Source organism: Periplaneta americana, chromosome 4 (genome assembly GCF_040183065.1).
Source record: "Periplaneta americana isolate PAMFEO1 chromosome 4, P.americana_PAMFEO1_priV1, whole genome shotgun sequence".
Lineage (NCBI taxonomy): Eukaryota > Metazoa > Arthropoda > Insecta > Blattodea > Blattidae > Periplaneta > Periplaneta americana.
The window spans coordinates 132,300,493-132,351,210 of record NC_091120.1 but is presented as its reverse complement, the minus strand read 5'-3'; the positions used below and the strand labels follow the sequence as shown (position 1 = coordinate 132,351,210).

At 34.5% G+C, this 50,718-nt stretch overlaps 1 protein-coding gene across 6 annotated transcripts; it reads right to left on the bottom strand.

The window, feature by feature from the left end:
* Positions 1 to 4,215: 4,215 nt before the first annotated feature.
* Positions 4,216 to 32,129, bottom strand: LOC138698197 (1-phosphatidylinositol 4,5-bisphosphate phosphodiesterase beta-1-like). Of its 6 annotated transcripts, none has more exons than XM_069823978.1 (3): positions 31,911 to 32,129; positions 22,430 to 23,822; positions 4,216 to 6,160 (listed from the first exon to the last, which is right to left on the bottom strand). In XM_069823978.1, the coding sequence occupies exons 1-2, from the start codon at positions 31,959 to 31,961 to the stop codon at positions 22,512 to 22,514; spliced, it is 1,362 nt and encodes a 453-aa protein (XP_069680079.1). In that variant the 5' UTR covers positions 31,962 to 32,129; the 3' UTR covers positions 4,216 to 6,160; positions 22,430 to 22,511. The 6 variants fall into 6 exon arrangements, 5 of the variants coding, with proteins under 5 accessions (XP_069680079.1, XP_069680078.1, XP_069680076.1 ...); XM_069823977.1 differs by having other exon boundaries at positions 22,390 to 23,822; positions 31,911 to 32,128; XM_069823975.1 differs by having other exon boundaries at positions 22,409 to 23,822; positions 31,911 to 32,128.
* Positions 32,130 to 50,718: the final 18,589 nt, after the last annotated feature.

Sequence of the window (50,718 nt, the reverse complement as noted above, 5' to 3'; positions counted from 1 at the left end):
TAATATATTGTAATATGTTCCTGACTATATCTTTCAGAAACATTTGAAGTGAAAATACTACATACAGAATTTAAACTTGAATTAACTGTATATTGATATTATTACAGCTGAAATGTGTTTTAGTAGTTTTATAAGTGTTACAACTCAATTAATAATATTAATAATACCACTTCTAACAATATGATCAACACAACATTTCTAAGGTATGTACAGTTACAAAAGCTACTATAAAATACTACGATATTAAAACAGATATAAACATAACAATATTTACAGAAAAATATATGCTCTAACCCTTACCAAGAAATTAAATCAAACTAGGTAATTCGAGAGATGAATAACTATAGATATCCTACAAGGAAAACTCAGCTCGGACTCTTCGAAGCGCGCATGCCATACCCCTCTTACCCCCTGCAGTAGGCGTGAGAGCATGCTGGGAACGGAAGAATACGTCATCTGCTCAAGACAGTGACGCCCGTTGGTTTCTGTGCACTGAGTTTTCCTTGTAGGATTCCTAAATCAATTATTCACGAAAAAATGGACAAAATTATTTTCTACATAATTCTATTAACTGTAGACCTATTGCTAAACGGTACAAGATATTTATTTACTTTTTTATCTTAAATATATTTCCAGTCAACAAAAGTATTTAACAGTTTTGATATCCTTTGAAAGCAAAGGTTTGTGTTAGAATCTCGAGGAATTCATCGATGTTCCAGCGTTTTCAATTTGGTATCCTACGTTATTTTATGTGACGACCAGCGTTGCGAACACAGCAAGAGAAGTCTTTCTTGGTAGCATAGGTCGGGTAAAATCCATTGGCCTACATGTGCTCATACCTATACATATGTATTTCGAAAGAGAGAGGAAGAATATGAGAGGAAAAGGAAGAAATGTTAGGAACATGTCTTAAGGATGCGTGATGCAAAACACAATCTTCATTTCTTCACTTAATGAATGTTTGTACCTGCAGAAGTTATTCAGATTATATTGCTATGCCTATTTAGACTGGTTTACACTTTGTATAGAACAGGTTTGGAACTAGGTACTATAGAATTAGTAGCGGTGCTTCCTATGCGTTTAATGGTTCAGAGAACCCCCAGGAAAAACAATTTTATTGTTCACATTAATTTATTTATAATTTACACTATCATTCTTTATTTCTTGCTCATCTTTAATAAAGTTTACTTGCGGCTCCGACGTATTTTGTCGTATGAAAGCCTATGAACCGCAGAGATCGACTACCTACATGCTTCCGAGGTTCAATTTCTCCTCTGAACCTTGCCGAGTCAGCTTCTGGACTTACGCTACGGGGCGAGAGGCAAGGGGAAAAACTGCAGGGCAAACGTGTGGATACGCTGGCCCTGGAACCAGCGCAGCTGTACTCTCACGTATTTGTGAGACATCGTGTGACGCAAAGAGATGTTTCTCCGCTTTGGCGCGGATTAAAACATTTTTTTTAGGAGCACTGTGGATTTTACTTACAAATATACATCTGCAAGAGACTTAACTTCATCATCATCACCATAATCTTCATAATCAGGCTTATTTTAAGACAGTTATCTACTTTAAAGAACTGTAGTATTGTTTTAATTTTTAAGAAATTATATATTGTTTAAATTGTTGGAAAATTATGTGATATCACAAAAACAGTGACCCTCTTACCATTTTAGGCACGAACCGTCACTGTATAGAATAGAGTGAAGAAATTATTGCTTGTATTTTTACAAAGTGAAACTTAACGTCAGATTCATAAACGAACGGATTCTCTCGCTTTCAAAACAAAATGATATAAAATATTTAGAAAAAATGGAATTATTTTATCAACTAGGTGCCTTAATGTTAAGCCTATAAAATTAAAAAGAAACTAAAACTAAGTATATAAAAAGTGCCTCACAAAGAAATATTTAAAATTAATATGCAAAGCCTAAAATGTTACTGATGTAATAAGGATAAATTTACGTTAAGCTACATCCTAAGTTGTGATTCTACAATCTCCTTCAGTAACATAACCATCATAATATTATTAGTATTACTAGCCGTACCCGTGCGCTCCGCTGCACCCGTTAGAAATAAATATAAAGTAATTACATAATTAAAATAGGACATTTGATCCAGGAAACATTCGTGTTTGATATAAGGATAAATCGCTTATTATGTTACTTAATTTAAATTGTATTTGCATAATTAAAATGCGATCATTTTGATCCAGAGACCACTCATTTGGTCACAAAAATTATTTTAGGAAATACAGGAAACGAATATACTGAATAGCCTATCAAGTTTTCTGTGCATAAGAAGCTATTTTAATCTTACCTGTCCTCGATTCACTCACAAGTTACTGTAATAACATTATAGCAATATGTCCATCTAGAGAAACTACACTTTCCAATGGTGAATTAATAATTAATTATACGAATCGGTTAATTTAGCTTCTGATATTACTTCATACAAACACAGTAACATTATCTGTAGGCTATCTTTCATAGCTTTCGATTGTTGCTGTCCAAGGCCCCTCATAGACGAAGTCATTTGTTTTTTAATTCATTACCGGCCTTAGATGGCAGTTATTTTAATTTTAAAACTCATTTATCTCATTTAATATCAGTCCTATCAAAATGTTTCAAGGAATAAAACTTATCGGAAATTATTTATAAAGAAACGTTTGTTATGTAACATTTTTCACAAAAATCAATAATAAGCGAGGTATTTCGATTTATTTAATTCAGGCCCCCTTATAACCCCGCTTTTAAATAATGTATTTTGAATGCTATATAGCCTAAAATCTAAGTTACAACGAACTTAATGTATATTCCAATTTTCATCGAAATCCGTTCAGCCATTATCGCGTGAAAAGGTAACAAACATACAGACAGACGGACAGACAGACAGACAGACATACAAACAAAAATTTCAAAAAAGCGATTTTCGGTTTCAGGGTGATTAATTGTATATGTTAGGACCAATTATTTTTTGGAAAATCGAAAATTACCAGAAAAATTTCGGCTACAGATTTATTATTAGTATAGATTACCATCGATAGCATTTTCATCATCGTCGCTTTGTGACATTTATTTTATGCTATTACATTATTTCTTACATAATCCATCTTTTTAATTCACTGTCAAATATTTAGTAACATCAGCTTCAAATGAAAGTTTGCAAATTAACAGACGAAACGTAGATGGCATTTGTTACCGAGAGCAGGTAATAAAGAATGTTAACGTACATTGTAAAATATTTCTGAATCACTTTATAATGGCGGATCCAAAGAAATTCGACGAAACCAGAAGTTTTTCATTATCTCACTAGGCCTATATGGAGGCTTTAAAATCCTTGACACGGAACTCTCTCGGAATAAAAACAGTCTAAACCTCATGGAAATGATTTGATTAGTAGTCAATGTACTTACGACAGCATAGTGACCTTACCACTCTCCTTTGCTTATAATGGATTTCTCACCTTGCGACGAACGAAATATTCGAATATTTACGCTGTGCAATTAAGACTTCTCGAGTAGAGATATGTTGTCGACCTGTTATAGACAACCACTTCGACAAAAAACAGTAATAATATTATGAAGTGATCGGAAGATAGAACCATTAAATTTAATCAATTTTACTTTAAACTCAACTGTTTGCGCAATATTATTAGTGTATTAAAAGTTACCTCAAACACTTTCCATTTCTTTGTTACATATTCCTTCAACAGCAGCCTGATGTCCTGTGAAATAATAAAATCCCCTATATGTAATTATATTTATTTGTTTCGAAAATGTAAGAATTCACAGTCTACTATGTATGGCTGCCATAGGATGAATGAATGTGTTTTTTCTTCCTACTGCAAAAATTATATATCAAAATATAGAAGTTATTGCAGTTATTGCAGGACCAGCGACGATATGAATTATTAGTAATAGAAAATCCAGTAGTTGAGTAGTAGTTTGAGTTACTTGTATTGGTAACTAGTCCGATTCCTCTACAAATTTAAATAAAATTAGGCTTTAAAGAATATCTAATGACACACTGTCAGGGAAAACCGAAGTTCCTGAATGAAACTACCCTACTTCTACATCGTGATGATTCCAATTTATGGGAATCCCACTATTTATTTCCCTACTATAGGTCATAAAATACGGAATTATGATTAACGATATTATTCCCCACGAAGTATTAACATCCTAGAAAAAAGTGAACAGGAAGAAGAGTAAAGGTATAACCAACTATGAAAATTTTATTGATTCAAATTCTTTCCTAGTTTAAGAGATAAAGGATAATACTTTATACAACAAAGTATGTAGGTATAGTGGTTCTCGAAAGAAGTGAACAGGAAGAAGAGTAAAGGTACAAACAACTAAGTTTTATTCATTTAAATTATTTCAAGTTTTAGAGATAAAGGATAATACCTTATAGAACAAAGTATGTAGCGTCCTCGAAAGAAGTGAACAGGAAGAAGAGTAAAAGTACAACCAACTATGTTTTATTCATTCAAATTATTTCCTAGTTTTAGAGATAAAGGATGATACTTTATAGAACATAGTATGTAGTGTCCTCGAAAGAAGTGAACAGGAAGAAGAGTAAAGGTACAATCAACTAAGTTTTATTGATTCGAATTATTTCCTAATTTTAGATCTCAAGGATAATATTTTATATAACAAAGTATGTAGCGTGAACAGTCAATACAAAATAAATTGACACTTCCGTAAGGTATCACTGATTTTTTTAAATTTAATTTCTACGATATGTCAAACATTATTCTTCCATTTTCTAAGAACGTAAAACTAAACACAGTTATTAACTAATATAAATAATTTTACCTGTTACCACATTGATTTTAAAAAATCTTATGTTCTTTCACAAATTATATTTATGTCACACACTTATAGTATACAGTAGTCAGTCACTACCACATTAATTTTAAAAAATCTTATGTTCTTTCACAAATTATATTTATGACACACACTTATAGTATAGAGTAGTCAGTCACTACCACATTAATTTAAAAAACTTATGTTCTTTCACAAATTATATTTATGACACACACTTATAGTATACAGTAGTCAGTCACTAGAAAATTATTCTTCACTGGAAGAGTCTGTAATTCTAGAAAATTAAATGCACTGAAAATTGTGTAAAATATCTCTGAATTCCCTTAATTCCATTTCCAACTTAGTTTGGCCACTTCTTTTCGATGTTCTAAGATTCTTCAATAGCAGTGAGTCATTTTCCAATAAAAATAATTCTGCTTGTGTACTCATTAATTTAGCAAAATTTTTATGTTCCTTTACAAGATGTTCACATTTTTCGCACTCCTTTATTTCAATGGAACTATTCACTGAATATTCTTTGCTCTTCCTAACTGCGTCATTGTATTTTGAGAAATGGTCTATATACAAGCGGATTTCATCGAAGTAGTGTTCCTTAGCTTTCTCGACCTCGTTTTCTAGTCTCTTTGCTTTTGTTTTGTATTCTTTATTCTTCTCTTTCACGTCATGTAACTTAGTTTTCAGCTGTCTTATTTTTTCCTCAAATTCAATCAATTTTTCCTTGAGAGCTGCATTCCAAGAACTGTAACCTTCAATCTCGCCACGTTTTGATTCTGCTTTCGCTCTGTATTCGCTGTACTTCTTCCAACTTTCCTCTGGTGAAGCCTCCAACGTCTTCGAACGGCGAAGATAATCCGTAGCTTTTACATTAAACATTTTATATTTTCCCTCTTCATAGACTGAAATTTTCCTGTATCTCGCTTCTCTCTCGGAAGACATTTCCACTTCTTTGAGATATTGTTTAGCTATGTCTTCTAGCTCTTTAATTCTTTTGAAATGTATTGCTGAAGAGCCGATATAATTCTTAAATTCTTCTGTACTTACAAATTCACTTTCGGTTATCATTTTTTCTATTACATCATAATCTTTCTCTGTAAGAAATGAAATATTCTTTTTTCCACTGAGTTGAAGTTTATTCAATATGTTTTGAAATGCGTCTTTCCTATCGTAATTCATACTGGTTTTAGTATCTACATCCAAACCATTTGAATTAGTTTTCGTCAATATTTTTTTCTGCACGTTCACAGAAATTATTTTAGTTTTCTCCATATCTGCTTGACGTAAATCTATCTTAGCGTTCTGTACTTCCTTTATATCACGCTCGCTCATCACGTGCTGCAAAATAAAGTTAAATGTAATTAAACAAGAGCTGTCTAATTGAAGTATCATGAATATTCACAGTTAAAATATAAATTATATAAATTAATGTAATTTTGACTAAATATGACCACTTTAATCAAGCACGGAAACTATAATATATTATAAACTCTAAAATCTTGAAATTAAAAAAATTGTAATTAGATAAAACTTTTATTTTGTAAGAAACTGTGAAATTGTATTTTGCATTGCCACTGCATTTCATGCGAATTGCTCTTCAATACTTATTAATGTAAAATATCCAACCTATAATAAAATTATGTTTACAACACAACTATGTGTAGAAGTGTACAGAAAAAGTCTTTGTAAATTGCTTGTTATAATGAAGAAAACGTCATCCTCGCCCGTGGCGGAGTGATTAACTACTCTGTCTTCCTCCATAGCGACCTGGGTTTGACCTCCGTCTAAGTCGCTAAGGTATTTGTGGTGGACAACGCGAGTGCGAAGAGATTCTCTCGGGGTTCTCCCGTTTCTCCTCACATTATAATTATTATCATTCCACCACACTTCACAATCAACGTCACTCTGCGAGGTCTCGAACCAAGTCTTCAGAAGAAATAAGAAACGACTTAAAGTTATAAACGTATTTTTGTTTAATAAAGACTATTATGAATTTGGATGATTAGATATAGTAGATGACGGATAAGTGAAGGATGATGATGATAATGATGATGTGTGAATGGAGGAATAATTGAATAATAAAGTGTGGGGTTTAGTCGAGGGGACATTTTAAATATTTTAAGGATGAATGCCTGAATATAATAATCGATGGCTTAGTGCACACATGTGTTAAGTACATTTTTCGGTCAAATTGAGTTAAGTACAAAATCGAATTCCTGTGAGATGTATCTTTACCGTGCACAAATGTGGGAAGTGAATAATAAGATTTTCCTATGTTATGTTAACTTTTTGAGAATAGATATTAATTGAAGTGTAATTAAGTATTGAAAATTAAAACTGCTTTTCTCAAAATTAAGAAATTAGCACTTACCACATGTGTGCACTAAGCCATATGTCAATATAGAAGAATGGATGAGTAGAAGAGTAGCTGCTGGTTGGTAGGTATGGATGGCTGAATAGATGAGAATATGGATGAATGGACGAGTAGAAGAGTAGCTGCTGGTTGGAAGGATTGGTAGTTAGGTAGATGAGTGCATGGATGGATGGCTGGCTGAATGGATGAGAATATGGATGAATGGATGAGAATATGGACGAATGAATGAGAAGAAGAGTAGCTGCTGGTTGGAAAGACTGGTAGTTTGGTATATGGATTGATGGATAGATAGATAAGAATATGGATGAATGGATGAGTAGAAGAGTAGCTGCTGGTTGGAAGGATTGATAGTTTGGTGGATGGACCGGACGGACAGACAGACAGACAGACAGACAGACAGACAGATATAGATGGATGGATGGATGGATGGATGGATGGATGGATGGATGGATGGAGGATAGATAGATAGATAGATAGATAGATAGATAGATAGATAGATAGATAGATAGATAGATAGATAGATAGATAGATAGATAGATAGATAGATAGATAGATAGATAGATAGATAGATAGATAGATAGATAGATAGATAGATAGATAGATAGATAGATAGATAGATAGATAGATAGATAGATAGATAGATAGATAGATAGATAGATAGATAGATAGATAGATAGATAGATAGATAGATAGATAGATAGATAGATAGATAGATAGATAGATAGATAGATAGATAGATAGATAGATAGATAGATAGATAGATAGATAGATAGATAGATAGATAGATAGATAGATAGATAGATAGATAGATAGATAGATAGATAGATAGATAGATAGATAGATAGATAGATAGATAGATAGATAGATAGATAGATAGATAGATAGATAGATAGATAGATAGATAGATAGATAGATAGATAGATAGATAGATAGATAGATAGATAGATAGATAGATAGATAGATAGATAGATAGATAGATAGATAGATAGATAGATAGATAGATAGATAGATAGATAGATAGATAGATAGATAGATAGATAGATAGATAGATAGATAGATAGATAGATAGATAGATAGATAGATAGATAGATAGATAGATAGATAGATAGATAGATAGATAGATAGATAGATAGATAGATAGATAGATAGATAGATAGATAGATAGATAGATAGATAGATAGATAGATAGATAGATAGATAGATAGATAGATAGATAGATAGATAGATAGATAGATAGATAGATAGATAGATAGATAGATAGATAGATAGATAGATAGATAGATAGATAGATAGATAGATAGATAGATAGATAGATAGATAGATAGATAGATAGATAGATAGATAGATAGATAGATAGATAAAAATACGGATGAATGGATGAGTAGGAGAGTAGCTGCTGGTTGTAAGGATGGATGGATGGATGGATGGATAAAAATATGGATGAATGGATGAGTAGAAGAGTAGCTGCTGTTTGGAAAGATTGGTAGTTTGGTGGATGGATGGATGGACAGATAAGAATATGGATGAATGGATGACTAGAAGAGTAGCTGCTGGTTGAAGAGATTGGTAGTTTGGTGGCTGGATGGATGGGTGGATGGATGAGTAGAAGAGTAGCTGCTGTTTGGAGAGATTGGTAGTTTGGTGGATGGATGGATAAATAAGAATATGGATGAATGGATGAGTAGAAGAGTAGCTGCTGGTTGGAGAGATCGGTAGTTTGGTGGATGGATGGATGAATGGGTGGGTGGATGGATGGATGGGTGGATGGGTGGATGGATAAGAATATGGATGAATGGATGAGTAGAAGAGTAGCTGCTGGATGGAAGGATTAGTAGTTAGGTGAATGGGTGGATGGATGGATGGATGGATGGATGATAGGGTTGATGATTGGCTGAACAGATGAGAATATGGATGAATGGATGAGTATAAGACTAGCTTGTAGTTGGAAGGATTGGTAGTTAGGTGGAGTGTTAGGTGAAGTGTTAGCACAACCAGAGACGAAAGATTCTTGCGAAGAAACTGTACGAAACTTTTACCAAGTTACTAAAATTGCCTGAATGTGTGTGACAACCATTTTAGAAGTAGAGCATGGCAGATATGATTTTGTTAAAATGAATTAGGCATATTTTCAAATGAAGTCCTTTATCAATAATGAAACAACATTATTCAGATGCACCTTCCATTATTGGTAACAATTCAAAGCCGAGAGGGGCAGTTGTGGCCGAAAGAAAGATCTAGGATTGGCAACATTGCTAAGGTAACTCATAAATACTGATTTCGATTCTGATTACTCCAACACACTGAATGCCACCAGAAGGCGAAACTAACCTAGACAATTTTCCAGTGTGACAGAAAATAGAAAATAATTATCTATTAAAACTCCCTATTAAAACAAAAAAACACACATACATACACATGTTCTATTTCGGTAATAGAATAAAGATTTTTTTGTTTTTGAACAGAAACATCATCAGTTAAGGTATACAAAAGGGCCACGAATATGTGAAAATGGACTGAGCAATTATAGTAAATAAGGTTTAAGATTCTGTTTCAAACATATTTTAATTTAATTAACATAACCAAATTTGTCAATAAGACGTACATATACCCTAAAAAATTCCATGATAATAATAATAATAATAATAATAATAATAATAATAATAATAATAATAAAGGAAACACAAAATGGAGAAGACCGACTACTTAGCTACTGAAAAAGTACTAGGTAAAATTCAAATACTTAAAGGACTCGACAGGAAGAATGAATAAAGATTTAGTGGTAGATATGTGTTGCTTGAGAGCAACAGTTTAAATCTTAAAATTACAAGCATTTTATCGAAATGAAAGGTGATGGATGAGTAAAATTTTGAAATATAGCTACGGAAGCAAAATATTGTTTTATTTCATTCTATCAAAGAACGAATGCACACCATGATTATAATGACGCATGTAAAATCTTCAACAGTAGATATGCAACGGTTTCACGATTCCTCCTACATGTAGATATGATATGATTAAAAATCTGAGTCATCTATTTCTGTGATTTCGTGCGAATAGCACGTTGAAATCTACAGTCCCACAGTAACTAATATGCCACATAATTATTAATGTACTGTACTCGAAATGAAAAATACAAAACCCTAACAACTGGCAGATATTATAATATGCAATTTTATTACGTGTTTGTGCTCAAGAAAGCTTATAAACAGCTAATATACAATAGCTTTGTAATCAGTGGTGGGTGAATGTGAAATGTGAAAATTGAGTATGTATCAAATATCATTAATATCTCAGTCATATAACATAAAGACTCATACAAAACCCTTCACATCTCAAGAGTAGGGAAAATTCGAGAACTACATGGTATTATGCCAGTGTTATTCAGACCTACAGAAATTGAATACCCCAAAGATTATCAGGTCTATCTCAGTACGGAAACAATTACATTAGACTCTTATTTCGCCGGAGGTATTTAATTGCCGTAGAAGAAAATCACATAATACGGATATATGAGGAATGAGACCAGTTGTAATCTAGAATGGATTCCTCTACAAATTTTACTTAACGAGGGGAGCTCGGTTCTTGGGCTATTACTTTTTACGCTTTACATAAATAACGTAACAAAGATCTTAAAATATTCTAACACCACTTATACGCTGATGACTTACAACTTTATAGTCATTCCCGAACTTGTACAATTAATGACTATGTGATCAGAATTAATGAAGAACTAGCATCTGTAGCTCAATGCGCGCAAAAATTTGGACTCAGACTAAATCCAGACAAATCACAAACCGTAATAATGGGCCACCAAAGAGCATTAAACAAAATTGATCTAGCCATTGTATCAAATACAAAAATAAATAATACCACAATTATATATAGTAAGACAGTAAAAAAATTCAGGAGTATATTTAGATTCAAATTTAAATTTTCAAAGTCAAGTGACCTAATATGTAAGAAACCTTTTTTCCATAATTCATTCCCTCAGACACTTAACCAACGTTTTACTACTCGGCCTTAAAAAGAACCTGATCCAAACTTCGATTATTGCGATTCTCTATTCACGAACCTAAATAGTCACCTTGCCCACAAACTGCACAATATCTGCATTCGTTTCGTTTGTAACATTAGAAAATTCTATCATGTAACACCGTCACTAGAATTGTTGTCTTGGAATCCACTTAAATAAATAAAATTCTTCAACTCCCTCATATTATTATTTAAAATCATCTACACCTCCACACCCTCTTACCTAGCATCTCGTTTTGTTTACCTTTCACTACCTCGAACCCGGAACATATGCCTTCTCTCTATTCCTCTGCACAGAACATCCTTCTACTCATCAACTTTCAGCATATCGATTCCACGTCTCTGGAATTCTCTCCCTGACCATGTCAGAGACTGTAGGACAATATCGAAATTCAAATTTAAATTAAGGAATCACATTCTAGTTCATGGAATTGCTTGTTGAACACCTGTAAGATTGCGCAACTTCGGTTTAACCCATGACATATAGTAAATATTGTAACTATGCTGTTGTAAAATTGACAATTAATATGTAATGTATTTATTGTTATTATTATTATTATTATTACTATTTCATTATCAGTTATCATTATCATCATTGCTATCTCTGTTTTCCTTTCTTTTTTTTTCTTGCATTAGCTCGATGACAGCTCTATAGTGTTCTTTTGACCCTGTTGACCCTCTATACGGCTTTAATTTAATTTCTCTTATTTCCATCAGTGTTTGTACTTCTTTTTTGTATTTATATGTGCTATCTGGTAGGATGGAAGAGAAGGCGTTATCGCCTTAATCCTGTCAGATTAAATAAATGAATTTAAATAAAAATACAATAGTAATACTACACTAACCTATACTATTACAAAGCTGGCTCCCTCTTTTTAAAAATGTCCCTTAATAATGCCGTGCTTTTTTTAATTATCTTGTGTAAATCTTCATATTTCTCTAGTAACAAATTTCTTCTAAGATTTTCTTGTTGTATAATGCTCAGAGCTTCTGTGTACTTCCGGTAATGGTCATCTGAAAGATTCTTTAATCTTTTGTAATTACTCATTTGAAATTCCGTACTCTTCTTCACACTTAAAGCAGCTTCTTTATAGTAGTTAGCCTTTGTGGACAATATTTTTTCTCGCTCTTTCAGTACTCTAATTGAGTTAATATTGCTTTTCATTCTCTTTCCAAACGATTCGATAATTTTCTTATACAGCTCGATTTCCGCGTTGATGGATGAAATAGCTGAATCTCCTTGACATGCAAGTTCTTGATTCTTTTTCGCTTCAAATGTCAACTTTTTGGAAGCATCTTTAAGAAAAGAAGCCTTCCTCAGGTGCCCCATTGCAAGTCTATTTTCAGAAAGAGATTTTCTTAAAAATCTATCACTATCTTTCAAATAATTCTGAGATTTTGAGCAATGGTGAGGACATTTTCTTTCTAAGTTTTTCGCCTTGTTACAGTAGTCAACACTTATTTTGTAGGTAGGTTTCACTACACGTAAGGATACTCTTGCATTCTTTTTCTTGAGTAATACGGAAGCAAGATATCTTAATATTTCACGATGTGAATGCAAATATTTTATATTTGACATTAAATAACTTGTATCGTACCCTTTATTATCCGAATTTAAGCTTTCAGAATATTCGTTGTGATATCCTGTTCCTGCAGTATTCATTATTTTTCCACCTCCAGAAAGAATGTTGCCTCCGTTCTTCAACATAGATTCTTCAGAACGAACAACTATAGTTACTGTCTTTCTAACTCTACCAGGTTTTCGGTCTCCTATGAATCCATTCCATCCATATAAATGATTAACTTTATTTTTCTGGTCAATATTTCCTGTACTATCTTCAAAATATTTGGTAAGAACCTCAGCCTTTCTCGCAATGTTTCCAAATTCGTTCGTGTGTTTTATATTACCTAAACCTTCTTTCGGATGTTTGACTATTTCATGTAAAAGCTTCGATCCTACACTGTATTTCACTTCAGTCGGTAAAACGAATGACTTCATTTTAGACAACGGCAGCTTCTCATTCTCGGACTTATGTTTTTCTTCCGTTAATTGTTGTTTTGCTCCAAAATCTCCTTCGTTAGTTCCTTTTATTATCACAATATTTGTATTTGGTTCTGTTTTTTCCATTACTATGCCTTCTTTTTTGCTCATCATAAGTGGTTCTTTCCTTACAATTCCGTAAGTGTATACCCCATTTTTGGTGTTCATATTCACCGATTCCAACAACTTTTCGGCCTCTTTTATTAGACCAATTGTATGTGTATCTTTATCATTAAAATGTTCAATTCTTTCGACTTGTAAATAGTGTTTGGGTTTACTGCTTATCAATTCGATATTCTGACTCTTATTTATGACTGTCCCTTGTTTTTCTGGTTTTCTTGAATCTATGGACACTAACCTTGCTTCTTTATTAAAAACACCTGCATTCTTTAATGGGATGGAATCCAATCTTTTTTTATTACTCAAAATATCTAAGCTCTTTTGTGGCGCAAGTAATGGTGGAATAGAATCTACTCTTCCTTTTCTGATCAAATTATCTAAATTCTTTTGTGGCGCAAATGGTGGTGTAATTATATCCACTCTTCCTTTTCTGTTCAAAGTATCTAAATTCTTTTGTACTGCAAATGATGGTGGAATGGAATCCACTCTTCCTTTCTGGTTCAAAATATCTAAATTCTTTTGTGGAACAAAGGGTGGTGGAAAGGAATCCACTGTTTCTTTTCTGTTCAAAATACCTACATTCTTCTTTGATGAAGCAAATAATGGTGGAATAGTTACTATGTTTGGTTTCAAAACTCTTTCAGATGTCTTACTTACTAATGAGTCTGATAAACTTCTGAATGGTAGTCCTACTGTTCCTTCTTTGTTAAAAATACCTACATTCTTTGATGAAGTAAAAGGTACTACTATTGGTTTCAAAGGTGTACTATCAGATGCCTTATTTACCAACGACCCTGATAAACTTCCAAATGAGACTTTTTTGTTCACTTCATTGACGATGGCCTTTGTATTCTTCGATGTAACTAGTGTATCAACGACAGATCCCTTATTCAAAACAGCAGACTGCATTTTCTTAACAAATTCTTGCCCTCCTTGTGTAACTACATTTTTACTCATTTTAATGTTTCTTGATTCTAAGTCATTTGTAGTTCCTTCATGAATTACACTTTCACGTACTTCGGTTTTCACGGATGCTGCGAGAGGCTCTCTCTCTTTTAAAATTATACCGCCTATACTACTGCCTTTCATGGATTTCACAATTTTTGAGCTTCCGGTAACATCAATTTGCGGTTTAAACACATTGCGCTCTTCTAGTATAACTTTTTCTACTTTACCCACATTTGAAACGTGTTTCTTTGCGTCACTAACCACTTCTTTATGCAAATCATCATGCACTAAACCTTCCTTGCCTATTCCTACGTGATGGACGACTTGTTTTGTAACAAACATTTCTTGTTTTTCTCCGTCATTAATGAATTCATTTTTTATATCTATTTTCTTAACTATAAGATTATTTCTGGGTAGTTTCTCTTCATCCATGTTCCGGAGGATTAGTACTTCATTATTTGCAGGTCCTTTCATGTGTATAACACTGGTTTTTATATTATCGTTAATATGTGCCAGTTTTCCAAATTCTGCCAGTCCAAAGCTGGGTTTCATTGCATAACCTTCATCAAATTTGCTGAAAATGTTGCTAGGTGTTTGGGATGGAAATATCATGAACTTCTTTACATCCGATTCGAAAGATCTTTCCGGTGAAATATTTATTTGCTCGATTTGTGTTCCATCCTTGAGAGTTTTCATAACATAACCACTTTTGAAGTCTTTAAATCCGAATGACTTATATTTGTCAAAGTTTGTTAGCATGTCTCCCCTAAGTTTATTGTTAACAAGAGAGATAGGCTCATTTCCTAACGGCAGACTTAGCAGCTGTGGTTTACCGTCTCCTCCGTCTAATTTAATTGTTTTACTTCCTTTTTCTTCTCCCTCGAGTATACTGCCAAGCACACTAGTGAGCAGACTGTCTCCCTGTACAGACACTCTCTGTTGATCATTACTTTCTCCTTTGTTTGCAGATACGTAATTATTTTTCTGTATTACGTTATAATCCTTTGCAAGGTTTGCAACATTCTCTCCAGGTGACATTCTCATACTTTTAGACACCTGTTTAATAAGCACAGCTGGGTTACTATTGCTTTGATGAAATGTCTGTTTCTGTGCACTATCGCTATTTACTTCCAAATTTAAGAGTCCCAATAAACCACCACCTTGTCGGTTATCTTTAATATTCGAATTAAGACCATCTCTCAATATACTTGCAGATATGATTTTATTTTTGTCCATCGCAGAATCAGAAAAAGGAAGTTTGATTTGCTTATACCCAGATTGGTCTTTTAATACTGGAGGACAGTTCTGGCACTTATTTTCAGCTATTATTTCCTGCAACAGAAATGTTATCTGTTAGGTTTGATTTCCATTTATTGTAGAAGCGGTCTATTATTTCTCTCCGGAAAAAGTTTGATTCCCTTAAGAAACCTCCACAACTCTTAAGAATGCAAACGCCTTCTCGGTCCAACATGTGAGTTCACATAATGAAAACAATTTTTATAAATATGTCACATCATAAAATGTAGCACTGTTAATTACAGTAATGGTAACATCTGATAGCGGCAAATCATAAAAAGGCCTGGTTTTCATTTTAATTTAAGAAAGTTTTACAATACTATCACATTATTTAATATTATTTGAAAATAGTCATTAATTGTTCTGTGATAGTGTCGTTTTCATTTTTGATGTTCACAGGTTTTTATCATTGTCATTCAATTTTAATATTACATTTTATTTCTCTCAAATCATAATATTTATCTCGTCAACAATAGTGCAATCACAAAGTGGGAACAGTAAATCAATCATTTGCTATGTTCAAAATAATGACCTGAGATTACAAGTTATTAAAATAAAGGAAACCGAACTCCAATAGAAATGTAATCTTAATTTAACAACGGCATAATTAATTAAACAGACTAATGCCTTGCGTCCATAATTAAGTACGAATTATGTACAAACAAACTTCACACAATCACAAGTACAGGGACTCCTTGATTATTTGTTTTCTTGACATAAGGATACTAAGTATATAGAATTAATAAATGACATACAATAACAGGTCTCACATCTGATTTATAAAGGAGATAGCTACATCTTTAATTCAAGGAATCGAATGCGCATTATGGACGTGTAAGTACATCACAGAGGAGGACTGACAGATAATAGTAAGAAATTAGAACACAATTACTGAACTATAAAAGACCAAATACCTCTGATTGAGGTTCTATCTGATATGTACATATATTATCAGCAATACATTTCACTTGACGATATGTCAGATGAAAAAACAATTGTTTGTATAGATTTGAAGTCTGATTGGTGTAATAGGTAGCAAATTGGCGATGTATGCAATGGAGAAGGAGAGGAACTGGCCACCCTACCCCATTATCTACTGGCCTAGTTGCCTCATAAATGGTGCCATGTTGGTATCACTTGTGAGATTCAGACCTGTCTTAGGACAGTTGACTAAATAACAAAAAATAAATAAATAACAAAAGACCAAAGTTAACATTATTCATGAGATGAATTCTTTATTTTCATTGAGCTATTGTATAGTTTAGTGTGTTTCAACAGCATGTTGATAGGGGAATGTTTCCACAGTTACTAAACTGCTTAATGAACGGAAGGTGAAGTATTCAAGATGGAATCAGTAAGCAGTTACGTTAAGTTAGAAAACTTACATTTCAACAAACGGCTGATGCACCGAAAAATGACACCACAATATTGTGTTTAGTGTTCGTAATAGGATCATGTGAAGATGGAATAGCGTGCGAGATAACTTCCCTTCGAGTTGTCTGACTTTCCCTTCTATTTTCGTTAAATTATTGACTGTTTTGAGTGAACTGTTCAATCCTACGACATTTATGGTAATGCACAGTCAGTATAATGCGGCCCATATGGTACTAAATAATATTATTAAACACTGAAAGAGTAAAGATCGCCGTATTGAAATAGCCCGAATAGTCTGAGTATCCTATTTCAACCGGTATTGTATCGTTAGAGAGAATATTAATATGTGGCGTTTTATGCAGGACTTGATGGGTATTGGAGTGAAAGTGAAGAGGTGTTAGAAGACTATAGTGATGTTAGCAATCGTTAAGTAGAAAATCAACAAGGAATTTAAAATTTCGTGGCATATTATTAAGGTTATGAGTAAAATAATGACACTTCAAAAAATTTAAGAGCCATTTCGTAGCATCTGAAATTGTATATTAACCGATAGTTGTCAACCATGAGCAAGGTAAGTGAGACAAGATTATATTCTTAACTAATATGACCTTACAAAAACATTATTTTTCAAAAGACTGAACACTGAACATTATTTTCATTATAACTATCTATTAGAGCAATGAAGACAAATATTTATAAGGTAGTCATGTATAATATTAGACAAAAAAAATTAACGGCTGCCATATGCTAAATCTGCTTCAGAAGACATGGGTTAATTGCATGAGAGCTTAGATTTACACGTAAACGAATTTCTTATGCACAGCTACGCTCTCTTTCTCCATTGTTTGTTTGTTGCTTTTCCTGTCTGCTCATAGATCAAGTTTTATTGTTAATCTATAACAAAGATGTAGGCTACAGGATGGAAGTTGTATAATTGTGCAAATTTTAGCAGCTTATTCCTTACGTAGAATACAAAAGAATATGCAAATAACATTTTGGTGGGACGAGTATTATAAAAAAAATGTTTCTGCCTTATATGTTTAAGCCTACTTCACTCAGTAATTATTCGTACTAATCTAATTTGTACTGACAAGCAAACTTTCTGACGGGGACAGATAACAAACTTAATTTTTTTCATCCACCATGTTAATAATGTCAAAATAAGTGCTTATACAAATTTTGGCCACTCGACCGCAATTACGAGGCCGTCCAAAAAGTGATTTTCCCTAGGGCCGTTTACAGAAAAATAGCACAATTACATGGAAATATTTATTGAAACAGATACAGCAATTGTTGCGCTATTTGTCAACATATCCCCCACTGGAATTGAGACATTTTTCACACCTTGGGATCAATTTTTGAATCCTTGTGTCGTAGAAGTCAGGCGCCTGGGATCGGAACCAGTGTTTGACAGCAGTCTGCATCTATCTGTCGATCCCATGATATGACAAATGTCTCAATTCTGGTGGCGAATATGTTTAAAAAATAGCTCAACAATTGCTATTTTTGTTCCATTACATTGTTCCAATGCAATTGTGTTTACTCTCTGTTAACGGCGCCTGGTGAACTTATTTTTTTGCGGACCTCGTAATTGCTGTCGAGTGACCAAATTTGTATAAGCAGTTTTTTGACATTATTAACATTGTGAAAGAAAAAAATTAACTTCTTTATCTGCACCCATCAGAATGTTTGGTTGTGACATAATTAAAGAAATTTATTAGGAATGGTTTATTCCTTTGCAATTTTGCAATACAATTGATGGTTTTGGTGGAAATTACATACACTTTTCGTAATTCTGAGAACGTTTGATAACGTCACGTCTCTTCGCCTAGTACAGCTCATGCATTGTCAAGACATTCGCGATGTGCAGTATGGGAACAACTTTTCTGTTGAGGGGGGTAGAAGTGGAAGAGAAGGTAGGGTGTGTGTCTACTGAGTTCAAGGCAAAGAGTAACCCATTCCCCTATAATTCGTAAATAGACTCATCCGATGTCGTGCGCAGCTCTGTACGAAGAGTGTTTTGACAAAATGCATGAGCTGTACAGATAAGTCGCGAGCCCTGGGTTCAGTAGCCAATCTTGCTTGAACGGTTGCGTTTGGAATATTCCTACCTGAAATTCTTGCCTCATATAGTCGCCAAGCTTCATGACTATTGCAATGTGATTATCCGTAACTGAGCCTTGGTTTGCAGATTTGGGAATTATAAAATGTAGAAAACTAAACAATAAACCTACACGTATCGCACGTAAGATGTACTCCTCAATGTAACATGCGTAGAACAGCGTGTTGTGTGGGGTGACATGAAAAGTCGAGTTTACAGGGGTGAAACAGCTACAGAAAAAGAGCTACAAGCTGTTGAGATCAATAGAAACAATACCGGCGTATTTTCGATAGAGCGTGAATATTGGATGAGATGGGCTGGAGCATGCATCCAGGTGAATGGTTCCCATTTTCAACATCTCCTTTGTTAAGCAGGTTTTAAACAAGGTGGTAAATTGATGCACATTCTATTAATTCCAAGAGTACCTTGTGCCGACACGTAATTTCATTAATGTGTGTTAATGTGTGTATTTACTTTTATTTTATTGATTGCGTCATGAGCATTCTTTCATGTCATTTAACATGTTAACATCTTCGAGAATAACGCAGTAGTCGCTTGTTTACATTCCAGTCGGATTGTTAGAGCATTGCTATTGGAGACGGAGTTCGGATAGACGAGTCTGAAGGTGCAGTTTGTTTACACCCTAGTCAGCTGGTTACGTCATTGCTAGTGGAGACGGGGTTTAGAGGGTCGTTTGTCTGTACACTGTTGTCACTTTGCAGAGATTTTCTTCCTACTTATCTCAGTAACCATGCACTTAATCACAAAATGTTATTTGCATGTCCTTTTGTATTGAATATGCTGTTCAAATTTTCACAATTATACCACTTCCACTCTGTAAACAAGGGAAAAATTAGGTATAAAATAAATACTTCTTCCCTAGTTGTGTGAACCAGAAGCAGCCCCAAGTGGAGTTAACAAATTCACGCAAAGGGAGAGCGGTCATTTTTTAGTCTAAATCTGTATTACTCGGATAGTAAGACCTGAACCAAACTCGCGCAGCTAGATTCTCTTCCGCCGGTAGCGAGAAAGAGTAGGAGGAGTAGAAGAGAATGCATATCAAGTGCTGTGAAGGTCAGGCAAGTCGAAATTACGTCATCGTAGACGTCTGCGCAACCGTTTGTTTCGTTCAGGCTTACCGTCCGAGTTATACATCTGGACACTGAATCTGATGTTATTTTGACTTTTAAAATTTAATAGATCCTCACATTATTGGGAAATTTACGAGTACAACACAATACTCGAAATTTCAGGCACTTAAATCTTATATATCTTTGTACAGTACATACAACTGAACATTTCTATACACTGGATTTTTTTTATTATATAGGTACCACATCTCTGACAATTATTAGTTGCGACTGAAAGTCAACATATCTTAACTAAGAGAAAAAATTGAATTAGGCCAAATTAAATAATTTTAGGTAATTAAATATGTATTAGGTGTAGTAAAATGAGATTTCTTTGTTTTGCCTCATCACGTTCGAAGTAGCATCAGCTGTTCGAACTACTTTTAAGAGAATTAGAATGTACTGTTGACGTGAGAATAAACCCAAGCCAATAATTTGAAACATTGCTTGTGATGTCGCATTCGAAATGGAGGTTAGGTGTGATGAAAATCATTATGCTAGGAATAGAGAACCATAGAAAAAAGGTCCTTAACATTATGCAGCAAACAATAACAAACTTCAAAAGTTAACTGCAGATATTACAGCATTTTCTATCATGAGTACGTGAGGCTGCATATTCCCAAGAAAGTCCAGGAAATCGTGCAGTGAGTATATGAGCAGTTTCAGAATATCATACAACTCAGAATATGACGCCATGCAAATTACATGCATTCGATATTATCACTTTTCATTATTGGAGAATATATACATACACAGGTGAATGGAAACCACTGCACCAAAATGAAACAGGCAATAGATCATGAGGAGAGATATGAAAAATCAAAATTAGTTTTTTTTCTCTAACATTCACAGTTTTAGAGGAAATCATTGAAGCATTTGGGAACATCATGGCTACTGCAATAACTCTAGCAAGCCCAGCCTGCACTCCTTACCTTCCCCTCCCCTCCCTTCTGCTGTACTCAGTTGGAGACACTCGGTAGTACGCTAAGTTGCAAGATTTATTTTAACGATTTTCGCTGTTATATAATTAAAATTCATGACTAAACGGTTTAGTGCACAAAAAAAAAAAAGATTCAAGACATTAACTATTCCGATTAATTTTACCTGTCTGCTTGTATAGCAATCAACCATTTCTCTTGGGCCATTACCGCAATAGAGCGATGTAAACATTGGGCAAAGACTGTTTTTTTCCTACTTCATCGAAGGAAAAGTGTAAGAAAAGTTTTGTTATATTTAACATGTAGAATCACCTTTCAAAGTCTACTGCATCGGTCCCCTTCCGCCCTCTACATATAAATTAATTTTTCTTATTTGTTTAACGTTAGATATATCTCTAAATATTATAATTATTAAATCGCAAGAAAAATCAATTAACTGAACAAACAATCTCAACAGGAAATTATCTGTATTCTGATTAAAGTTTTAATGTTTACTCTCATATTGTCTAAATGAAGTCTTAAAGGTTGTAGACTCGCTAGTAGTGTCCTACAATGTTCGAACATGAGAGAGGTAACCAAGACATCAGAAACGTTGTCTCTTTTCCTATGAAAAGCTATTCGCAAGTTCTGTGCTAAAATACTTAAGCGGTTAAAACATGACTGAAGGACAGCGAATATGTTTGACAAGGTGGAACAAACGCGACAGGCCTCCTTCTGCAGAGCGAACATCGGCGAATATCGAACTTCGCTGTACTCGACAAACTTGTACTGAACATGAAAGCTACTCGTTACAACAGATATAGCCATTATGGATGTTGTGCAAGTAATTCAACAAAGGAGCAAAGAGTCGACAACAGACAGCAGCTGAAGTTTTGCCACGAGTGGGTGAAAATAATTAAATTAATTACTCTAAAATTGAAATCATCGCAATTACATCAACAAGAAAAAAAAAGATTGTAACAAATTGTTATATTAAATTAAAACTCAAATCCTTAAATGGGAATTAGAATTTCATTTCATAATGTTATATATCAGTTGTTTATAAAAATATTATAAATCTGATCGGTTTTATATCTACACAATATGAAAATTATACGTAAAAGTATAATCTTAATATCTTGTAACAATTTAGCAATGTTGTTGACAAAACAATTAACAGTTGTGCAAATTTTATCTCCAGAAACACTGAACTCTCGCTAAGTGTATGACGTACATTTAACACTATTACTTGCCCAGAGTCTTGTTTTTATCACCTCTATCAATTTCCAATAAAGTAAATCACAAGTCTTTTTTCCATTGACAATCAGCACAACAACTTATTTCTACTGAACACTTTTAGAGACTTCTAACGAAATTTCTCTTGACATGCTTCAGCTCATTATGTCTGACAACCTTCCTCAGTATCACCACAACTTTCTTTGGTCGAATTACACGCCTACTTCTTCGTTTGTTTCGATATTTATTTGAAAGTTTCTTAAGAGAGAGAACCACTCTCCCTCGTCGATTCTTCTGCTTCTTATATTGGTCAACATCAGGATCACTTTTAACAAGTATCACAATTTTACTCCGTCTATTTTCAGACACGGCGTCTCGTTTCTCCATTCCACCTTTGAAGCGTTTCTTGACATGCAGCGCAGTGTTCTTTCCTTGGTCCACAAACGATATTCTTTTTTTCTCAGGACCATGGTCGTCGACTTTGTTGAAACGCTTTGTATATCTATTAGTTTCTTTCGTATAAGATACTCCTTTTTTCTTTGGATGATGTATCCCTGCATATTTCAATGCTCCAATTATTGATTTCTTTTGAATTCCTGCGAAATGTCCGACAGACACTGCTTGATTTTCATTTCCGATTATAGGTTTCTTCTTAAAGATTGTAATAGCAGGAATGTTCTTTTCTGTTTTTGAGTGTGTAACTATAACTTTTGCAAAACTGTCCTTAACTGATTTCTGGATGATTTCAGGTTTTTTAGCTTTTATTTGTATTCGTGTTTGTCTTTGTGGCACTAACTTCAACTTTCTCACAATTCCTAATTCTTGCTTAGTCACTATATCCTTTCGTGTGTTTCTGTATGCATTATTTTTCAAAGCTTGCTGTAGATTTATATCTTGTTTAGAGCCCTTTTGGGAATTTAGTACTGTTAATTTACCGACGTGAGATAATTGCTTATCCTTCTTTACTAGTTCGATTTTTCCCAGAGTATTAAATTTATTAGATTTTATTCCTTCCATATTTTTATTTTGTCTTATGACACCAATTACTTGCTTGTTGGATACAGATATCTGGTTTATGGGACTGCTTAAACTTGTAAACTTCTCTTTCTTCACATCTCCTGCAACTTTTTTGTCGTACGTCAGTATTTTCTTGGAATCTTTTGTAATTCCTTTTCCAATTTCTCCAACATAGCCTCCAGGTATCTTTACTTTTGCGACAGGACTTTTCGTCTCTGTTGTTTGATAATCCAGTTTCTTTTTCAAGATATGAACTGGTGTTTTACTATTTGTTTTCTGTTCCTTAATGTAGTTTCCTGCTGTCGAATTTTGTTCCAAAATTCGATTTTCTTTGCGATATGCCTTGCTATTTACTGTCGCTCTTCCGTCTTTGGAATTCCATGTTTTCTTTTCGGAATCAGAGGCTATAATATCCTGCAACAGAAACGCACACATAGTTTCCATACTAATAAAATGTTCCATACTTTCTCGTATCTCAATTTATCGTAATGAAGAAAGCCTTTGTACAGACCAGAAGTTAGTATTATTCTCTTAAATGTACATTTGACATGCTCTTAGACATTTCCGTCTACAACAATCATGTGACTCGTAGGTGTAAATTCTTATGTTTATATTGTCAAGCATATTATTCTAGTAGTATATTATCGTATGTCAGAATGCCTCTTACGACAATAATTTAGGCGATGACATGGGAAAGATTGTAAGTCAGAAAAAACTATTTTTCGTTTTGTTATGGGAAAAATAGTAAGCACTCGTGCCATTGGTGTGGACACAGTGGCAGTTCAGTAAATGTACTCGATTCATTCCAATGGTGACGTAAGACGGTAGGTGTATCAAGTCCACTTGTATGGCTTAGGGAAGATAGTAAGTCACCATTCGCCGACGCGTGTGATCTGTTCCGCTGTGACAGTAAACAGCGTGGTTTATTGCTATTGCCTGTTTGGAAGAGTGATTCTAGAGTCCTAAATGATTCCAAAATCTACTCCAATCACAATGGTAAGTCTTCATTTTTGTTTAATCATCTCAACAATATGAAGGACATAGTCATTCTTCGTTTTTGTACATAGATACTAAGATTTATTTCGTTAATTTCTTTGTGCAGGTTTCTTGTAAAGGTCAATCCAGATACAGCCTAATCACGATGATTCCTGAAGGAATGTGACAGATTTCTTAATACTGTACCTATCAAAATTAGCCCTATCTCCTGGGTAAAGACTTCAAGAGCCGACTTCCCATTAATAAAGACAAAGCGAGGAACCGTAGAAAAACTTCAACATCTTCAATCCATGCCATCGCAAATATCCGCTCTTTACAACCTCTTACAAAGAGGCCGGTCTTATGTGAGCCTAAAAAGAAGAACCTATTAGCCATGCTGTATTTTCTGGACAAGAAGTACCGTCAGTTTTTCAGAAAATTTTGTATTTGAAAAATAAGAAGTGGCATACATCGTTTTTGTTAAACCCATAAATTTATTTCAATTTGATTTTCAATTATTTTCTCACCAGCAGATTAAAGTTTTGTTAGATAAAATCTGCAGCTGGAGTTCTTTCAACAAAAAATACAGCCTTTTTGCACTCAGATAGTTTTCCGATGTTCCCTAAACAATAATGTGTATTCTTTTTGTAATAAAATCCAGTACTTTCTGGTGTTCTTAAAACTATTTTTCGCCTCTCCTGTACAATTTCATTTTTATGACTTACAACCTTTCCCATGTCAGCGTCTCAATTGTTTTGTTGTAAAAGAAACTACACTAAAATATTATACAATTCTTACGGTTTATGTTTGAATCCCAATTACAGACAAAAGTATTGCTACAAAGAACATGACAAATTTCACAATCAGCAAAATAAAATTAAGTAAAGCTGGCTTTAATAAAACAAATTCAATCGTTTTCGTACAAGAAACGAGGTAGAAGAATATAAACATGTTCAGACAATATCTCTCATGCAGTATTATAAGGTTCAATTAGCTACAAGCTAGGCTATCTGTAAAACATTGCTATAAAAGCATACACTCTAAGTCACTATGAAAAGAAATTTATTTAACCAAGAAAAATTTCCTATTACAATATATTAAGATTAAATTAATGAACCCATCTTATGCAATAAAGTCATAAATGGACACATGATTATAATATACGGAAAACCAGTATTTAGGTTAGAAATATAAATAGCGATCTACGTTTTAATGAGACGATTGAAGTTATAACCGCTAGATAGTAGTGTTATCGAAGTGCTCACAAGTGAAACAAAGAAGCAGTAGTTGCAAGATAAAGGCACTTCTGCGCGAATATACCATTGGAGACAGAACAATGATGCATGGTTTGTCTCGGGCTGGTCATGGTCCAACAAAGACTGATCACTTGTGATTATCCGGGGTAAAATATCCTATCTTTCATCCTGTCTGCTCGAATCAAGTCTCCAACCTGTTGCACATTTGCCTCCGTGACAATATCAACTGGCCGACCGTTTCGGTGTTTGATACTTGTCCATCATTGAGAGAACTACTACAACCAATTCTAAACAACTTGAATTGACAGGCAATACTCAACACACGGCCTCTGATTAAGCTTCTATCTGATATGTACATAGCCTATTATATTATCAGCAGTACATCTCACTTGATGCACTTGATGATATGTGTCAGAGGAAGAACTTATATGTATACATTTGAAGTCTGACTAGTGTAATATGTATCTAGTCGGCGATGTATGAAATGGAGGGGGAAAGAAACTGGCCAACCTATCCCATTATCTCCTGGCCTAGTTGCCTTATAAATGGTGTCGTCTTCGTATCACTTGTGAGGTTCAGACCTGTCTTTGGACAGTTGACTAAACAACAACTCACCATACATGAGCAGCATTTATTTACGAATATTGTTGTTGTCAGTCCTTTCGCCCAGAAAACTTGCATAACGGAGCGCTGCTCGACACACGCACAGATACACCATGTGGCAAATGCTGCTTCTTTGTTTCGCTTCTGCGGCTTATGTGCACATCGATTACCTTGGCATATGGATAATAATGCCATCTAGCGTTGATCCTTGAGGCACCTCATTAAGAATGTAGGCCGCTACTCCATTAATAACTTATTTACTGATTCGTCTGAGTTCAAGTATCATTTTGAAACAATATTAAAGACAACATAAAGGTAAATTAGGCCTAAAGTATTGCTAAGTATGACGTCAGAAAATTTCTGTACAACGAAAGAATTCATATATGATTTAATAGAATATGTTTGCAACATATCATATTTGCAGGAACATCCAATAGGTATTATCCAGGTACAACTCTCAATAAAAAAGTATCTAACAGATAGGTTGCTTTCTATGATGATGGCTGAGTTATAGTTCCGAAACGTTACATAACAGGGTTCAAAACACTACAACGGCTACAATTAATAAACAATTGACCAACGAACATATTACTTACTGATGAACCCAATTGTGGCTCACTCAACTATTTATTATTCACTGTAGATTCATTAAACTGTTTGGGGTCAATATTTTATTGCAAATAAACAAAAGTGTATTATACATTAAATTTTCTTTCAAAACCTCGACGGTATGATGGATGACCCAATTCTTAATTCTAAAATTATGTTAAAAAAAATTCTACGTGAGAGATTAAAAGATCACGAAATTTTTCGAAGATACACAAACAAAAATACTTGGGTTGAAAAAGGAAAGGAAGTACGATCAAGAAAAAAACAGAGAAGATTTTGGGTGCATCCTCTGTGTTTAAAAAGGGAAGGAAGTATGGCATATTCTATGTAATCAAATAATTGAACGTGTAACCGGACTCTTTCCAGAATGTATATATACCATAATGTCCCACTAATGTTTCTATGCCATATTACACAATCTATCTTCTTCATAAAACTTCTTCACATTTTCAAAATCGTCGCGCATTTTCTTCTGAAGTCAGACGTCACGTGTAACTTTGAAGGATCACTCGTGACAGTTAAAAGACTCAGCGGTGGCTTCGGAGTGATGTGCCCCCATCCCGTTCTCTCTGCATGCACTGATATGTTTGTTTATATGAGATAGACTCGAAAAGTCATCATTCAGTTGAGTACAGCGAGGAGTATATATGTCACTCGCGACTCCCCTTGCTCCAGCTCGCTACAGGCGATAAGCAGTTCACAAAAACAACGCATAGTATCATTCTATGGAGCTGTGTACAGTCGTGAGTAGTTTGAAGAGTAGTTTGGGCTTTGAACAAACTGAGCTATTCTGTCATTATTGTATTATTTACGTAATGTTAATATTATGCATGGTTTCAAAAAAGTAAACTCATCTGTTATTAAATAATTATGCAAACAGGAGAGTGTAGCATGTTTATTTTTTCCCGGATTATTCTTCGTTTAGTGTCACATACGAGATACACTATTAGATCCACAAAGTAGTTGTTCACCTAATGAAATGCTGCATCACATTTCAGATTTGCTCGAGTAACGTCTTGTGACATAAAATTAATTTTTTCAGAGTACAAGTATTGTTTCTTTTCTTTTAACATAAAGGAGTATTTATTTTGATAAAGTGAAAATGTTCATTGTTATTTCTTATCATTATATTTGTATACTTCGTTTGTTACTTTTATATGTACGGTAAATTATTTTAGATTGGGAGTCATGATGTTTATAGTTACAATTTATTGTTTTTTTATATTATTAGTTTATTGTTTCTTGTTCTAAGGTGAGAACGACTGGAGCATAAGTTTGGTTACCACCCGGTTGTACATGTTTGTCGTTGAGAGCTGCGCTACTATTTTTCATTCGTTAGATATATAGTCCAAGCCCACACAACTTAACAGTTATGGTACTAACTTCCTAGCTCTGGTCGTCATGCCTTCGCCCGTTATCCGGGTCACGAATTCTCTGTGTGAATTGCGCCTAAGGCACCACCTGTCGCCATATCCAGCATTTTTAGATTGTATCTAAACGGCTACGATTACATCTATATAAATTGACTGAAGCTCTGTTATAGGAAAGAAACTTTTAATACGACCTAATGTAATATAGTACATCGCAACAGACATCAGTGATAATATTAAATTGCAAGTCATGTCGGCATTCACAAAACAAAAAAGAAGAGATTGTTACAAGGCAATGTATGATCCCATTTTTATGTATAAGAACAAAATTTTAGGGCTACTACAGGATTGTTTCCGATCTCTGACAAAGAATTTGAATGACGTCATGTGCATCAGGAGTCACACCGACGCGACAGCTGAATTTCGGCGAGAAGTGACAGCCCAGTAGTGAGTGATTACATAATCAGAGTGCACGGTGTATCACAGTATCAATGCCCAAGAAAATCGAGCCTTTTTGGGAGAGGTACATAACAACTCTTTCCGATGCCAAGTATAGTTACGTGAAAATCATAGGAGCCTGTAAGAAACGTGGTTTCGTTATTTCCAAGAAAGACATCTTGTGCGCACCTATTAAGTTTGGCAAAGTTCGTATGGGATTAATTCCATAGTGGAAAAAGCAAGCAAATCCACCCCCCGTCACAAGTCGCCGCACCCACGAGATGATACAAATTAATTTCATTCGAGCTTTACCAATCTTATTATGTACATAGAAGATGCCTTTCTTGGAAATAACGAACTTCGTTTATTGCAGGCTTCTTTTATTTTCACTTAACTATACTTGGCATCGGAAAGGCTTGTTATGTATCCCTCCCAAAAAGGTTCGATTTTCTTGGAATTTCTTCGTGAGTCGCCGTGCACTCTGACTATGAAACCATTCACTATTAGTCTGTCACCTCTCGCCACAGTTCAGCTGTCATGTGACTCCTGACGCACATGATGTCATTCAAATTCTTTATCAGAGATCGGAAACAACTCTGTATTTAGTTGTAATCCCTTTCAGTATTCGATTAGATTACATATTACATACATTTCCAAGTCCTTAAATAAAACCATCGAAACTGTGCATTACATAGGAGAACTGGTCACTGTGGTAAATCCTCCTTGATCCCGAAATACCTTCAGAAGATACGAGAATAATACGCACTATTAATTTTTTTTCTTTCTCTTCTCATTTCCTTCATTCCTTCTCAACGTTTCAGTATATTCTGAAAATACTAGGTCATTCAATAATAAACGGCAACAATGACTTAAATCAATGCTCCTAGCGGTGACCATTGAAATCTTGAACTGCGTAATAAAACAGCGATTTTTTTTCATAAATTTGCAATATTGAAAGTCTCGAAGTAAACTTATTTTGTAAATACATTGGATGTTCCTGATTTGTAGTAAATAATACAATCCTAAAGGTGCGAACAAGGGCGTTTCATAAAAATCCAAATTTCAAGAGAAAAATATGCAACTCAGTGGTTTAGGGCATTACAAGACGCCTATGGGAAAGAAGTCCTGGCATACTGAACTAGCTCAAGTTGAATGGAAGCGAGGCTTTCGCTTTCAATCAAGAGTTGATATCCGAAGAGCTTTAGATTGACCAGTGAGGGAGATATCCAGAAATACTGCTTCCAAGAATTTAGCAGGAGACTATACTTGAAGTATGTAATGCCAAAAGTAATCTAAATAAATTTAGTGTGAAATAGTAACTATGTTGCCACTACTTTTCTAATGTCCTGGTAGTAACATGGCGGCAAAATTGATAAGTTCAAAATATTCCCTTGTAAATAATATGATTTAATATTTGGATATTGAATTGATATTTAATTTGGGTGTAGGTCTTCCAGTGCTCTAAATCGATATTTTTAAATTCATTATGAACATAATATATTCAGTAGTAACTGATATAATGTTTTGAGTCAAGTGAAAATAAAGTCTTCCGAAGTTCTCAATGTTTCAGTATCCTTTTCAATTATTCCCCAATTTCCTTTTATGCGTTCAGATTTAAAGTTTCCAACTTTCGAAACCACTTGAATGTTGCAACATTAGGTCATCGTTGACCAAAATCTGAGGATTGCATACTCTTTGGCTTCCTTTACGTCTAACATGGCAATCATTTGAAAATCCAGTTGCTTGAGTTAATAAATTGGAATCGGGCATCTTTTCAGATAGTAAATAATATTAATCTGATGATTTAACCTGTATTTGCGAAACATTGGACATATTAAGTTTTAATTAACCGTTGAAAATCCTAAATTATAATCTCAATCATCATGCTTCCGTTATCTTTATTTTGTAAGTATGTTTTATTTCTCCATAAAAAGTTGTTGGATTTTATAATTGTCTTTCTGGGTGATATTTCACTTGTAATAAGGTCCCAGAGACAAATAACGCTATGTATATTTTTAACGCCACCCTATTAATTCTTCGCTTGCCATGTAGTGATGAAATGAGTTACTAGCTGTCCGCTGACTTACGAGTGACATGATATTCCATCATTTTGTTGTTGTGTGATGATAGTGAAAGGATGTTCTTTTATCAAGGTAAGAGGCGATATTTTATTGTGTGTGTTGAGAAAACAATAATTATATTAAACTATATATTTTCGTGATCCTTAAACATTCTTTTATGCAGAAAAAATATTTTCTATTTATAACATTTGAATATGTTAGAGAAAAAGGGCGTATGATATTATCAAGTACTTAGTAGCGCTTTAACGCCACGTGGCGTTAAAAGTCTACACATAACATTTTAGGTTATGTTAGTACGGTACTTATTTAATGATAATCTCAGTTTTTAATACTATTTTCATTGCTGTTATATTCTTATCGCGTGAGGTATTTACATGATTAGTGTGAAAACATCAGGAAAAACACTAACCTTTCAACTTACAAATGTCCAGAATTTGCACAGTGTAGATATTGGTTCAATAGCTTATCAAACTCTTAATTTTTATGTTTTACTTTTGGGAAAACATTCATATTTAACCAAGGTTAATAATTTTGTGTTTATAACTTTCTACTGTGTCTCGTCTCTTTTTTGAAAGTAAGAAGTTACCGGAAAACGTATTTTCATAATCCATCTGGTGTTTCAGCTTCAGATGAAGATTATATCATTCGTGTTGAGTGATTTTCTACCTTTTATTGACATAAACTCAAATTTAGTTTCTTAGTTCAACTTGTGTTACTTAGGAAAATTAATTCATTAATAATTATAAGTGTGTAGGTTACTAGAAAATACGTGGCGCAAATTGGACAAGCTGTTCCTAATAACGCCAGTATACAAAGTTTTCCGATTTGAGTTGTAATTTTTCTCCAGTATCTAACACCATTTTCATTGTGCTATTTTCTAAAGATAAAATTAAAGTTTCATTGTCATAATTTTTGTGTTTGTACATAACTTATTTCCAGAGCAACAGTGACTTACGTGTTAAGGTGGCGTTATTTGGTACGTGTACCTTACTAATTTAAGAAGTTTATCATTCAGGTGTAGTTTTAAATAGGGTTAAAATTATACCTAAATTCATGCACCTCGATTTTAATTGATTGAACATGATTTCCTAACTTATCTAGTAATTTCATAATAGTTTTCAACACATTATATGTAGATAAATATCATACATTGTGAAAATGTAGACTTACCTGCGAAAAGTAGAAAATCACTAAAAATATAGTTAATGATTTCCACTCCATGTTCAATGTTTTTATGTTTATGAAGAAGAGAAGATTCAAACAGTATTCTTTCTCAATTACACTATAATTTTGAAAACATTGCGTTTCATTGCATGTGCTTCGTTGCGTTCAGAGTCCTTTATATAACTTCCCTAAGAGAAGAACACGAAAGTGTAAATACTCTCTGCCAGGAAGTACACGGATTGTTCTTGTGTTCGTTACAATGAACATATAAGGTTACTGCCATATCACACGCCAACAAAAATGCACTAAAAGTATTACAACTCTACCATTAATATCGGAGTTCGTGCAAGAAAAAAGAACAAAAGAAGATAACAAAATGTTTAAGCGTGACATAATTTTGCTCTTTTAGTTTTAGTATGCTACAAGACGTATCGGTAAGTTTAAAGTCACTTGTTTTATAATGTCAACACAGCACAGGATTTTCCAGAAAAAAATACCCAAATTTCTATCGTCACATTAACGTTCATAGCAAGAATGTAAGCAATTAATTACACACTTTTTCAGAGATCTGTCTTCGTTATAAAAATTATTGCCTGTCACTCTCATTCTTTTCATTAAACTTCAATATTAAGTGTAGGCTATTATTATTATTATTATTATTATTATTATTATTATTATTATTATTATTATTATTTTAAAGCTATTCAGACGCAAAGTATAATGATAAGTACAAGATTAACAATAATGTATTTTATACAATACTTAACAATACACCTTGCTGCTGTACATATCACTTCATTTTGAGATTAGTAATGGTTTGTAATTCATTCATTCATAGTGTTCTGGTCTTTCACTGCAAACCCACCTTTCTCCAATCTTTCCTATTTTCTATCTTCCTCTTTGTCTCCGCACATGATCCATATATCTTAATGTCGTCTATAATCTGATATCTTCTTCTGTTCCGAACTCTTCTCCCGTTCACCATTCCTTCCAATTCATCCTTCAGTAGGCACTTTCTTCTCAGCCAGTGACCCAACCAATTCCTCTTTCTCCTCCTGATCATTTTCGGCATCATTCTTTCTTCACCCACTCTTTCCAACACGGGTTCATTTTTTATTCTGTCTTTCCACTTCACATGTTCCATTCTTCTCCATACACAGATTTCAAACGCTTCTAGTTGCTTCTCTTAACTTCGTCGAAATGTGTATGTTTCTCGTCCATACATTGCCACACTCCACACAAAGCAGTTCACTAGTCTCTTCCTTAGTTCTTTTTCTAGAGATCCGCAGAAGATGCTCCTTATTCTGTTACAAGCTTCCTTGGCCATTGCTATCCTGCTTTTAACTTCCTCGCAGCAGCTCATATTAATGGTTTGTAAATGGAACTAAATTTTAAATTATATATATATATATATATATCCTAATGCCATCAGTTACCATTTGACAATTTTGGTCTCTCCTGGGAATGAGTTATTTGTAACCCACTCCTGAGGTCGGGGCGCCTAGAAGTGTAGTTACGTTGCCTCGATTATATTATGATAGGATGATTATGAAATGCCAGGAGAGGTCTTAAAGCTAAGCCTAACCTAATTTCTAGGCCATGGACGAACACAGGAACATACCCCTATTTTAAATACAGGGTGTTAAAAAGTATCCAATGTTCTAGGAGGTGATAGCATGCAACAAAATAAGAAAATAACGTGTAATAAACATGGGTTCTACAACACATACTTCCTGACATCTGAACACTTGTTCATAGCGGGTGCTAAGTGTGATGGTCCATTCATGGCAATGCATTTCTCTGCCCTACAATACAGCAGACTACCAGAAAATCATACCATAGTTGACACTCTTGGCATGGAATAATGATACGTCGCAAGGAATACTGAAAACAAAAGTTTGGTTGCGGATATGAGCGGGGTTCAGCAGAGATGGTGTTTTGAATTTTCATAATCAGCATGTGTGGCTGATGAAAATTTCCATGCAGGTGAAGAAACAAGGCATCCGCACCGATTCTTAATCAACATATGGGTAGGCGTACTTGGTGATAGATTAATAGGGTCATACGTGCTACCACAGAGACTTTCAGGACTTTCTTATTAACGTATTGCCTGCCTTGCTGGAGAATGTGTCATGTCAGCAGAGACTAAAGATGTGCTTCATGCACGTTGGTGCACCAGCACATTTCCTCCGCAATGTGCGTGAACACCTGACCCTGACATTTCAGGATCACTTCATTGGTCGAGAATGCCCCACACTTTGACCTGCTCGTTTCCCAAACCTAAATCCCCTAAACTTTTGATTATGGGAACACATGAAGGAACCAGGTCAATTTCAAAGAGTGCGTGATTCCTTTCGCCAAAGGGCAGAAAAATGCATTGCCATGAATGGACATCAAATTGAGCACCTCCTATGAAAAATTGTTCAGATCTCAGAAAGTATGTGTTGTAGGACCCATATTTATTAGATATTATTTTCTTGTTTTGGTGGGTACTAGCATCTCCTAAAATATTGGATACTTTTTAACGCCATGTATAATATACAAGTGTACATATACAGTCTCATAAATAGTATTGTGTTAACATTTTACTCTTTATGGCCGATTAGGCCTAATCTTTATAATATATAGTGTGAAGCAAAACTTAAAGAAGCAGTTTCAAAACTTCAAGTAGCAGAAGATTTTCAATTAAAATTTAAATAATTAAAATTAAAGTAATGTAATTCAAGATAAGAGACTGGCTACAGCAAAATAATGATTTATCAGAGAGTCCAGCATTTGGTCACTAGCAGATCATCAGTATATAGATTATAGTGCACAGCACGCTGAAGAGTTAGTCCATTCAGTTTCTGATTAATACAGTGAAGTATGAGAGAATCTTGACAGCCGAGTTGCGCTCACAGTGATTTTTCATTTATGCTAACGCTATCGATTCTTAGGCTGATTGAAGCTGTCGAATGTCTATGACAAAATTTAATCGTATTATTATTTCATAAACAAGTTTCCATCCACCCCAATTTACTTACAGTCAATTCAGTATTGCATATCAGAAAATGAAGTAGTGAATATTCAGAAAGAAAGGAATCATAAGCGTTTGTAGGTTAACTTTCTGATAGAAGTGTTTGAAGTGAATACTTCAATTTGAAGGAGGTAACTATTAGAAAATTAGAACAGACGAACAATATAACATACAGTAACAATGAAACACCAAAACGTAATAAAAATGTTCAAGTTTTCTCAATAAGACTCAAAACAGATCTTCTTCCTCTTCATTTTTAATTGGTACTACTGGATCACTGTTCTATTACGACTCTTGTAACATGATCTTATTAGGCACATTTTCCTTTAAGAAGTCGAAAACAGTCGTTTAAAGATATTTATACAAAAATACACTGAAATAAAACTTCTTTGTGCGTTAACATTTTGCGCGCAGCTATGAAAATGTTTTAATTCACAAAAGGGACATTAAGGCAGATAAGAACATTTGTTATTTTCAGATTAAACAACAAATGTAACTGGGAATTTCTTAGAACATGTTGCTGCTGGAACATCGCCACCTAAGAATATGGCAACAGGGTTGCCAGATTATTCCTGACCAATGTCGCCAACTATACACCAACAAGGCGTCAGAAAGTAGCCAATTACCTCTGAAGTTAATAGTGAAAGGAGTAATAAACTTAAAAGGAAACGAACAGTGTAATCATGAACATAACCATTTATATATTCATTCATAAATTTGTAATACTTTTATTGTTAATATTATTTGATACAAAGATACGGAATCATTAAATAGCATTACTCACCTATGATGTGTATCTTTGATACTTGCATTTTGATTTTTGTTCAATCTGTATTTTGTTGTTTACAAATATTAATCCTACTAACCTACAGTATATTAACGTATGACATAAAAATATGTTCTTAACAAGCATCATGAACATGCTGTTGTTATAACCAATAGATATTAACATATAGGCCTAAGCTAAAAACAGTTATTAAAAAAATATTAACATATAGGCCTAAGCTAAAAACAGTTATTAAAAAAAAGTTATTTAATGTGTACGTGTCCTACTTAGGATTATGAAGTGGCATTATTTCAAGCACAATGTTTTGTGAGTAATCCGACAATATAAGTTAATAATAACTATTCAAAATTCCACTTTTTCCAATACAGTAATCAGACTAAGACGTTTTTTTTTTTTCAAAATATTTAAGATTTTCTATATTGCCACTTGATGTAAGGACTGTTATTTAACATATTGTATTATTATTTTTTTAAGTGAAAACAAGTCTATGTTATGACCAATAAGATTTTAACATATGAAATCAGTGTTAAATAGAGTAATTTGACAAAGTTATCAGATCTATATCATTACATATTTATAGCAGACTATGTAGTGACATTATTATTTCATACTACCCATATCATTTTTGTGTATTACAAGTGAATAATAAATCGCAATAAATTTGGGAGGGAGCGAACATCATTGTAAATCACAGATCATACACGTTGTAGATCCCTGTTTCACAACCTGGGGAAGTTTTCTACGCAACCTGCCATCTATTGAACATTAACGAGACTACAATAACTGACCAATATTTACGTTCTGAAGAATATTACGTATGCTGTGGTCCACAGTCTTGTAAATAAAATATGATTTAATTAAATTATTTTTATAATTTTAACATTAAAGCCGCCAGAAAAGTAGCCAGGTCAAGTGGAAATTATTTATTTATTTATTTATTTATTTATTTGTTTGTTTGTTTGTTTGTTTGTTTGTTTGTTTGTTTGTTTGTTTGTTTGTTTGTTTGTTTGTTTGTTTGTTTATTTATTTATTTATTTATTTATTTATCTATTTATTTATTTATTTATTTATTTATTTATTTATTTATTAAGTAACTATCTAGCGAGTACAAATTAAATTTATAAAACAAAAATATTCCTAACATTTTCGTCGTCACAAGGACATAAAAAGCGCCAGAATGGCGACAAGTAGCCACATCTAGCAACTCTGTATGGCAATGCAGATATCTATAATATTCAACATTTCCAGTTTGTACAGTTACAACTTGCAGATTGAAGTTTTTCTATATACAATCTTTGTCTAACAAGAGAAGGAGAAAAGTTTCATTTGAAACACTAAGGTCATGCAGTTATTTACTGCAAAGCCATTGGAAATGATACGTATGAGTAATATATAATATTTATGTATAATTTCGTCTCTATGTACTTTACAATCCTACAGAGTGTCCCGTTTCATTAAAATTTAATTTAAGTTTTCGATTTGTTACATAGCCTAATTTTTTTGGGGCTTTTCTCTTGCAATAATGCCGTGCAATGCTCTACAATAGCCTATCTGATAAATTATTTGATATGTCAAAATATTTACGGAAAACATTGTTTACAGTTTTAGTAGAACATATATGGTCTTTGGTATTAAAATATACAACAGTTTGCCTGATGACATCAAATATACAAAAAATTCTCTGAAATTTAAGAATTATATAAAAACGAAATTAATAAAATTGTGTCCCTACAGTCTTGAGGATGCACGCATGGGCCGTTGAAATGAATAATGTTTTATATATATATATATATATATATATATATATATATATATATTTGACTTATTTTACATTAAATTGTAATTGTATATATTTGACCATGTCTATGCATACATTATGCCATCGACAATAAAGTTCTATCTATCTATCTATCTATCTATACAAATTATTGTCGACCGATTGTACTTGAATAGATGATACGCAGGAGACACGAAAGTACATAGACTCACGTTCCGCTCCAGTCCACAACCTTGGGCATATAGGTATAGTCACTGCTTACTTAAACTGTATTAAATGTGACCAAACAGTGGGTTTTATTTATAAGCACACAGTACAGAAGATGCATGAGCCAACGGCACAGTTCTTAATAATGAGTGGGATTCGGCGATCCGAAGCTATGCTAGATCCATTTGTGTTGTTTACCTGGATGTGTCTTTGCAGAGAATTTCCGAAACTGTGAAACATATGTGGGTTAATAATCGATCAAATCATGTAGAATTTTCGATCTTACCTATCACCAGTCGCACTAAATCTAGACCAGTCCTCATGTGAGCGTCGTTAAATAACGGAATTAAAAAACAAGGTAATTTACAATATACGACAGTGTTGTTTGTATAGTTCTATTTTCAAAATAAAACTGTCATTTATCTTATGAAAATATATAAATTTAATTTATTTTCATATGAGAGAACTATTGCACATGGACTTGGAATATATTGAAGTCACAAAATAAAATATACACTTCTGAATACATTAAACAACACAAAATAAATAAAAATATGTCCAATTTCTACGCAAAAGTCTTGTTTGTACACTTTGAATATTTACACTTTTGAGAAACAATTAATATCTTGTATCATTTCAACTTTATTACTGCTTGGAATCTCCTTCTCATTCATTTTACGAAGTTTTTGCACTGTTCTGGTTTGATTTTAGCCCACTTTTCTCTCACTACACGTTTTAAATCCTCTAGGGTTGTACACTTCTGCTTTCTCACACTCCTTTTCAAAATTTCCAACAAATGTTCGATGGGGTTTATGTCTGGTGATTGAGGAGGTATTCGCAGTTGTTGGAATATGTTCCATATGAGTCAGTCCTTATTGATTTGAGCAGTATGTTTACTGGCATTGTCTTGTTGGAACATATACACGAGTGGCGTCCCCATTTTTCGTGCACTCTGCCTAACATTTGACCTTAAAATGTTGTTATACATATATTTATCCATAATCCCACCTTTGAACTCAATATTCCCCACACCATTTGCAGACTTACAGTCCCACAATAGTATGCATTCACCCCCGTGTTTCATTGTAGGCAATGTGTTGTTTAACGTCGTTATCTGTGTTGGGCTTTCTCCATACCTTAAGAATGCCATCGGAACCATAAAGATTTATCTCCGCCTCGTCTGACCAAATCACCCTGTTCCAAAATTCCTCATCCTTACCAACATGTTCTTAATCGAAGTCTAATCTTCGAGCTCGATTTGTCTCACTAATGTACGGCCTCTTTCGTGTCTTCTGCCATGGCAATCATTTTTCCACAACACACGCCGGATAGTTTGATTATTGATCTTCGTGTTTGAAAACTCTTCAATCATGACTCGAATTTGTGGAACGCTTTTTCTTGTATTTTTGACAACTTGATTAATCTCGTCACGTGCATTTAGAAATTTTTGCTTGGTTTTATTTGCCAAATTATTAAAAAATTCCATGATTTCGAAATTTTTCTACAATGTGTTGTACTGTGGAATGTGTTTTATGCACCACTTTACCTCTTTTCCTATACAAATGCCCTTCAGAGCCATGTGAACAATAACTTTCTTACGACGCTCCATTGTGCACAGTTCTGAATGACAGACTAAAAGCAAGTGACCTCACTGAGAGACAACCCTGTACACACTGCTTGCTTTTTTACTATGCATCTAAACGTAACTACCCTCTGTCCGTGAGTAAGTGTACAAACAACAGTGTTACATGAATTTCACAGAATATGTAGTTTCAAATTTTTATGTAAGTAACAGGTGTATGTAAATGAATTTTATTCATGTGACTGTGTTCGTGTTTAACTCATGAAACATATTGAACTTAGTTTTATTGATATATTTTGAATTTTAAGATCATTTCAAAGGTTAGTTTAATAATATATGAGGTGTACAAACAACACTGATATACAGCGTATATTATTACCCAAAACACAAGCCAGTTATGGGCAAACAAAGAAGGAAATTATTCTGAAATTCTGATACTGACATATAACCGAAAACAAGGACTAGCAACGCAACATTTTAGAATGTTTATTTTGTATTTAGTACTTAAGTATTTAACCTGGTTGAGATAGAGGTTTTCTCATCTTTTCTACCACAGGATTAGAACTACAACATTATGGATACAATTAAAATTATAGCCTAATCACAATTAATATTAAATTTTCAATTACAATTACAATAGAAATCAAAATACTAAAAGATTACCTGATTAATAAAGACTAGACAATTTGTTATAGAAGTTATATATATATATATATATATATATATATATATATATATTGCTGAGATAGAAATTAAACTTAGAAAAATTATATACTGATGAAATTACCGGAAACTGAAATATTTTATTCTATAATACGAGAACAATTTACAAGAAGGTATTTCCGAACATTTCTCAATTACTGACCAAGTGCCTAGTAAGTTTGCGTGTGAATTCAATTTTATTTCAACAGTCCCTGATGCTGGCAGGTAGCGAATTCCAGAGCCTTGGCAGGGCGATTGTGAAAGATGATATGAGGAGGTGCGATGGGATGGTATTGTTAATATTGTTTCATGGTGATAATGTGTTGAGATTATGATGGGAGGAGAGGTAAGTGAAGCGACACGACAGGTACGAAGCAAGAGAAGGGTTCAAGATTTCGAAGAGAAGGAGAAGTAAATGTAAATTTCTTCTTTTAGCTAGTTTAAGCCAACCTATTGCTTCCAGGGATGGGGTAATATGATCATATTTTCGAACATTGCTTACAAAACATACACACAAATTATAAGCATGTATAAGTTCCGTTTTGTTGTCGCTGGAAAAGTTTAGTTAATAAAATGTCAGCATAGTCAAAATAGGGCAATACAAACGTCAACACAAGGGACTTTTTGAAACAAAAGCGAAGATGAACATTTGTCCTTTTTAGCATTTGAATAATAGAGTATACTTTTCTGCAGGTTTCATGATTTGCATGTCCCAGTTGAGGTTATTATCCACGTGAATGCCAAACCTTTTTACGAAAGAACTGAAGGGAAAGTTAGCAGGAGATAAAATATTATTTCTAAGAGCATATACACATTACAAATTGTTAGATAAGAAATATTAATAAATATATGAGAAATTAATTAAACTTCCAAAATACATGATTTGGTCAGAAACTACAGAATCAACAGAAAAAAAAAAACTACAAAGTCCCATCTTCCCCAAAAACTCATCTTCTATCACAATGTGGTCATCCTCTTAAGTTTGGCATACTCGATAAAGGCGAGGCTAATTATCGGCGGAACATCATCTTTATAAGAACTTTGCAGTTGAGACGAACGTTATGTGGGATGTAAACTCAGCTTGTACCAAATTTAATTAAATGTAGTACTTAAATATCAAGAAGCATACAATACAACTCTATCTAGTTTATCGAAAGAGGCAAAATTTCGAGGGACAGAAGACAATACATTATTTGGAACCGCTCCTATGCTTGTAATTGTAATGTGGGAGAAATGCCACACCAAGTATAACCGAAAATAATCTTTGGCGAATTCATAGAGAATGTTGGTAAATATCTGGATTATTAAAGTCTGCAGGTTGGCTCATTATCTTACCATTCTGTACATAGTTTTGTTGTCCCAAACCGTGACGACGTAGTCTACGCCATCCTGCATAGGTCTCGCGTTACGTAATGCGTGCTGGTTCGGGTCTTCATGAGGAAATATTTTTCTCATGATATTTCAGCTAGTGTATGGGATCGTGATACACAAGGCGAGCTACGATAGGTAGCGAAATCGGTTACGAAACTAAGCTATAACGGCGGGGCGATCATCATGCTAACCCCACGACACCTCCATTCTGGTTGGATGACTGTCCATATCTGTTTCAGCATGTGGACGTGAGGCCAGAAGCCGGCTGGTTATTCTGGGCTCTTAAAGGACTGTAACGTCACGGATGGTATTCTTACATAAGTGTTCTGCCCAAGGACAGATCTTACACTTCAAATTCACCATTCTCCAATATTTCCTACATTCTACCTTCTTCTTAGTCGCCGCATATGCATCATATATCTTAATGTCGTCCATAATCTGGTATCTTTTTCTGTCCGAACTTTTCTCCCGTTCACCATTCCTTCCAGTGCATCCTTCAGTACGCAGTTTCAGCTCAGTCAGAGACCAAAACGATTACTTTTCTCTTTCTGATCAATTTCAGCATCATTCTTTCTTCACCCACTCTTTCCAACACAGCTTCATTTTTTATTCTGTCTGCCCATTTCACACGTTCCCTTCTTCTCCATATCCACATTTCAAATGCTTCTAGTCGCTTGTCTTCACTTCGTCTTAATGTTCATGTTTCTGCCCCATACAATGCTACACTCCACACAAATCACTTCACTAGTCTCTTCCTTAGTTCTTTTTCCAGAGGTCCGCAGAAGATGCTCCTTTTTCTATTAAAATCTTCCTTTGCCATTGCTAACCTCCTTTTGACTTCCTGGCAGCAGCTCATGTTACTGCTTATAGTACACCCCAAGTATATGAACCTGTTCACTTGTCCTACTGCCTCAATTTGTATTCGCAAGTTTACCTTCTTTATTTCTCTTCCGACAACCATGGTCTTCGTCTTGTTTGCATTTATCTTCATACCATACTGCTCACTGCAGTCATTTAGCTCCGGTAGCATATCCCTTAGTATCGTTTCCTCTTCTTCTAGATGTTGAACAGGGTAGATGATAAAGGGCATCCTTGTCGTACTCCTCTCCCTATTTCATTTCCTTCAGACGTTTCTTCTCCTATCCTGACTTTGACTCGTTGTTTCATATAAAGTTTACTGAACAGCATCCTGTCTTTCCAATCCACACATATTTTCTTCAGGATGTCCATCAATTTGTTGCAATCCACTCTGTTAAACGCGTTTTCTAGGTCCACAAATACTGTGTGCACTTCTTTATTCTTCATTATTATTATTATTATTATTATTATTATTATTATTATTATTATTATTATTATTATTTGTAGTTTAGTCAACTGTCCAAAGACAGGTCTGAACCTCAAAAGTGACACAATATGGGATCACTCATGAGGCAACTAAGCCAGGAGATAATGAGGTAGTATGTCCAGTTTCTTTCCCCTCAAATACATACACCGGTGACTAGTAACATATTACACTAATCAGACTTCAGATGTATAAGTTACAAACAATTAAGGACCTAACATTCTAAATGTGCTAAGTGCCAATTTTTCAAATTTCATTTTATTCAATCTAAGGGATGAACATCCATATGAGGGTCGACCTGGTTGGCGAGTTGGTATGGCGCTGGCCTTCTATGCCCAAGGTTGCGGGTTCGATCCCGGGCCAGGTCGATGGCATTTAAGTGTGCTTAAATGCGACAGGCTCATGTCAGTAGATTTACTGGCATGTAAAAGAACTCCTGCGGGACAAAATTCCGGCACATCCGGCGACGCTGATATAACCTCTGCAGTTGCGAGCGTCGTTAAATAAAACATATATATATATTTTTTTTTCCATATGAGGATATCATACTAAATTGTCTTTGTCGTAGCCCAACTGTAGGTGACTCTATCATGCGCCAAAAGACGGTGTTGTAGGTATCGCAACATGCATTTGGCAGTATGTTTTTCATCAATAGCTCAGAAAGTTGTTTTTGGCACTTAAAACATTTAGGCCCGGTTTTTTCAACCTTTGTTAAATTATAACAGTGTGTTATTCCATTTTAACTGTAAACTTAACAGTTCAAGTATTTCTTCAACTACTGTTAGTACTAACAGGCTGTTAAAACCCATATTAATTTAACTGCCCAATTTCATGCAGTTATATCATTTAACTCCTCTCTGTTAGCACAGAAGTATTCAATATGGCTGATGCGTTAGATGCTGAACTTTTATATCTTGACTATTTAGAAAATATATCCATGAACACATAAACAGAGCGGATGTTTTCAGAAAAACAGAAAATCATACAAAGGTATAGGCTACTTTCTGCCAAGCCTCACTTTTCGCTTTCAACTTAGATCCGTTTGTTTATTTATTCTCATTAATTGGTTTATACGGCGAAATTGTTTTCAGTAGAGGGCTTCTCTCGATCGAAGAGAAATTAGTCCCACAATTTATTTTTATTCCAGTGTTTTCCATTTCACAACAGCAATACCAATACGCCTCTCCACGCTACTGTGATACAGAGACGGAAAGAAGCAGAAATCAAACCTGAGAGAATAGAAAGACTTCTATCCTCTCTGAATCAAACAACGGACACAAGCGAGAATTGCAATTGTCAGAGTTCAGAAAACAGAATTGAGTCCACCCTTGGTTATATGTAATAATTAAACTCTAGAATTTCTAGTCCTAACGGAGAGTTAACAAACAGATTGTTAAAATGTGAAATATAAAGTTGAAGAAACGCAATATTTTTAACAGCAATTTATACTTTTAACTTACAGTTAATTAACGCTATGTTAGGTGTATTTTAACAAAGGTTGAAGAAACAGGGCCCTAGAATGTTAGGTCTTCAATGTTTAACATATATCATCAAGTGAGATGTAATGCCTGATAATCTCGTACATATCAGCCATAACCTCAGCTAGAAGTAGGATATTATTATTATTATTATTATTATTATTATTATTATTATTATTATTATTATTATTATTACATAGCTATGTTCGTTTCGATAGACTAAGGATAGTAGAAAATTCGACTTATCCTGTGCAAGAACGCGTTTTTCCTAACATTCATATCCCAGATAAAAGTATAAAATAAGACTGCAGAGAAAAGTTTGAACAAACTTTCCGGGAGCTTCTACACCAAGATGAGCTACTATTCATACGTACGTTTACAACTTTAGAACTAGAAGTCAATATTAGTTCAAAAGAAGAAATAATCTCAACGTTTGCTTTACGGAAGAAAAGCTGGATGAACTGGCGGACACGTTATGTTCTTGGGATATTATATCTCAGGAAGTGGATGTTAAAACAGCGCCTTATACGACGAAAAACAATTATTAAAATTCAAACTGTACAAAATAATAATTGTGTATGCCTTGTAAATCCTCCACCCTCTAATCGTAGTACGGTACTGTCAATGATTTTGATAAGAAATATATAATGGCTAGCTAGATACTCAGGTTGCATTGTTTTCTTACTAAGTGTAGATTTGTAGATTATGATTTATGATACGCCTGTGATATGTTAATTTACAGAATACTAGATATTAATTCACAGAAATTTTTCACGATATTAACGAAATTGCGTATCACGATAAAAATATGTATAAGGAAAGACTCATCCTCTGCGGTGACTGCGTTGTGTAGATATGAACCTTCAACCTCTCACGCTGACGGTCCGGGTTTACGTCCCGCTGAAGTCTGGAATTTGTAATTCAATAATCCATGAATAAACCTAAACTCTTAATTGTCTCTCTGTATAATAATTGAAGCAGCGATTTAAGACAGATTAATTGATTTTCTTCTATTTCACAAAAAAAAAAAAAAATCCTGCAAAAATAATTTTGCCCAACTAAATTCACAAAAATGACTAGGCCTAATGTACGTTAAGACATCAATCAGGCTAGAGCACTAATACTTCAATCGAGTCACTGCAGACTACCGCTTAACTCCCCACTGAAACTTCCCCGGCTGAGACGGCATTTTGAGTAGACAAGAAGGTAAGCATTGTCCAGTGACGGATTGTACAGGGACATAATTTTATTTTTACTTCAGTTTTTATTGTACCTGAGTTTTTGAATGTACTTCACTCCCACCCCTTCTACTAATGAAGTTCAACCGTCCTGCACACAGATCCAAGGCCGCATATACAGTCATAGTAGCCTTACGGTCATAGTAAACAGTACGTTCCAAAAATATGTTCGCGTTTTCCAGTGATGAAAGAGCTTTCAATATTGAATCATTTTCGCACAGGTACTGTCGTCCATTTACCTACGTCGTATCCCGGTTTCCCCCACGTGCTTTTATTCGCCAGCTAGTGGCTGGGCTGTCGTCTTAGCTCTTTTGCAAGAACATTAATTTTTGTTAAGAATTGGACGTCTACGTAATATTATACAACTGTTTAAAACAACTTAAATAAAAGGGCTTGGTTAAGTAGTTAACTGTCACGTGATTTCCTCCCTTTCTACGACCCTACGACATAACCATTTGGACGGACAGTAGATAGTATGTCTGAGTAATTTTATCTTTTCGGATCGGGCAGAAGTGAAGATCGAATTTACAGTACGTAAGGTATTCTTTTATAGAGTAGGTACAGAATTATTTCAACATGAGTTACTAGTTACGAAGGACAAAACTGGTAATGGTCTATAGTGCGATAATATCCACATTACAACTGAAGCCTGTATCGAAATGAACGGCCATCATTTTCAAAAATGTGTTTAAATATCCATGTTATGATTATTTTTCAATTTAACTTCATTCCCTATAAGTTATTGTACGCTAATGTGCTGTAGACAGTATAATATACACTGCATAATGAATACGTCCACATGGACAGCTCAGTTCGTGAGTAAAAACACTCATTGTAATACTATACTGTATTTTGATTAAACAAAAACCTAATGAAAATGATCAAACTCAAAAGCGCGATATTTCCTAGTTTACGTAAATGGATGAACTACTTTTCTTCCCTCCTATACCTAGTAAAGTGATTTGTTTGTATATTACGCCAGTAGGCTATCATCGAACTCCAGTCGTGGAAGGGGGTAGACAACGGCGTTGATCCAAAGGTATAGCCAGGTTAATATTTAAAATATTGGTAAAATTAAAATGATGTCCCTGTATAAGGCAGGCATCATAGCTTTTACGAAATTTCGACTCTAGCTCGTCGCTTAAAATCCACTATTGATGCACAGTGCCTTACTGTGCGTTTGCTTCTAAGGCAGTGTAAGCGAAAAGAACATGAGTGTGGGTTTCTTTGCTCCCTTTCATTTCTCTTTATGACCACAACTGGTCTAAACTCATGCCTAGAAATAGCGTTACGGAATGGGAGCTGATTTGAGTCCTCAATGGGAAGGAATTTGGACACCAACCGCTGTAGCTCCATTCCACTATCATTCCACAGCATTCCTCGGCCAGCACGTGGTGACACGAGGAGGCTGGTGTAGGAACGAACGGGTTGCCTGTTACGAAATGTAGATATAGGACGAACCTGAGCGCAGTCAACTTGTATGGAACGGGAACGGGCTTAGCTTGGTAGTTATTAACACAAAATGATTACAAGGTCTCAGTGCTGGGTCTTTGTGATCTCATAATAGAATTGAGAGTACGAAGAGATTTATACGTAAATACTAAAATTCCCTCTCTTTCTTGAATGTTGAATTTACCTCCGAAAGCTACTGTGAATATTTTCCGAATACTTTTGTGCAAGCGAAAACGAAAAAGGGGAACATGCCTATTTTCCGAACAAGATCCAGCAACTCCACACAGCAAAAGAAAGTATTCAGATGTGAAGTGTTTGATTGTAGATTAATCAGAAAAAGAGTTTGTCCACAAATATTTCAAGATTTAATACCGTGTAATTTTTACCATTGGGTTGAACTAGAACATAAGGTCTATAGCTGAAACTCCTGCACTACAGAAGACCTTCAAGAACAGGAACGCAGTTGCAAACAGAAATCATTCTCTCAGGTGCGGAGCATGGATCGAGACAGAAGATACTTTTCACAGTCATTAATGAAAGAAGGTAAAAATCACAAGGTAAAGGATACATTATTGTAAAAATATACTCTTGAAATGCAAGCGTCTCTTATGTCTCGATTCTCGGCCAGACCACGTAATAGATTCTCTGTAGAAGAAAGCTATGTTCTACTACTTGCTCAAAGACTCTAGAGCAGCGGTCGGTCGTCAACTAGTGCACTCTCGGGCTAGCGTCTCTTACCCTACAGCACCAGCGTGCATTCGTGGCTGCTGTCGAGTATGCTCTCTATCTCTTCCTGGTGCACGACGGGACAAATCATGTAGCACCGCTTACCCTTTACCCTTTTCAGCGAGTGCTAACGGCCACTGCTATAGAGCAATGGTTGTCAGAACTCGCTGAAATTGGTAACGAGGAAAAAGTGTATCGCAATTTGCACCGTCGTGCAGAAGAGAGAGGGAGGAAGCATAACCGCCAGCAGCCACAGTTGCACGCCAGTGCAATGTCTTATCCGCGGGTAAGGGACGCTAGCCCGGAGGTGCACTGTACTGATGACCGCTGCACTAGAGTATGTGGAAGGAGGAAGTAACTTGGAGTGATCTCCAATAAACAGGAAAACTACACATGTCGAAATTATATTAATAATAATAATAATAATAATAATAATAATAATAATAATAACAATAATAATAATAAATTGTGTGCGCAATATATCCTTCTGTTCACACCTGTGGAGTAACGGTTAGCGCGTCTGGCCGCGAAACCAGGTGACCCTGGTTCGATTCCCGGTGGGGTTAAGTTACCTGGTTGAGGTTTTTTCCGGGGTTTTCCCTCAACCCAGTATGGAGAAAATGCTGGATAATTTTCGGTACTGGACCCCGAACTCATTTCACCGGCAATATCACCTTCATTTCATTCAGACGCTAAATAACCTAAGATGTTGATAAAGCGAATGAAAATCACTGTATCTCTGATTGTACATTCATTTATTCATATTTTCTTTCACTGAACACTCAGCATTCTCCAATAGACAGTAATATTGCTAGCAAATTTGCAGGACTCTGGTCACTTCTTTTAATTAGAACTTGCCATTTCCTACATCTGCGCAAAATATATGCTATCTGATTGATCAAAAGAAAGCTACTCAACACAAAGCATATTGAAAAAATGTTATTGCTGCTCAAGGACAGGCTTAAGTAAGCTACAAAAAAATTTTCAGATGTCAAATTGCAAAATAAATATTTTCTTTCTGCTGGAGTCTAATAGGAGAATAACTGGTCTTATTATTACTTTTCATAATGCCACGAATATTGATCTTCAGTTATGAAATTCATAAGTGATTTAATATCCTATGTCAATGTATTGTTCTAGGTATCTCTACTAAATATAAAGTAGGAAAATAGAAAAAATGAATTCACAACATAGCAACAAGTTAATAGAAATATCATTTGCAACTTCATACAAAACGAAAAGTCTCTTTCATTATAGGACAAAATGAATGCTCTTTGAGATCTATGTACGATGGAATTACTTGTGGAATTATAATCAAATTTGCTATCGAATGTTTCGTTTCTCATCTTGAACACTTCAAGTTTCACGAAATTTTCTAACCAAACTATGAACCGTAGTAAAATCTGAAACTCGAATACCCATGAATTCGTTTTGAAATAATCTTCTGACAGCACAAGCGGACTGAGTACGAACATATGAATCATAAATGAACGTACGGACAAACGCAGTTAGGGTAATGGACATAGGATAAATGAATACAGCTTGCTGCAAGATTTAACATCACTTTAACTCCACTCAACACATTATTTTTAACTATTGATTGATCTGACACAAATGAATTACATTTTTTTTATACTGAAAACCTTCCATGGGTTTTAATAAACTCTTCCAAGTAGGTTATGCACAGTTCATACGCGGACACCCCTGGTGGATAGGAATGGTCTCGTACACACCGTTGAGTTCATTGCATATGTCGTAAGCGTTTTCAAGGTGACCAAAATCGAAAGATGTTAGCGTAAAAAAGCCACGCAACAAATCCCTTAATTTTTCTACTACTGTATGTTATAAGTCGAATTTAGAGATTACATCTCAGAAAAGGAATAGGCCTACATGTGTTGAGTGGGATATCAAAGTACACAAAGATATGGGAAGAAGAAACGTAATAGCGAATCAGATAATATCTTTGATGATAGAGACAACAAAAGGAATTGTAATGAACTCGTCGAATAGACAGAAATTTTGTAGACAGTTTTATCACAAACAAAAAAATTAAAAACTGATTCGCTCTGTCTGGATATGTACAATTTGCCGGTATTTAGAAACAGCGGTTTAGGCCAAAGCTGTAATGCAACATGGGTTCAATTTGCTTTTGGACATGAATGTTTAGTACCATTGAGATTTATTGTGTATTACTCAAACAAGGCGAGTGGAGCCGCGTGCGTAATGTGAACTATCGCGATGCGGTATTACGAACGCAGGAGCAGTAGCGCCACGGCTCCGGGCTGCAGGGCTCCACTGGCCTTGATCGAGTAATAATTAACTTCATAGTTTCTCGTACGGAAATGTAGGAAATTCACATTTGCTGAGAAAGACGCCGAAGTAGTATACTGCGGTACTAGGTTGGTAAGTGCTCTATAACAAAGAGTCCATGCCTGTGGAGCAACGGTCAGCGCGTCTGGCCGCGAAACCAGGTGGCCCGAGTTCGAATCCCGGTCGGGGCAAGTTACCTGGTTAAGGTTTTCCCGGGGTTATCCCTCAACCCAATACGATCAAATGCTGGGTAACTTTCGGTGCTGGACCCCGGACTCATTTCACCGGCATTATCACCTTCATTTCATTCAGACGCTAAATAACCTAGATGTTGATACAGCATCGTAAAATAACCCACTGAAATAAAATAAATATAACAGAGGCGAGGGAAAGTTTGAAAAAACGAGGCTGTTGTGACTAGTTTTTTTTAATTCCCGAGACTCTGTTATGTACTTAACGCGCGTGTATTGCATACTATTTTATGTACAATCATAATTTATATCTTTATTTTATTTATTATGTATTAATTTTGAATTGAACGATTGTTTCTCATTTTGTTAATGACAATATGTAATGTTCTAAGTCAGTGCATTGCGCACTGCACTATGTGCATTAACAAGACAATACTGAGGGAGTGTCAGTGCAAACTGTATCCGTGACGGCGAAATAAATAAATGTGTTACATATTTATTTTCAATTTTTGTTTTTTATTAAGTAATATAGAAAGTGTGTTGTGGTAACTTGAATCTTTTTTTGTTTACTGACAGAAACGTAACACTTAATATAAAACGTAACCTATTGATGTTTCTTTCGTTGTTGTTTTTTT

Coding starts and splice junctions, on each gene's coding strand:
- LOC138698197 (XM_069823974.1), bottom strand. CDS start 31,961: ATGGAGTGGAAATCATTAACTATATTTTTAGTGATTTTCTACTTTTCG. Junction 15,670..31,910: donor TGATTTTCTACTTTTCGCAG/GTAAGTCTACAT, acceptor TTTCTGTTGCAG/GAAATAATAGCTGAAAATAA.